This window comes from Ananas comosus, linkage group 3 (genome assembly GCF_001540865.1).
Source record: "Ananas comosus cultivar F153 linkage group 3, ASM154086v1, whole genome shotgun sequence".
In the NCBI taxonomy this organism is placed as follows: Eukaryota; Viridiplantae; Streptophyta; class Magnoliopsida; order Poales; family Bromeliaceae; genus Ananas; species Ananas comosus.
This window is the reverse complement of record NC_033623.1, coordinates 13,754,431-13,825,984: the sequence shown is the minus strand read 5'-3', so window position 1 is coordinate 13,825,984 and position 71,554 is coordinate 13,754,431. Positions and strand designations below refer to the sequence as shown.

Sequence of the window (71,554 nt, the reverse complement as noted above, 5' to 3'; positions counted from 1 at the left end):
GTCGATCGTCGATTCGAAAGTCACAACATTGAAAATGACTTGAAAGCACGAATAATTCTGTGCTATCAGAAGCATATTAGTCTCACTCTAATAGTCATGTTATTTCAACCAAGAATATAGATAAACTTCTACAAAAATGAGATTACCTGTACAACATGATATGGTAGTATTAATACGGCAGTTTAACAACCGTCAACTAGTATTGTAGATTTCATGTCTTCTACTCGCTTTCTGTATATCTCTAGCACGTTCTGCTGTGATCAACTTTACTATTTTTACCGACCATTCCTTGCGCAAGTGGTAAAAGGCTGGATGATTGGTACTTGAGGTTCCAAATTTGAATCCTAATTGATTCATATTTTTGACTAATTTTATTTCTAAAGAAAATTAACGAAATGAGTAGCATGCTACATATTTCCCTCTCAAAAAAAAAAAAAAAAAACTCTTGCTGTTTTTGGTAAAATATGCCCCTAGGATCCAACCGCGAATAACCTCAAAACGATAATTAGAAGCCCGATCGGGGAGTTCGAAATGAGGATCTCGGCAGGGGGCGGTGCACTCCAACCACCTCGCTAGAGGTGGGGGTGCTCCATTTATTGCACGTTGGTTAGCTGCAATCTAAAATGCCAATATATAATTGCTGTAAATTTGACCACAAAATGATAGCCAAATAAAGCCCAAATCCTACAGAATGTTAGATTGTTTGGTTCAAATCGTTTTAATAAATTTGGCAAATTTCATATATACAAGAAGCTATTTTTATAGATGTTAATTTTTTTTTTTTTTTGAAGAAATGTGAATAATATTTAGGTAAGAAAAAGTGCGTAAGTTATCTTAACAATAACGGCCCTTAAATAATAAGTGTCTGAATTTTAAAATATTTTAATGTTATAATCTTATATTATTTACGACATTTATTCGCCAAATTTTCATTTTAAACAGGAATTGACTAATTTCGCACAGTAATAAATATCACAAGAGTAATAAACTCTCGCATACGTGATCTGTGTTTCGCTCTCTCTCCCTACCGTTGCGAATGTTGTTGCCTCGACCCACCTATCGTGTTCAACCAGTATTTATAGTCCCAGGCCCCAAGAACGGTTCTACTTCGAGCGTGTGCGGAGGTGTCCATTGTCCCCGCGAGGCTCGGAGACTCAGATCCCTCCTCCTCCTCTCTCTCCCTATTTATACTCCATCATCTCCTCCCTACTTCGCCTCTCCTCTTCCTCCAATCTCTCGCCATTGTCGCTACCTCCGTCGCCGGCGCCATCCCAACGGTCTCCTCCCAGCTCCGCGCTCCCGAGGTACACTTCGCCTCTTCGTTCCATCCTAGGGTTTATGCTTTGCGCACGGGATCTCTGTTCCAACGATCCGATTCTTGAACCGTGGATCTTGTTTTTGATCGCTTTATTTGGAATTTTCGAGCTTAGAGTCCATCCTTTGCGCACGCGATCTCTGGTTGTATGATTGGACACTTGATGCGTGGATCTCTAGACGTTTCTTCTTCGCTCTCTGTGCGATCACGATTGAGCTCTTGATCGCTTTGTTCGGAATTTCGGAAAGGTTCTTCTCATCGTCGATCGTATTTAGTAATTGGATCAAATCGTACGGCTAGGTTTTATCCTAATTGTACGTGATAAACATAACGTGATATTCCGATCTCAAATTTAAACAGTCCATCTTAGGGTTTATCCTTCGGGCATGACTTTTCTGGTCGTATGATGAATTCTTGGAACATGGATGTCCTTCCTCTATTGTGCTCTTCTTTTGAAATGTCGGAAATCTAATTGAATTGATTAGGTTTTATCTCTAATTTCATTTCTGTTGTTTTAGGATTCTTTTTTTTTTTTTTAATTTTTGGAAAGGAGGACTCAAAGTTATGACGTGATAAAGATAAAAAGAACAAACCAATCTGAATCCCCTATCAACCTTACTAATTACGTAATTCACTAGGAATCTTTTTTATTTTACTGGAAACATTAATAACACTCTGAATAGCTTGCCGTTCTTTTTTACTTTAGTCCGTGTTATTTCTCCTCTTTTTTAGCATTTTAGGTATTATATGTTGGGTTTGTGATCTCTGATCGTATGATCTAGTCTTGAACCGTGGATATGGTGCCCCTCTCTCTCTCTCTCTCTCTCTCTCTCATGCGACCTAGAATTTTCTTCTTGACCATTTATTTGGAACTTTTCATGTTTGCTGATCGACTATTATTATTGGACTTTCTTGCATGATTAGGTTTTAACTTGGCTTTGTTTCTGGTGTTTGAGGGGCCAAAATAACATCACACAATAAATATGCAACAACATGAATTTCTGATCTGAATCTCTTTCAAACCCGTGTAGGTACTTCATTCACTATGATTTTTTTAAACTTACTGGAAATGTTTATTCATTTCTCTTTTTCTCCCTGCTTTCCAATGTAAGTTTTCCATTATAAAACTAATAAACAGAGAAAGTTCTTTCGATTTGTCTAGCTTGTCATTCTTTCACACTTCATTAAGGATTTACCAACAGCCTGCCTTATTTCTCAACACTGAACTGAACTGAACTGAATTGTTCTACATCATCTTTCTGACAATTATGCAAAGATAATTTCTCTATCATCATTTTGTGATTAGTCTAGGTTCCCTGTTCTCCCTTCTCTCTCCTCCCAACTTTGTGTGTGTGTGTGTGTGTGTGTGAAGGTGCAAAACCTTTTATGCTTTTAAAAAGAAACATTGGTTCTAGCAGTGTATTCAGTCATGGATGAGAATGGGAACGCAACTACGCCAAAGAAACTCCACACAAGACTCAGATTATGGGAATATCCGGAAAAATACATCCTCGAGCCAGTAGATGGTCTTGCTGATTCATATCTGTCTATTAGTCGGGCTGATGGATCTATGAAGCTAATAGGTTTGTAATAACTTTTTATTACTTCTGTAGTGGCATAGGAATGATATTCATTCTCTTTGAAATACTTTTGTAGACATGTTTAATCAATTTTTAATATTATAAACATTCTATATGTTTTTGTGGTATATTCTTTTTGTTTTTAGAGATATATTTGTGCATACAACATCACACTATTGTGCCTGACAATAAATCTCTGTGTAGCTATTACAATTTCTTAATATCACACAAATTCACACTAACTTTGCATAAATATAATTTATTCATTATATTGATCAGGATAAGTGCTATATAAACATCTTTGTTAAGGAAACATCTTCACTTTTCTGCATGAGATATGCTATAAACCAAGCCTTTATCTGCAGAGATTGAAACTTCGTAATTCTCATTGTGACCTATGTTTACAGGTGAGCTTCCACTGCAAGGTTCCGTTCACTCTGCAAGAGTTCAAACTATTTATGGCATAATTGGGGTGCTTAAACTTTTAGTAGGCAAGTGGATTCTAGTGCAACTTTGTTTACTTTCTTCCAATACAAAATTTGTTGTATTAATATCTGTTAAAAACTCGTTCATGTAGCTTTCTCGCTTACCTGCACAATAATTTTAGTAGTTCTCTTTTTCTTTCTGTGGATCTCGCTGGTTTATGGGAATCAAACCAATATATTAATATCTAGGTCTAACTTTTCCTTTGCGTTCTTGCCATGAAATCCTATATTATTTGGGAAACAAACCACCGGCAAGTAAAATAGAATATAGGTGGGTTGGATCAAGCTTATCTAGTTCTTTGTTGCAATTATGAATTTGTAAGGAAATCTTTGATGTAACCAGATCTGTTGCTCTCAGTGCCACTGTCGTACCATTATATGTTAGGTAGTCAATTTTTGCTTCTTTTATACTCATTGTTGTATCTTCGATTTCTCTTCCACTCCTGTATGTGCACTGCTAAACTTCATAAGTAAAATATGCTTTAATTACTTAGTATTTGGTATCACAATTTTTTTCTTTTTCTTTTCTTTTCTTTTACTGGTGGCCAGGCAAATCGCTGATACCTCAGGCATTTTAGATATTATGATTCTTTTTTGAATACTTTTTGTTTGTTTAGTAAGTATTTTGTGTGATGTTAGGCTCCTTTTTGTTAGTTTAGTAAGTATTTTGTGTGATGTTAGGCTCGTAGTAGGAATCACTAGCTAAAGTTGACATTTGACAACATAATTACATTGCAACCCTTGTCGTGTTTGTAACTTAGTGTTGCAACTAGTTCTTCCATTTTCTTCTAATTATGTTTTCAATTTTTTTGTTGTATCCTAATCCTCAACTTTTATTTTGCATTCTTGATGATATAAAAAGATGAGTTATGTCCTTTCTTTGTAAGTTGTGGATGAGTTAATAGGTAATTGCTTCTGTACTTGTTCCTGATACTCTGATATTCTGAGTAATACAGGTTTTTAAGTATGTTGATATCAGGAATCAGCAAATCATTTATACATAGAAATTACATCTGTTTGTGCTTTCATGCTTTCTGGGGCATCTGTACATTGTATTTCTGTACATATTTCAGCATCAGCCCTAAATGCTTCACACAGTCAAAAGTTGAATTCCAGTTTGACAAACAGTTATTGCTTTCCCTGACATTCCACAGGATCATATCTATTGGTGGTGAAGGAACGTGAATGTGTTGGATCTTACCTAGGACATGCTATTTTCAGAGTGTCATCACTACAAGTTCTGCCGTGCAATCATTCACTGAAAACTTCGTCGGCTGAACAGGTCTAGGAGTGTGTTTAGTTATTTGCTGGGTTCATGATTTACTCTCAGAATCAAAGTTAATAGTTGCACTATCTTTTGGCAGAAAAAGATGGAATCTGAATTTTCTACACTTTTAGATGCTGCTCATGGGACTTCTGGTCTGTACTTCTCATATGATGTCAACTTAACACTTTGGTTGGTAACTTTTGACCAATAATTATGTTTTCTGTTGCAATTTTTGCTGTCAAATCATGGTGAAATAATTGCTGCTTAGACTAAATCCCCCTATTCCTGGTGAAGTGTTGTTCTTATGTACATATGCCTTTTGAGATATGCCACTACTGGTATCCATGTTTATGCTTGAAAGTTGAAACATTACACTTTCCTTTGGTTTGCCAATTTCTTTCAATTGCTGTTGATTGAAATTATAAACTAAAATCAAGAAATCATTCTATGCTATTACTAAGTTTGCATAATAAAGCATGTATTTATTGGTTGAACCCTTCTCTTCAATTTCACCTCCTGCCATTTTGTCCTATATTCTTATTGCGCTCTGGTTGCCTTTAGAATACGAAAGAGTCCTCTCTACTTGGGTTGCATAAGCCATTCATCTTTCTCAGACCATGTGCATGTATATTCTTAAGAATATGAAATTATAGCCCTTTGCCTCTGCATGTAATGTTCTATGTCTGGGTGTATATGTGTGCACATATGTCTAAAATACTTGCGCATGTTTGTCTTTTTTATTGTCACGTATATGTTATGTTCATTTCCTGAATGTTTGAAGAAACTCATCCAAGTTTATAGGAAAATTAGAATGACAAGGGAATGTTGGCTCATTGTTTAAGATTTTGGAAGGTTTAGGGGCTTTTGGTTGATGACGGGAACAGAATTCAAATAGACATGATCTCATCTGGGCAATCGAGCGTCAGATGTTTAGCTGTATTTAGATGTTTTTCCTTGAGTCTTCAGAAAACAGTTATGATGGCTCTATAACTCTTGTTATGTTGAACACCTATTGGTCGTAAGGTTAAATGCAACTAAGAAATGTCCGATTCATGGGAATATGGGATATCTTTGGATTCTAAATTTACCTAATTAAGAGATCTAAAAAGTCAAAATGATTTATTTTAGGACTCCTAATTCCGGAGAATTAAAGAATGATATTATAAATGACTATATGATGTTATCATGGATTAAAATAGGGCCTCCCCATGGAGATTATCTTTGTAAACCCTTTTTCTGCAAATGTTATATTTTATAGTGCCCAACATGTATGACAGAGTGGCCACTTCTGATCTGATGACATGCTTAGTTTAGCTATCGGAGCTTTTAATGTTTTTTTAAAAGCTTCAATCATCGCCTCATTTTAATCTTTAATCTCTTATTTGTATTTCTGTCAGCTTATGAGTTGTAATTCTTCTTTTTCCAGTTCCCAGAGGCTACACGATTTAGGTGATGAGTCGAAGCTACTTCCTCTTTGGAGACAGGTGCTTTCTTATTTCCTGCTTATTGTGTTTTTATAAATCTTTTGCCTAAAGATGATGCAAGCTTTCCCTTCCTGTATGGTATCCTTTGTGATTGAGTTAATGTCGTTCCTGTTGTCAATCAGGATATATAGAAACTTTCACTCTATTATGTGCTAAATACTCTGTTATCATTCAGCTTTTGAGAATTCCACAACAATAAGCTAATTTAGTTACTGTGATCTGGAGGCTATTGATACCATCGTGAAGCTTTGTAAGTGTTCCAACCTGTTGTAAACATCAAGAAATCATCTAGAATATGGAGAAAAGAAGATTGGAGGTTGAGTTATATTCTGATTTGAGAAATTCTGTTTGAACTTTGAAAGAGTGTTGGCAAATTTTCGAAATTTGCTGGCAACACTGGTTTTTATCTCAATCACTAGTTACGCTATTTTCTTTCAAAATTATTTGTCTTTGATGTAACAGTTTGGCAGAGTTAAAACCAATTAGAGATAATTGGCTGAAGCATTTGTAGACCTTTCTCAAATTTTCTGGGATTGGCTTCATGTTTATATTTGTTTTCTTGCTTACAAGTACTTTGGCAAACTTTATAAGGTTTCTCCTTTCATATTTGCTAACATGCTTCATGTGATTTTGATGGTTAGTGCTTGTTTGTAATAGATACTGGAGAAGGTTTTACTCTTTTCAATTTATTAGACATTGTGACAATCAATGATTGCTTGTTATGATTGTTGTCAATAACTTCACATTGGATCTTTGTTCTTGTGCAGGCAGAGCCAAGATTTCTTTGGAATAATTACATGATGGAACCTCTTATTGATAACAAAGTGAGAACATTTTTTGTCTTTCACTTAATTTTTATGCATCTTAACCACTGCTGCATCACAATTTTCTCAAGTCACATTGACCATTCTCTTTTTTTTGGACAGCTTGACCAATTCCTATTGCCTGTCATTCAAGGAAGTATCCTATACTTCATTGTGCTAAATTTTAAGTCACATCATATTTAATAGGAGAAATCATTAACAATGATTATGATGATGATTTCTTATACTTTTTTCCCCCATATTTCAGCTTTTTCACACTGTAATGTTCAAATTCGGGCTCTTATTCTCCTCGTAATTTCCACTGTACCTTAACTTATTATAAGGTTATCAGAATATTCACGCGAAAGTTGGGAACAAAAATGTTGATGTTTTCCTGATTGCACGAAGATGCACACGCAGGACAGGTAATTTGTTCATGTAATAGCAAAATTTTATATCCTACTATGTTTTGTAATTTATTTTGTAATGTCCAAATTGTGCAGTCTGTTTTGTAACTGAAGCTGGCTAGTATCTTTTAGTTTCAAGAGATCTTGGTACTTTACATTATATTTTACTTAGGTGAAGTAAATTGAAGCTATTTATTGGTACAAGGTACTCGGATGTGGAGGAGAGGAGCTGATTCAGATGGTTATGTTGCAAATTTTGTTGAAACCGAACAAATACTGCAATCAAATGGATTTACAGCATCTTTTGTTCAAGTAAGTCACTTTAGTTTGTTCATTCATCTTTTGTTGGTTGGTTGATTGATTGTTAGCAAACAGAGATTCTAGCATGACAAAGCATTGTTGAGTTGCCATAGCTATCCAGAAGTGAAAGTATCTCTTGGGAGCCCTTATTTCAACTTTCGAGCTATGATAAATTGTCTTTAAGTGTTTGTGCCTTTCAAATGATCGGCATACATGCATGAGTCTTCTTTGTAAACAGCATTTTACACTCCTGATATATATATTTTTTTTAAACTCAAGATGAGAGGCCCTAACTTGTAGTGTCATTAGTATGCTCTTCCTTTGCAAGTTATTTTTTGCGTTACTAATGTAACAATTGGAAGATCCATCCAAGTCATTTTCAATTCACAAATCTAAGTCAATGTAAAGTTTTGCTTGGTTCATAAGCGTTATCTTTCCCCAGGAAAATATGTGTATCTTAGGAAGTCATTCTGTTAGCATGCCTTGGAATAAACTTTTATGTTAACATACAGATATGCAATGTTATATTTCTATCTTCTGAAATATCAAGGATTTCTTTTCTGTGACAAGTTAATGAGTTATAGTCTTTCTTGCACACGGTGGTGTTGACTTTCCTCTTTCGATTGTGCAACCTATTGCTTTAAGAACTGGCTAAGGGGGAACATGCATTTCCTTCGATCTGTATGGAGAATAGATGTGGAGGACACCGTATATGGAGTTATAGCAAAACGGTTAAAGTGAGAAGTTCTTTCAATGTGGTGTGTGTGGCTGCCATTTACCGCTTGAGCTTAAAATGATTAGTTTTATGATGCTCTGTGGACCTTTATGTTGGGAAATTAGGAAACAACATCTGTGAAAATTGTGTCACGAGATGAAGATGTTAAGGTAGATGTATGTAGTTATTGGAAAAGATAAAATGAGAAATGATTGTAGTGAATGCCAGTTAGATGCAGTGTGTGGCAAATGAATTGCATAAAAACCAGTTAGGATGGTTTCAACATGTGCAACAAGGATACTCTGTGGACCAGGAAGGGCAGTAAGGATGGTCAACGTTTAGTCAAGAAGAAGGTGCTGCACGCCTGTGCACATGTGCAATGTTGGTAGGTTGGGAGTAGGGAAACCAAAACTAATATTAGGATATTAGTGAGTGGGAGTGGGGGAACCAAAACTAATATTATGATATTAGTGAGTAACAACATGATGGCACTTGGTTTTGCTAAACATCTTGTGCAAAATAGAACTAATTTGATGAAGAACCTTGTTGTTTACCTATGTTTGTATGTTTGCTATTGCTATTGTATTCTGTATTCGACTCATTGCATCCACCTGTAATATTGGCATGCACCTATAGTATTCTTGATGAAATATTTGTTCTACTTAGCATCTAAAGAGTACATCTGTTTTTTCTTGTGTGTGTATGTGTATCTATTGACGCCAGATTATTTGGCCAAAGTAGCCAGTTTTATTTGTATGATGACATTTTCTACTTTAATATGGTTATCTTGATCAGCTTCTTATGCTGCAAGGTAAATTCTTTAATTATGCAAATCTTTGGAAGATACACCAAATTAACTAGTTGTTTTGCAGGTTCGAGGATCTATACCATTTTTGTGGGAACAAATTGTTGATTTAACATATAAGCCTCATTTTGACATTATTAGTCGTGAGGAGGCGGTGAGCCTTTTAACAGAACCTTGTTCTCCATTCATATGCTTATATACATTTTGTACCTGCCCCATCTTCGCAACTAGCTAATGACTAATTTGTTCTGCTTTGACAGCCTCGCATAGTTGAACGCCACTTTTTGGACTTACGAAAAAAATATGGATCTGTCATAGCTGTTGATCTTGTCAATAAGGTAGTTTTGTATGCAACATTCCACTATGTTTTTGCCCTATAAGATTATGTAGTTGCTCTTTGAAGTTTACTGAATTTGGAAATGCACTATTTAATATCAATTGTTAAATTGCTTGCTAGAATTATTTGAACTTCCATGTTGAATTTGCCTGAAAATTTTACCATAACAAGAGTGGAGGAAGATAATAGATATGATTGGGTTTCTTTGGTGATAGCACCAGCTGCTTCTTATGTGACATTTGCTGTACTTGAAATTGTTAACTCATTATGTAAAAGAATATCTGTGCTTATTGCTTTCATTATAAATTACAATGATTTCTCTCTATATTTCATTGAACATTGAGTTCCCACCATTTTACTTTTGTTGAACTTCTGGGTGGCTTGCAACAACATTAATTTTTCAGGCATAAGAACCAGTAATTTCTATTTCAGCATTCCATGTAAAGATAGGGAGCAGCTTCCTTTAACAATTCAAGTGCCTATTTGTATTGTATCACTGATTGTAATTGGAGAAGCAGATTTTTGCATGATAACTAGCCCTATAGATCATTGACTAATGTTTATATCAGCCTATTTCCTTTGTTATTTCTTGTATTTATGCACGTTGATACATCACTTGCTGGTGTTTGATTGATTTGTTGTTGCACTGACTTGGACCTTTTCTTTGTTGTTATAAAGTATGCGTGGGAATTCTGAACAACTCTACTGCTCTTAATGTGCCCGTCTGTTGCTCTTTTATAGGTTGTATTTTTCAGATGGTTTTATCATGTGAATTTCCTATTTTGCGGAGCTTATTAAATATCTGAGTACAATATTAGTATCCAATGATTCATTATTCTGAGGCCCATTGTTTTGGCTTGTGTTTATCCATGAAGCATGTGTGTGCAATTATTGTGTTTACTCCAACTTTTTAATGTCTCGCATTATTCAGCATGGTAGTGAGGGACGATTGAGCCAGCGATATGCAGATGCTATTCAGCCTATTCTTAGTGATGATATACGGTAACATCAGCTGTGCCTTTGTTATATACAATGTTTCATGTAGTTCGGTTGGCTAATTTTGCTATATTTTGCAGCTACGTACATTTTGACTTTCATCGAATTTGCGGTCATATCCATTTTGAGCGTCTGTCTCTTCTTTATGATCAAATTGAAGATTACCTCACGGCGCATAGGTATGTATATTGGGGTGTGATATTGTGAGATCATCTCTCACAAAAAGTACTTTTCTGCAGCTTTTTCTACCATTCGTTGTATTTTTATACAGCTTTTTCTGGCGTGGGTTGTTATTTTGCTGATATCACCTTTTTGTTATTCTTTGAACTCAATTTCTTTGGAATCTGCCTTTTGGTAGATAATAATAATTTAAAATGGATAAAGAGCTGCCAGCACGTCTAAAATGTCAAAAGAATGGGATTCCTTTGTGCGCAAATATATGTTGTTCAATAATTGTGGTTAGTACAGCACCGAGATGCTGGCTATAGTATGAAACATTTGATGCAGACTTCTTGTTGAAACTATGGTGTGTAAGTTTGAATAGATTTATTTCACTTTGTTAAGACTAGTCCAATTTAAAAATAGGGCTTATCAGATGAGGTACATGAGCATTCCTGAGTTTTATTAATCTACGTCAGGAGTGAAACATTATTCTTTTCAAGTTAGTGCCTTTTAACTTTATCTTTGAATTAGAAACCGGACTTAGGATGGGACAAACTGTTATAAATATTTAAGGTCCAATTGACATTTAATGAAGAATTGGAGATAAGGGTAAACTGAAAATGTGAGTTTCTAGCCTTGCATAATTAGAAATGCCACCACTTAAACAAATTTCTTTGAGCTTTGACATGCCATTTTGTGTATATTTTGCAATATAGGTATGTAGTCTGAACATACAATCCTTCTCAAGTATTGGTAGTTATCATTATGGTTTGCCTTGTGTTGAACCTGACCAAAATCAAATTTGTTAAGACAAAAGGTAACAGTAACACCTTAGGCAGCTGCTTCATTTGACAGTGTTAAATAATCACATATTTTGCCCTTCTATTGCTTAGAATTACAAAGTCTGTCAACAACAGGAAATTTCTTAAAGCATGTTAGCAGATGCATTCTATGTCTCTCTGCTTATTTCCTGATTACTTTTCATGGTGAACCTCAAGTAATATTGCATCTAGAATGTCTTGAAATCTTCTCTAAATTTTATGGGAGGATTGCACCGGATCTAAAGATTTTAAACATTGAGATGCCTTTATTTGGATCTTTGGCGGCTATTATTTGCTTTTAGACAAATTTGAATGTGTTAATTGTCCTACCATAACTCTTCTTGTGTTAATAGTACTGCTAAGATCCGAAGCTTGTTATGATTTCCACAATTTCATACTTTGTATTTTGCTCATTTGTTAACTTTAGTTCATTATTGATGTCCTTTGTACAATGTATTGTAAATGCTCGTCCTATTTGATTTTTAATTTTATTTTATGTATCAATTAATTCATGTTCTTCTTCCTAATTCTTGTGTTTATCATTCAACAGATACTTCCTGTTGAATGAGAATGGTGAGAAAATTGAAGAACAGACAGGTGTTGTAAGAACCAACTGTATTGATTGTTTAGATCGTACAAATGTTACACAGGTAGCAGCTGATACTTCTGATAATCTTTGTTTACTTTATGCAGTTTTTCTATTCAGAATAGTGTAGCTTGTTTATGTATTGTCTATGATAGCATAAATATTAAAGATGTTCATCACTTTTCTCGAGGCTTATCTGGAATTTCTTTTTCATCTTTTATGTTTCTCTGTCATTTTCTTATTATATTTTTTGTTAAGTTGATAAACTACTATGCTGAAGTTGCTCTAGATAGTTAGGCACACGACAGCAATTGGATAGTTTGGAAACCATAAACCTGTGCATTATTTTGTTGTTTTTATAATATATTTATTTGTTACATTTGAAAGTTATATTGTGGTACCATGCTTTTGCTATTTACTTCTCCTTATCCATCTAAGTGTAAACAATGAGGACATCAGTGAGGAAGCTAGCAATCTGCAGTAAATGAAAGAAATCTAGTAATGAAATTGCTTTACATGTTCTAATTAAAGAAAATCTTGAAGTGTTTCTTAGTTATTCATTCCATTATTCTTAGTTGAATAATATAGGAACACTTCTATTTTGCATAATGTTTTATGGTTAGTTGATGATTTCTATCGGTTCGTATTGAGGTTTTCTTTGTCAGCTGCATGTTAATATTTTACGACACTTCCGACGTTGGTAATTTTATATATTATCTTGGTGTTTCTAATCACAATGTTGATACTTGATACTTGCAGAAGTTACATTGAGGCCTGCAAATTGCATTTGCTTTTCTTTTAAATTTTTTAAAACCTTCTTACTCTTTTATTTACAAGCATCATGTCTTTTCAAGCAACTATTTTCCATTCTCATTTTTTACATAGTACCTGATTTGATAATACAAGTGGAACTACTTCATTCACTTTATTCTCTTTGACTAACAGAGTATGATTGGGAGAAAGGTGTTAGAATGTCAGCTCAAGAAAATAGGAGTTCTAGGTTCTGATGAGGCCATTAGTGATTACCCTTCTTTTGATGGAAGCTTTAAAGTTTGTGAGTATTCCATGAGTAGAATTTAGCGAAATACAATAATGTTTGTTTCCATAGCAAAGGCATTAAGGGCATGTTTGGTTCATGGTTGGTATGAGAATGAGAAATTAAATTAAATTGCATTGGAATGAGAACAAATGAAATGATGAATCCTCCAAACGTGTTTGGTTCATTATTGAAATGAAAATTAGAATGGACAATTGGGACAACTAGAACTTTGATAGAGAATTTTGGTTAAGGAAGAGGGGAGTGATGAAGGGAGAGGAGGAGAGGTGTCTGTTAGAGAGGGTTTTGAGTGATTTACTTTAGAATGAGTCAATCCAGAATTCAAAGCCAGATTGGGTCAATTCCCATTCCAAAGTGGAATGGGAATCAAAATTTGATTCCTATAAAACAAAGAATAATTATTAGAATTAGTAAATCTCATTCCGATTCTAGAGCCTAAAATAGGTGAACCAAACAAGCCCTAAGTTTCTCTCCATTTGTTTTCTATATACTTTTCACATAGTTGTTGCATATTAATGTCAGAAAATTTGTATGGCTTTATTCTAGTGTGGGCTAATCATGGAGATGACATAAGCATCCAATATTCTGGAACTCCTGCTTTGAAGGGAGATTTTGTGAGGTAATTTTGTGTAAAGGAGATTCAGGTACTTCAGTTGTAGAAATCAAATGCAGTTAAGTCGGTGTTTAATAATGTTGCAGGAATTTATTTTTTTTTTCAAAATATTGTTGTGTAATTTTGCCTTTTCCATTGGTGGATATGCAATATTCAATTGTGCAATTGTGATGTTTATGAGCTAGTTGTTTTATAACTAAACAAATTTCGATTATGGTATGCAACTATTTATTAAGCTGCTTGTGAAATGTCAAATCTGTTCGGTATGCATAATCTGTGTAGTCATTGGTTAGGCACGAGTTATAGTCGAAATGACGGAAACCTTCTTATGTGCCGTGAAGCAAGCGCATACGCGCACACAAATTTTTATTTCAGTTAAGTCTCTTTTACTGTATAACAGATTTAAGAATTGTCCTAAAGGTTTTTTTTTTTTCCTGTGTACTGAGAAGATATCATGAAGTGATGCATACAATATATTTGGAACTTCGTGCCAAATTAGCTACCAATTGGGAATAACACTAGTTAGAGGTGAAAAAATTTTGCATTCTTGTTCAAAATCTCAAGATAACATAGTATATACAAAGGTGTTTTAAAAGGGAATTTTTACAACAGACATGCAGATCCACTCATACTTGCTTCATGATTTTTTTCAAGATATTACAAATCTAGCTATCTATAGGCAACTTGTGCTAGTGCAATATCTTTTCTAGCTTATTATGCTGTTTTTCTTGATTGATACTATAAGCCATTGAAATTATTGTACTTATCAACAGTTGTGAAGATCTTGTTGCATGGAATTTAATTAATGTTGTTGGTTGTACTTTTCGTACTGTATCTGGTCTTTTATGATTTATCGTTCCTCTGAAAGTTTATGGTAGTTCACAGAAAAAAAAAATATATTTTGTTGAGAGCTTCTCTTTATTTTTTTAAAATTTTTTTACCCCTCTTTGTTAAATGATTGAATAGCTTATAGATTGACGGACATTATTTTGCATGTTAGATATGGCAAGCGAACTATTCAGGGAATAGTAAAAGACGGATGGAATGCTCTGGCTAGATACTATTTGAACAATTTTGCGGATGGGACCAAGCAGGTCTGTGACTATTCATACATTATTCCACTTTTTATATCATTTTTCATGAGTCCTTTGTTTTCTGATTTGTCATCCTGTAGAGCATTATTCGTCTTGTTTTAAATTCGCTGACAAAGCTTGTGGAGTTGTGCTGCTTATTTTATCAAGTACTTTTTGGTGTGTTTTGTCCCAATATTGTCATGTGCTTCTGTAAAGCTGTGGAGGTGATGCTTCCTTGGTATTGCCGTCCCTTCTATTGTGGAGAATGTGAGGGAAGAAAAATTGAGTCTAGTTAAATATTTCTGATCTGGTGAAATGGTCAAATATGTTTTTTAGCATTATGTTCCATTGTAATGTAGTCCTAGTTTCTTAGTATTTTTCTCATGAAAATTCTCAGAAGTACTCACACAGAATATTGCTTGGGCGATATCCATCTCATATTATTCTATATATTGCCTGACTTGCGCTCATAATGTTTTTGTTTTCCAACTACTATCTTCATTGGAATATGGTGATTGTGATCCTTACTACTTTTTTATGCTTGTGTTGCTAGGATGCAATTGATCTTCTACAAGGACACTATATTGTGTCAGTGAGTCGAGATTTTGCCCCTCCAGTCAAAGCAGGAATTTTGGAGACTTATGCGGTGGGTAGAAAATTTGCTAGTTTCTCAATGGTCCTCTAAATCATGCTTCTTAGTTCTGAAAGTTATTTGCTTATTCGTTGAAAAACACTATATGGACCTTGTCTTTCGGTACTTCCTGATTGCCGGTTTCAACTTGGCTTTTTAACATCTTTTATTCTAGGATTATGTAGAACTAATAGGTCCTAAAGTGGATTATGCCAGCTGCTTCATCTGCTGCTATGGTGGTTATGGGCTCTAATCCTAAGATTATGTGCCATGGTCGTATTTAAAGCTTCTAGTCCATGGTGTGCACAATGATGAGCCAAAATAGGCAAATGATTTTGCTGCTATTTGATGAACTATGGGGTGACATGAGCCCTACCCTAAACTAGGGTCTGAGTGAGTCCTTATATGCGGTTTAATCACGTGTTATATTTATTATTACTATAGTTGTTCTCTTATTTATTCTCTCTTTTTTAAAAAAAAGACTAAATTTTTTGGGCCCAAAAGTGGGCTCAAGGCCCGCCACGTGGCATCCTCCATCTGCAGAGTCTTGTAAGACTCGCTCTATATAACAGCCTACCACTTTTTGTAACACTAACTAGAAATATGGGATGCCTGTGAGAGTAATTATATTGATAATGGCAAGAATGATGCTTGGGTGAAGAATAGTAGTTTCTTGTGAATCATTTGATTAGGGGTTCATTATTGCATCCTTCATGTCTGAATTGAAGCAGAGTTTTATCTTTTCTAGAAAAGCAATCTATTTTTGATATGTGCTATCTGTCTGTTATGTTTATCCTGTCAGTCTTAAATACAGGAAAATAAATGAGTTTCATGAAATTATAGAGCCTTTGCATCCAGTTGTATTATATTCTTATAGTTTTAACTTCTTTATGTGCAGTCCTTTCGTCTGGCTTTAGCACTGGTTTTGGCAGGTCTTATGTTTGCCATGATGTCACTTCGACAAGGTTAGATTTCTGATTTTAGCGAAATGAAAGCCTCATTAACTTTGTGAGGAATGAGGATTAAATTATGTCTTTTGATTGAGAGGATAATTTATCATGAGAAAAGGGCTCTTCGTCAGGAAAGCATCTTGTAGTTGTATCTTGCCCATATTAAAGGTTATGTAGAGTTGAATCAACTAATCAAATAAGCATGCATATTTCTAGATGGTGCAAGAAATTCAGATCCGATATAGATTTAATTCATGCTACTTGCTCTCCGCAACTGAATTTTTGAGAAATTCATACTTCATTGCTAGTTATTTGAACGAGCATTACCATTTTGTGAAGCTTTTTCTAGCTTAAAGCTTTCTAGATATCAATCCATAACTTAAAGCTTTCTAGATATCAATCTATAACTTAAAGCTTTCTAGATATCAATCTATTGCCATTTGGCCCTCACTTTTGAGCCTTGATTATGTGGAAAATGTAGCTATCATTTTTATTTTATTTTTTCAGCCCGAAGTGATGTTCGCCATTTACTGTTATCATTTGTCTGGGCTGGGCTTAGTGTGGGCTTAGCAGCATTTGTGAGAGCCAATGGTCGGATGTTCACCAATCGTCCTCGCCTTTATCGATCGCGGCATTGATGACGCATAGGCAAGAAGCATAAGCTAAGGAATCACACGTTCAAGTAACTCGTAACTCGTAACATCTTTTGCATGTAAAATGAACCGAGGTTTTGATGATTTTGTGTCATTTGCTTTAGAGAATGTGAGTATTTCTGATTCATTGGTATTTGGGGGCATGTCAGCTTTCCATAATTCTTGTGATAATAATTTTTTGTTTTCTTTTTCATTTCTCTGGTCTATGGTGTAATTACAAACATATCTTGTATTTTAGTCAACGTGCATTTTTCAGTGTGTTTTGCAATCCCTGCCACTGATAGGAAAAATATTCAACATTTTTTTTTCTCTTTTTCTTTTTTTACTATGCTCCTGAAAATATCAAAACAGAAATAGCCAGAGCATGTAGAATTTAATGTCATTGCACAAATGATCTAATGACAAAATGGCCAAATTTAATCTTTGGCATGCTCCTGGATACAAAGAAAGAGATGTTCTGTGCATGAAGATTGGTGAGAGATACCCTGCCCCTCGTAGCAGAGATGTCAAAATGTCAATGGATTCCCTCTTTCGATTCGCTTCCAATATTCTCTGAACGGGTTTTTACTTTTTTATTGGTGCAAAAATAGTGACTTGAATTTTAAATGCACTTGCTATGGCAACATCAATTTTTTAGTTTCATTATTATGGCGCTTTTTGAAAGAGATAGTTGCTGTTTCTTAATTATTAATAAGTTTTATGTCTGCAGAGTTTACTGTCTCGCAACCAGCTGTCTCGGTCATCGACTTACTTTCATTTCTCTAGTAGTTTCGGAAAATGACTCCCGGGAATCCTAGTGCGGCTCTGGATGTGGCAATGAACTATCTAAAGCAACCACAATTTGATGTATTAGCTTTTATTTTTTCTTCTAAATTTTCTTTTAGTGAGCAATAAAGGAATTATGTGATTATTATTAGGCCAGACTCTATATAGAATTATACTACTATACTATCAATAGTAGCAAGCCTATGGTACTATTAAGTTTTCGGCCGTTTGATGAAAGGATGTGCGGTTAGGATGATAGTGGTCTCCGGTTAAATTGATAGTGATTTCCTAGGGTTGAGTGAGTGGTTGGTTTAATAGTATAATCTAATGGATGGAAATGATCAAAGGGTTGATCTAACGGTAGAAAACTCAATAGTACCAAGAACTTGGTACTATCAATAGTATAGTAGCCGGACTCAATAGAATTATATATATATATATATATAAAAGAGGGCGAACTGAGAGCATTGCATTAAACAGCAGTTTCGGCTTTGATTTGATGAATGATGATGAAATCGCACTCCGAATCATAAATATTCAATGTATGTTGAAAAATTGTTGATGCGTATGGTGTGAGCAACTTGAAGTTTGTTGTCTGCCCCATCGATCCAAATTGTACCACTTTTGCAATGTAATACATCTGTGTGTGAATGCTTTGAGAAAAGGATTTTGCCGACTACGAGGTACATCTCTCCTGCCCTGAAGAACGTCAAGGTCGTAATATGATGCAAAGTTCCTGTGAGCTAGATAGCGCAGTCGCATTTAGTCGTGAAAAATTTTCCGTGTATATTATGCTATGTCAGGAAATTTGCATGATATTGTCAACACAGAATCGACCGCTTTTAGCATAAGTGGCAAAAGGGTTTGGTGGCAAAAGAATTTGGTGGTTGACATTCGAGATCTAAATTCGAATCCTAATTGATTCACATTTTCAGCTAAGTTTATTTCTAAATAAAATAAACGAAGCGGGTAGTATGCTACCTTTCTCTCTCTAAAAAAAAAGACATTGTCAACACAGCAATAGTCCAAGTTTATAATATCTTTATGACCATTTTCAAGATTTATAGATTATTATAAATACATTTTGGATCAAACATATAGTTGTAATCTAGTTAGTCTAATCCTTCATTGCTGTACCCCATACCACTGAATTGATCAGCTCTATCCCTTCCTATCGTGATCCACGAGCATCGAGTGGTAATTCTCTCTCTCACGAAACATCGCTTTTTTATTCTATTCTATGCAATCTTATTCAGTTCTCACAATGTTAGCCAGAGTATTTAGTTGAAACATTACTTTGATTAAGCAGAGAGTGAAATTGGGTCACTCATCTAGTATCGTGAAAGGAATCAAAATTTCAAGATTTCGCGAACTTCTTAGTATAAATTCTCTCAAAACCGTTTTTTCCCGCAAACGTTCTCTCTTATTGTCTCGGAAATTGTCGATGTGAATTTTCTTTATTTTCTACTCGATATATTACACGGTTAACAAATAGTACTTATTCCTCTTCATCAAATTTAGTTGAGCAACATTAACTAATAAATTTTTCTAACTCGTCCCATGACGACTTTATGCGGAACAGCTCAAAGTCCAACACTATTAACTCGTTATTTTATTGTTTTCTTTGTAGCATTATTAGTAAATAAAGGAGAGGTGGGCCTTGTGAAGTGGATCTGAATAGGATGATTGAAAAATGAAGAGAGAGTATTATTCACGAAATTGAGCCGTGCTTTGGTCTTCTGTTTATTCAAATCAACAGATACTGTCAAGTTCTTAATCTATTACATTAATTGTTGCAGCCTTTTTTTGGTAAGCACTGCAAAAGCTCCATGCCCCTCCCAAGACATATCCAATCCACCTGCAATTGCGTGCTAAGAATCTTGAATCTTTAAATAGAAAGTATGAAATAAAAATCCTTGTTATTTTTGGAAACAACGTAAACCCATGAATATTCGCAATATCTAGTTTATTCAGATTAGTTTATAAAAGATAAGTATCTTTTTGACGAAGTGTGCCATTACCTTCCTTTATACTCTCACCATGAGGATAAATTTTTTTCAGTCACAGTTTTTCACATAATTTAAAAGCGCAACAACAAAGTTTTTTTTAAAGCTCATTCCAATATAAAATCACTTATACTGCTTGTAATTAGTTACCTTAATTAATACTCTCTATATGACACAATAGAATCCGTTTAAGATAAATTCTATATAATATAAATGTTACAAAGAAATCTTTTGCCAAATAGAGGCGGGCTCAAATTTTTTTTTTTTTTTTTCGTGTACTCGTACTTGCTTACATGTAAATCGCAGGTTGAGCTTGGTTTATTTAATTTTCGGATCGCAGCAACAACAAGAAATTTAGATATTGATAAAAATTTAAAATTTGCCAAGCGTATAGTATTCAATTCTTAATTATGTCACATATATATACACTTTTCACCATTGCGTGTGGAGCTCAAGGACCCATCATGTAGACTTAATGAACTTATATATCAATAAAGCATGTCATCATCCAAAGGAAAGAAAAGACAAAAGGAAATAGTTTCAAACATCGTTTGGTTAAGAATGGAAAGAGAAGCAGAATAGAAAAATATCTCTAACATTAATTGCTTAAACATAATGGGCGTGTTTGGTTCGCTTTTTTTTCACCCTGAAATCGGAATCGGAATGGGTAAATCCGTTTGTGGGTGTTTGGTACGCGGGAGTTCCATTCCGATTCCGATTCCCGAGTGGAATGGGAATTCTCCAATCACCTCTTTTTCAATCCGGCCTAGGAGGCCGGATTGAAAGTTGAATCCGGACGGAATGGATATTTATTCGGATTAAATTTATTTTTAAAATTTTTTTAATTAAAATATGAGTTAAAATTTAAAAATTAAATATATAATTTTAAATTTTAATTTAAACCTAAATTAAAAATTAAAATTTAATCAAGTATTTCGAATCTAACTTATGAATTTGAATTTAAATTAAATTTTAATTTATATAAAGTTTTATTCAAATTTTATTTCAAACTTAAATTAAATTTATGGATTCAAATTAAAATTTAAATTGTAATTTTAAGTTTGAATCTGAATAAATTAAAATTTAGTTTCATATTTTGAATTATCCACTCAACTTCAAAGTTTATTTTTTTAAAAAAAAAATAGGTTTAAAATTTTGATATTATTTCAAAATTTTGATGTAAATTTTTAATATTTAATTTTTAATTTGAATTTAAATTAATATATTATAAAGATAATGTTAGTATATTAATTTGATTACGTTTTTTATATCCATCTGAACCAAACACTGATAATGGGAATGATTTATTCCGATTCTGATTCAGGCGATGAACCAAACAGAATTAGGTAATGAGTCATTCCGATTCCGATTCCAGCTTATTTTGATTCCGATTCCGATTCCGACTCCGACTTCGAACCAAACACGCCCAATGAATCATAACTATCCTTATTTGAAATTAGACGAATAAAAATACCCCTATAAGAATTAAGATGTTAAAATTATATATCCCATGTGCTACGATAGGAGTTTTACTGTTGTTAATTAGAAAAAGAGAAAACTTCAAATGCCACCTTTGTGGTTCCACATTTTCTCATTTTAGTATCTTGTGGTTTAAAATATATCAATTTAGTGCCCTATGAGTTTCTTTTTATTTTTTTATTATCGATTCCACTAATTTTTTTCGTTAAATCAGCGACAAAGTTAAAACTAAAGGATACTAAAATGAATATTCGATAAACCTATATTGGGTATCTGAAGTTTTTTGTATATAATTTAACGAAACATTACCGAAGAAGCCGACAAAAAGATTAAAATAAAATCACAGGACATTAACTTGATACACTTTAAACCACATGGTACTAAAGTAAGAAAGTGCGAAACCACATGGGTGGTATTTAAAGTTTATCCAAAACTAAAAAAAAAAAGAAAAACTTCAAATACCACCCATGTGGTTTCGTACTTTCTCATTTTAGTACTATGTGGTTTAAAGTATATCAATTTAGTACTATGTGATTTTATTTTATTTTTATTATCATTTTACTAGAATTTTTCGTTAAATCGGTGACAAAATTAAAACTAAATGGTACTAAAATAAATATTCGATAAACCTAGGTGGCATATCTGAAATTTTTTGTATATAATTTAACGAAATACTAACGGATGAGCTGATGAAAAGAAAAAAATAAAAATACAGGATACTAACTTGATACCTTTAAATCATAGGGTATTAAAGTAAAAAAGTGTAAAATCGTATGACTGCATGAGTAGTTTTTGAAGTTTATCNAACTAGGCTACAAGAGTGGGGCAGCTCGGGCCCCTAGAAAAAAAAAAAAAAAAAACAAAAGAAAACACACACACACACTTAGGTTGGGAGCAGTGAGTCCCACTCCTTCACCAGCTGATTGAGATTGCGGACCGCCATTTCTGGGCTCGGCTGGGTTTTTCTAAAGATAAAGTTATTTCTGACCCTCCAAACGATCCACCAACAGCCAACTAACTCAGTTAGATTGTTTTTTTTCGTATGAAAGCTTTTCCTAGCCGACCATCTGTCCCAAACTAGGTTCACAACGTCCCCCAGATCATGTGTTTGCACGCCGTCTATCCCCATTACAATGATAAACTTGGTAAAAACGCACCGGACGAACAGGTGATCCACAGTTTCCTCTTTCTTTTTGAGATTAGGGGGAAGGTTTTGTGGATTCCACAGAATCTTAAATAAAGCCTATACATTTGGGCCACCATGTGAAGCCCCACCCCCTTTTGCTTGGTTTTTTTTACAAATAGTCCTCTGATAAAATTTTATTTTAAAATTAGGTCTATCAAAAATTTATTTACAAAAATGGCACTGCTCCTACCACGCAAGCGCCACGTTAGCGCCACTCGGGCGGGGCAGGAGTTTAAGTTGAACACGGTGAATGGTTCATCGTGTCCAATACAAATATCATATTGGACACGGTGAACCATTCACCGTGTCCAATACAAACATCCCCACTTAGCCAAAAATTGGCTAAGCTGAGTTAATTGTATTGGACACGGTGAATGACACGGTGAATGATTCACCGTGTCCAATACAACTATCTCTTAGTCATTTTTTGGCTAAGGATATATTAGTATTGAACACGGTGAATGGTTCACCGTGTCTAATATGATATTTGTATTGGACAGAGTGAACCATTCACCGTATTCAACTGAAAGTCCTGTCTCGCCCGCGTGGTGCTGACGTGACGCTTGCGTGGCAGGGACATGATCATTTTTACAAATAAATTTTTAATATGGCCAATTTAAAAATAAAATTTTGTGAAGGGGCTATTTGCAAAAAAAGCCCCCTTTTGCTCTATTTTAATGCCACGACAAGCCCTTTTCCTGTGATAAGCTAAAGATGGATATGCATGTCTCCTAACAAAAACTCCACTGTTGTGATACACTAAATCAAACTAAGCTGAGAGAGAGTTGAGGGGGATCCTTCAATTTAAAGATCCCCATGCATCTTCGCAAGAAGAATCTCAACTTTTTTGTTCGTGGACCCCTTCATGACACAGAAAATTTAACTACTCATCACTTCCTTTCCTTGCGTGCCCACACTTTTCCCCGCAAAATAATAGAAAAAACATTGCCTGAGCCTGGTTCACTATTGAATAGTTTTTGTTAGACCCTTCTCTAGAATCTAAAGTTCACATGTGGATTATTGGCTATAGTTTTATACCACAAAAGGCGGTTCTTTCTCCACGGTTGATCTTCGCAATCACTTGATAATTTGGTAATATATTTCTCAAATCTATTAGTTTCAAAAGTAGAAGTTTTCGACTGCAGATCACATTTAATAGTTTATTTTAGGTAAGTACACACGTGTAAATAATAAAGAATATTTCGATAAAACTCCCAAATGTAAGCTGTTATGAGGACTTTTAATTAACTTATGCATGCATATGCAGTGTGAAATTGCCAATATAATAACCATTTTAGAGGGGAGTTTTTTTTTTTTTTTTTATTGAGGGAGAGAGATCCAAAGAATTTTTCTATTTGGGATAATACTTAATATACGCTTTAAAACTTTACAAATATCTTATTTATACTTGAATGATCAAACTACTAGCCTTGATATTTTTTTAAAAGAATTCTCAAATATTCTTTTGTCCTCTACAATTTACTAATAAGAATGGGTTTTAGAAGTATATTTTGAGTATTGCGCGATAAATTTTAAAAGGATAAACTTCAAATACCACCCTAGTGATTTCGCACTTTCTCGCTTTAGTACCCTATGATTTAAAGTGTATCAATTTAGTATCATATATATAGTTTCATTTTTTTTCTTATCATCAGCTCCTCCGTTAACATTTCGTTAAACTATATACAAAAAACTTTAGATACCCCACCGAAATTTATCGAATATTTACTTTAACACCTTTTAGTTTTAACTTTGTTATTGATTTAACAAAAAACATAGTGAAAAGAATAATAAAAAGAGAAAAAGAAACTACGGGATACTAAATTGATACATTTTAAACCATAAGGTACTATAATAAAAAAAAAGGAAATTATAGGGATGGTATTTAAAGTTTTCTCTTTTAAAAATTTTAATAGAAGTTAGAGGTATATAAGTAAAGAATTCAGCTCATATGCTTTTAAAAGCACCAAGTTATTGGTGTTTATAGATTTTTGATCATTGGATTAAGAGATATGCGGTTAGGAGGATGTGGGGCCTCTAGGATTGAGTGAGTCGTCGGTTTAATAGTACAATCTAACGAATGATTAAATAATCAAAGACGTAGATTTAACGATAAAAAATTTATAAACACTAAATACCGGACTCATAAGTAAAAGTCTCTTTCTAATTATAAAGTATGTTTAGGATGCCGCTTCTCATGTGAATATGTGATGTGGTGGACACCTCCATCGAAGAAGCAATAGTTTATCCTTAGACTTCCCATTTTACCCCTCAGATGAGACTTTCCTCTCTAAAGAGGTTCAGACTCATCATCTTCTGGGAGGTTGACTTTGGTCATAGCAAAAATGGTGGGACCCCCTCTCTATCGGGGGAGAGAAGAGATTCTATCCTTTTTACCAAACACGAGCGGTGGATTGGTGGTAGCAACCGACAACACCTACTTGAGATTCCTCAATTGAAATCCTATGTATAAGGAAGGGTTTCTTGCGAGGCGGCATCTTTGAATAGCTAGAGATTCTTGGTGGGTCATTTGAGAGGAATTAATAAGAGAGCAGACACACACAAAACACAGGTGAGAGAAATCTACTGTTCTATCGATTGAGGGAGAAACAGTTTAAAAGTTTTTTAAAAAACATATTGGAATAATCATCAGAAAGTGATGTAACTTTTTTTGCTTTTTTTTTTTTTTTTTTTTTTTTTTTTTTTTTTTCCTCGTGGCTTGTTCCTTTCTCCTCAGAGTAGGGATTCCAAATTTAAGCTCTCCCCCCCTCTCTTTCTCTCTCTCCATTTATATCTATGTTTTTTTTTTTTCCCCCTCTTGTGTAAGATCTCGTCACAATCGATTTTTGTCCGATGAGATCTTGAAGATATATATTTGCTAATGGAAGAAGCCGTTCGGGCCGAGGGCTTACGGGGACGGCGGGCCTTCTCTGATTCTGCAGAGGGTTTAGATCTCCTCATGGATGAATTGCTAGCAGCGCAGTGCTTCGACTGCTTCGATCTCTCGCAGCCGGGAAGTGCTTCCCTGGCAAGCCCTTTTTGTTCTTCCGGTTTTTCGCCTCCTTTCGATGCCAGCAATGCCAGCTCGAATCCAATCCTCCGAGAACCCGATACCGGAGACGACACGGAAAGGTCAACTTTCTCTTCCAATTTATTAGCTTCAGAGGATGCTTGGACTTGGATAGAAACAATTCCTTCGACGAGTTCGAATGAATTGATTCTGAGGAGACCCAGATCAGAAACAAGCATCAACTTGTCCTTTATACCAAGGGGTCCTGTTGTTACAGTCGAAGATAGATTGATCAGTGCGCTGAATTACATTAAGGATTCTCAAAAAGACGGCGATTTCCTTGTCCAGATATGGGCTCCAACATTGCTAGAAAACAGGCCGGTTCTTACGACACGCGGCCGACCTTTCTCGCTCGATTCGAGCTGCCAGCGCCTCAGGAATTTCCGGTCTGTTTCAGTGAATTACCACTTCTCGGCTGATGAGTACGCTTACGAGCCGCTGGGATTGCCCGGTCGGGTTTTCGTGGGGAAGGTGCCCGAGTGGACGCCCGATGTGAGGTACTTTAACGACTATGAGTATCCGCGTGTGGATCATGCCAAGTATTATGATGTTCGTGGAACGATAGCGCTTCCGATCTTTGAGAGGCATGATCGTTCGTGCTTAGGAGTGGTTGAGTTGGTGACGACCATTCAGAAGATAAATTATGGTTATGATGTCGAGAGCATCTGCAATGCTCTTCAGGTGCGTTTCCTGTTTTGGTATTTGTGAAGTTCTATTCCTCAAGTGTTTGTTCTCTCCGTTTTTATTACTTAAAGAGCCTTAAATTTGTCAAAGGTAATTTGTTTCGCTTTTGTAATTTTTTGTACATATTGAAGATCTCATCCTTTTGTGTTCCAATGCATTTCACCTTATTTGACTCTACCTAATGTTTGGGTACCAGAAACTTATTTAATTCTTTCCGGTTCTGGTTCTTTTCAAAAAATTTGTATTTCTCTATGAAGGCAGGAATTCATAATCTGCTTTACAAAATTTTACTACTCCTTTGAGTGACCTTCTTCATTTAATGTCCATATATCGTACCTTTTTCCCAAAAATTATTTTTTTTCCAAAGCTAACCAATCTCTTCTTGCAGTCGGTGGATCTGCGGAGTTCTGAAGTATCAACTTTCCGAAGCAAAAAAGTGAGTTTTCAAAAGTTTTTACACCCTCAAAAGCATAAAATTCCACTTCAACTCTTTTATCGGTAACAACTGATGCTTCTTTCTCAGGTAAGTAATAACTCGTACCGAACCGTTATACCAGAGATTCAAAGAGTGCTAAGAGCAGTTTGCGACAATCACAGACTCCCATTAGCCCAAACGTGGATTTCTTGCATTCAACAAGGAAAAAGGGGAAGCCGCCACTCCGATGAAACCTACAAAGACTGCATATCCACCGTCGACGATGCCTGCTATGTCCGTAATCCTAGCATGCTTGGTTTTCATGAAGCATGCGCTGAGCACCACTTATTTAGAGGTCAAGGGGTCGCAGGCCGAGCATTTATGACAAATCAGCCATGTTTCTCAGAAGATATAACTGCCTATGACAAAGTAGTATATCCTCTTTCACATCATGCTAAACTTTTTAATTTGAAGGCTGCAGTGGCAATAAGATTGAGAAGCATTCACACGGGAAATGCAGACTTTGTGTTGGAGTTCTTTTTGCCCGTCGATTGTGTGGGAAGTGAAGAGCAGAAGCTGATTCTTAATTCTTTGTCCATCACAATACAACAAGTTTGCCAGAGTTTAAGAGTGGTCACTGCCAACGAGTTGGAGGCTGAAGCTTTGCTATATGAACTAACTCCAACATATCCAACTCCTACTGATATGTTATTTGAAAGAGTCGAGCCAAACGATGAGAGCAATATTGTTCCCGTAGGAACTCCCACTATAGGAGTTTTTGGGGAGGATTCGTCATGGATTACGACATTTACGGATTCCCAGAAAAGGGGGGGGGGGAATTTTGAAATCAGTAACAATAGTGTTATGACCGAATGGGGCCGGTCAGAGATGGTATTGCCGGCTGGGAAGATCTTTTCTGAGTTGAAGCAGCATCGCGAAGATTCACTTAAAAATTCAGCTGATCATACAAGTGCTTTTGTTCGCAAAACGAGCTTTTTGAATTTGGAGAAATCAACGGAGAAGAGGCGGTCTAAGACAGAGAAGGCTATAGGTCTGCAAGATATTCAGAAGCACTTTGCTGGTTGTCTAAAAGACGCTGCTAGGAGCCTTGGAGGTAAACATGACTCTTTTGCGTGTAACCTGTACATTATACTGCATGCTTGAACAACTCTAAATGTGAATTTGGCCTGTTATGCAAATTATGCTTATACCACAACCAAACGAAGTTTACGGGCATAGCCAACTTTTTTGTTGAATGAATAAGGGCATAGCTCACTGAAGCCTATAGCAAAATAAGAACATTTTGACCAGACAGTAGATGAAAGCATCGTGTGACGCACACGCACGTACGTATATGGCATATTCTTTAGAAGGTTGACTTTATATGATTAGCTTCAAGCTTGTTTTAAGATAGCAAGCCATTTTGCGATAGTATTGAGCTTAACATTGTTATACACTTGTACATGCATCTACTAATATTTATCTAATTAAATGCAAAAGGCCAATAATGTGACCAACCTGTCTGACATCTAGCCATGGGTCTTCAGTAGTCTATCCTATGTCTTTTATCTTTGGACTTTTTTCCCATACAAATAATTGTAACTGAAGTGGCTCTCTTCACACCCCGTATTTCAGTGTGCCCTACTACCTTGAAAAGGATATGCAGGCAACATGGAATTTCCCGTTGGCCTTCACGAAAGATAAAGAAAGTTGGCCACTCCTTGAAAAAATTGCAAGTGGTTATTGACTCCGTCCATGGTGCTGAAGGAGCCTTCCAATTTAGCTCCCTATATGAAAACTTCACCAAAGGTGCATGGTCGGATAAAGATTTAATGGGCACTACCTCTTATTCGACAGTGCTGAAGCAGAATGATCAACCAGAGTCTTCAAACACAAAACAACAGCAAGAAATAAGATTCATCTCCCACACTTCTGGATCGAATTCTCTGTCCTTTTCCTCCTGCACTCAGAGCTCTACCTCTAGTCTTGGTTGTTCAAGTGGATTGGAGCAGCACGCCAATACTTCCGAACTGACTATCAAACAGGAAACATCGGTGGAAGAGAACCAGGCTGGCATGTTCAAGAAGTCTCGCAGTCTTGAATTGCAAGGATCAGCTAAAGATACACCGGTACCTCTTGCTAGATCCCAAAGTCATGCGGAAAATCTGTCTATTTTACAGAATAGGCATGATTCACTTAAGATAAAAGCCATTTACGGCGAAGATAAAGTCATTTTCCGGCTGCAGCCTAATTGGGGATTCGAAGATCTCAAACAAGAGATTATGAGGCGGTTTAACATAGCGAATTCTATTCCGGTGGATCTCAAGTATTTGGACGAGGACTCTGAGTGGATCCTACTGACCTGTGATGCAGATCTGCAGGAGTGTGTTGATGTATACAAATCATTGAATGCTCATACAGTCAAAATTTTAGTATATCATAATGCTGAGCTGAACATGAGATCTTTTTTTGGTCAAACAGGACTGTCATGACAATCAAGATCTTTGGTCTCCTTTAGAACAACCCTCTAAAACTTGCTTTTTGCAAAGAAAGATGGAAAATAAGAGATCCCAAAAAAGGAACATATCAGTCTTGTGTCAAAGGTTCAAATTGGGAATCGGAGTCTGTACGAAAAAAAAGAAATGAAAAAAGGAAACCTGAGCAATATATATATATATATATATATATATAGTCCTATGCGCGGAGTGCCATGAAGATATTGATGACTGGGTCATACGACATCTGTACATATTGTTGTTTCATAGTAAAATAATGGTGATCTAGATATCTCGCTGATGTAATTATCCTAAGGCTGGTTTTTGTCTCTCTGGAATTGTTTCCTGGAGCAGTGTTACCCTTTTATGCAGACTTTGGTTGGTGTGTTCTGATGTGTTCTCCCAAGAAATCATGTAGGGCAGATATGGTGTTTCCTTGTTTCTCTTTGAAGTGATTGTTCTTAAGAATTCATTCAGGATACCTGTCATTGTGGACTGGAAAAGATGCAGTGTCGAAGCTCTTCCAAATTTTGATGTTGTTGATTTACCAGCACTTCCGTATTTTTCTTACCGGAAGTGAAGCTGGCTCCGCAACTGAATTTGGAGAAGCAGCAGTATGGAAAATCGTCGACCTTACCGAGTCAGCGAGAGACTAGGAGTCGGTCCAGAAGCACTCCTCAGATACAAGGTTTTGGAAATGCTGCATTTTTTTGGCATTGTAACAGTATTGTCATCTCATCATGATTGTTGTAGAACTTCCTGTAGCCTCTCAGTGCTGATAACTTGTCAAAGGAATGCCAAACTACGATTCCAATGTGTGGTTAGTTACCACAGCATTTCTGTTGTGCCTTAAACAATCGGTAAGGGCTTGTTTCGTTCTTTGTTGTTAATAAGAACCTTTTTATAAAAAATTTTTAAGTAGCAACCTGATCTCTTTCTCCTACGGCAGGAACGCAGAAAGCTACAACTGGTGAGAAATATTGCTGTTGTTATCAGTCATGAAGGAGCAAACAGCTTGTGCTGTGTCTAAATAGGTGGCCAATTCTTTTGTCTCTATCTATTGAATCCAATAGTGTTAATTCCTCTTTGTAACTGGTGTTAAATAGCTTCGTTCGGCATCTGTTTGTCACAGACCGAAGACACATCTTTTCTTCCTCAGCTGTATCTTATGGTATGGGTTAAAGAGGCATCTTCTCTTCCTCGTTTGTATCTTATGGCATGGATTAAAAATATCATGCTGTTAACGTTCTTTCTTGAAATGTTCTTTGTACAAAAGTTCAAACTACAGTTTTGTGATCGTATGTCTTCATAAAGGTGATCGCAATTTTGTGTCACAAATAATTGCTGTTAGGGTGCGGTGCGTTTGCTTCGAATTATCCTAACAGGAGTAATATAGCAGTATAAATAATGTAGGATTACACTGAAAATATTACCGAGGGGATGTGTATCTTAAATTAGTGAAAGTGGCTAATCTTGTATGGTATATAAAATTACAAGTTTATCCACCCCTGCAACAACCGAAACCTTTTCAATGTCATTTTAAAAATTTAATTTAAAATTTTTAATTGTCAACTTTTAAATTTTAATTTTCAATTTTCAATTTTCAATTTTTAATTTTTAAATTTTAAATTTTAAGATTAATTTAAATAAAATTTAAAATTTAATTCAAATTTTAAAATAAAATTTATTAAGAAAATATTATTTGTAAACAAAAAAAAATTTGCCAAATATGGTTAAAGATTATTGAATTTTATAAACAAAACAAAAATAATAATACTATAAACACTGCACTGTTAAAAAATTGTGTACGATAAAAACGCAGCAGAAATAAAATCAAACAAATTTAATTTTGAAAACTCTTAAGATCCGATTTCAAAACCACGCAATTAGAATCCTTCATATTCTTTAAGATTAAAGTAGAAAAGTAAGATCCAATTTTTACCTTTATGCGGATAGATCTTTACCGCAATTTGATGATCATGAAATTAATTTCTCTTGAAGCCGCACACGTGTTCGGCCTCTATAGATATCCACACGAGGTTGGTAATTTGATCGATGTTCTCACCGGAATGCTAGCTCCCTTGCAAAGAATGTCCTTCTTACTATAGGATGGAAGAGAGATGACGGCTAAAATTTTCTAAAAACTCTATTTACATTACCGCATGAAACCAAATGCGCTAATGCAGCATCAATAGTAATCTTATTTAAAAATCTAAAATACCTAAATATATCAAAATACTCTATAATATTACATAATTCGAGCCAAAAGCACCCTCAGGTCATGTCTAGATTACATAATGCTGCCACAAGTGGGATTCTGAAGTATGGTATCAATAAAGGAAGCCAATGCCGCTTCCGTAGCCCTCCTATGGATGATGAGGTGTGAAGATTGAGGATTCAAATATTGCAATCTTACTCATGAGTCACTTTTAACTGATTTTATATATAGTGTTTTTTTTCTCATTTGATTTTGTGCTTACATATATAACTCTAAAAACTTTTTTTAAAATTTTATTTTTTCTTCCGCATATTAATGACTGTGAAGCACCTGCTTTCTATCTCAGGAAGCATGAATGATAACCTTCAGATTTAACGACCAACAGCTATCTATAGATTTTTCAACTTTTATCTGTATACACCAAAAGAACATATGTTTCCCATCTTTATACTCAACCGAATCTCAATGATTTTTTTCTTCCTCTTCACTCTCTTCCAATCTTAAATAATGCTATAGGGTGGAGATCTATTTTTTCCTTTTGTCGGGTGAAGTTGCGGATTTTTGCAGATGAAGACTAATATATGTACATGAACATGAAATAAAGTTTCAAAAAAATAATGGACAGGAAAAACAACATGCAGTTTCATCAGATCTGAAAGCAATTAGTTTTGCTCATTTGAGTCTGGTGATGATTGTCTTTCTTGCTGTTCCGTCGGCACCCACCTCGAAGGAGGACCACATATGCTCAGCACCACCTGCACGCAGTAAATCAGTAACTAAAGCTCTAATTGCAGGAGTTCAAGATAGCAAAGGAGAAATGTCATTTACTCACAGGGAGGAACACGAGCCCATGCAAGAAACCGATAAGGACCAGTGCTAAATACATTTGGAAATAATAGATCTGTAAAAGAAGTGCCGGACGGTTACTTAGAACTGATTACTTCAATATGGACAGAGAGAGATTAAGGTTATGTATGATACCACAAAAACTTCTGATCTTGCAAAACGCAGGACAATAACTCCTACTAGTTTCGTCAGTGTGATTCCACTGTAGAAGAGAAAGATACGTCAGAAAACTTTCTAGGTCCTGAACATATAATAATAGAATCTAATTTTATATAATTTAATATGGTATCAGAATAGAAAGTCCTGAATTTGATCCCATCATGCCCCTAGTTTTATTTAATTTCCTCTCACTTAATATGAGTCCATATCTTGAGCTTTTCAAAAAATCTCAAACCTAGACATGATGGGGAGTGTTAGTTTAACACTAGGGGATAAAGATTTTACAAAATAAAAGTAAAGACAGATAGATTCTCAGTTTAAAACTGTACCTATAGTCAGATAAATAGGTCATAATGAAATCAACTTCTGACATTGGAGTAGAAGCAAAGGGAACAATTTTCAGGGAATAATACCATATCACATCATCTATTGCAGAGCACAAACACTGCATCACTAAATTATAGATTCAGTGAGCAAGGCCCTAAGGCAGATGCTCTGTGAATCTAAAGGAACGATAGGGGGCTAAGAAAAGGCAAATACCTGAATACAGAAGCACCCATAGTACACAAAGCCTCTTTCGCTCGTGTGTTTCTATCCCCCCTGCTTATCTGAACAGAGAGAACTAGATTAACTTATAGCTTAACTTATAAAGTGCTAACGAAAGAGCAATTAGCATTACTTAAATGCCAATGCTTTAACATAAGGTTCGATTGAATTGAGTAGTATTACAGCACTATAAGTGATAACAGACAAAGACGAACAAACTCTACTAACCGAAAAGGCATGTGTTATATGAACACAGAACTCAACAGCAATTCCAATCGACATAACAAGGTTTACAACAGAGATAGCATTCAGCTGAATATCGAGGATACCCATGACTCCCTGCCAATTATATGTAAGACAAACTTCATGAGAAGGTAGCAACTATACAGTAGAATTTGTCATTACAAGCAAAATCTAAACTGTAATAGAAAAAGTAGACATGTTCTGTCGATTTGAAACTTTAGAATAACTCTGCGATTGAAGAAGAATATATCAAATAATGACGAGTAACTGGCACTCTTTGGTATTGCTGTTTTCTTTTTCTTTTCTTTTCTTTTTTTTTTTCTAAATACAAATTTATGTGATTGGGGATGTGCTCAAGGATGGACTTCTCTATACTCGTTACTGTTTGTTATTCCCGGCCATCTGCCCTGGTCAAATGCATGAGGCATCTTAAAATAAAAAGAAGTGAAAAAGGTCATTCCTAAACTTTCGTTTTTATTGCTTATAAAGCCCTGTAGATTTATAGGTTGCCAGCAATCCGTCATTCGACATGTTGCAAACAATTTCTGTTTATGAAACATTAAAACTACATTGATACCAAACGGAGGCTAAATTTGATATTTTCTGCTCAGGGAACAAAAAATGTTGCTTACAACATTTATTTAGCTAAAAAGTTGTAATAGATGTAAATAATTTGTACAAACTTTTAAACTTTACTATAAGGTATAGATATGCTCATAACAGATGGTATTCCATGTATACTAAATAGATTATGAAAATTAGTCAATATTCAATAAGAATAGTAGGAGCAATTCTGAAAAATACCATCATATCCAGAATAATCATCGCTATCACTAGCAAAATTATTGCTGAAGCCCACAAGCTGCAAAAATAAGTATCCAGTGAAGGTAAGAAAACAAACTCTTACAGATCAACAATTATTGCAATGCTAGATTTCGATAAGTGCTTACCTGCCGGTAACTACCAGACAAACCATAAATACAGCACCTGTTTAGTTAGGCATATGAAAGTAAGTTGCAAATAATACAAGACTAATTAAATAATTGAATACATTATTCTTCTTTTTTTATCTTGTTAAATAAACCTTTTTCAGATCCAACAATTATAAACATGTCCAAATAAGCCATGTCAATTTGCAACTATTATGCATTACATCTGACAAATATATGAACTTTCTAAAGTATAAACACTTTTTTTTCTCATATAAAGTGCTCTGGCACATACATCCCAACAGTGAAAAAACACTAGCACTAGCAGCCACCTAGTGCAATCAGTAGTCTTCTAGCTCCACTAGAAATGCAATACCAATGTAAATAATGGAAACAAAAGTAAGACAGTACGATATAAAATATTCCAATATTTGCTTTTTATTAGCACTGCAGCTTCAGGAAAAGCCCAAATTAATAAATTAATAAGAAGAAACTAACCAAGACCAATAGAAATATTGATTAATGATGTCTTCCATATATCCAGATATTGCTCAAAAAATATGTAGAACACCGAATATGGGAAAATTTGCATCTGCACAAAATGCTTAGGTGGGTCAATATCAAAGGAATAATCTTGTCACAGCAACAAAATGTTTTCAATACAAATTAGAACTCAGATGTCATTTTTGGCGACAACCAGGCCAGCCATGACATGTCAGTGCTGACGGTGCCAATAAAAGGCACTTCAGTAGAAAAGAGAGCCACTTTGATTACCATGACCGTCCCTATGATAATCTATGTTTATTTGCATTTTACTATTCTCTTGATAATGACTATATGTTTTTCGATAATTGGTTTGTTTCAATTTAAGCTTTCATCTGATTTAAAAGCATGTTTTAATTCTAAACCCTTCCTTAAGACAGCTTGAAATAACCTAAATCCAAGTAACTTCATGTTCAAAAAGATACTCGATTTCTGACTTTCTAAAACTCAATCCTAAAAGAAATTGAGTATTACATTCTAAATCCATGATCTAGAAGAGTTTGATGCAAGAACTGGGGATCTTACACAACTTTAGAGCAGACAAATTTGTTATCATGCAAATCAAATAAAGATATGCTGGAAATATCTTTTAGTAGCAAAGTAGTGGAATGCTGTTTTCTTAAGAATAAAAAGCTATAATACTTATTTAAAATGATATACCTGCAAAGAATCAGAAATTTTGGAACTGAAATCCCGTGCAGCCTTCATCGAGTTCACATAGTCGGTCTGGAATAGAATGAAGTTAAACAGTCAGCTTTAAGGAACAACTTAAAAATTTTTAAAACCTAAATTAAATACCAGGTTTTCTTCATTACTTGTTTATTTAGAGGAGTGTGGTATGTTCGAAATGCTGATGCTTGAATAATGCCACGTTCATAACCTGGCAGACACATTACACAATTTTGACAACAATGAGACTGCATAAATATATACCATATCAGGTATTGAATTGTTCATCTTTGAGTGGATAACTACCAGTAAGATTCACATTAGTAGTATAAGCTCCTTTTCCACCCTTAGCACAATCAGAAGATGGCAATGCATTAAGAAACCATGGAAGCTTTTCTTTGAACTGTGCTATGGATGGCCGGCCATCATGTAGATCTGAATGCCGAAAACACTGAACCAGCAAAATTTGCACACTGTCAGCTCAACCTTCATTCCATAGTATGTGGAAAAGAATATTTTTAAACAATGTGATTTACCAGCTCCAAATAATTGAATATAATAAAATAAATATCACAGTTATGACAAAGCAACAAATAACTGCAACAGTAAATAAACCATGATTAGTTACATTGATTCACTGTTAAATTGACCAACAGTTTAAAAGTCAATATAGCATAATGAGTTATCTTCTTACATCAGTGCAAGCTTGATATTTTTGTTGGCTAAATAGACAAATCAGATCAAGTGAAGGAGATGTAGGAAGTAATTACCGTGGTACAGTCTTTGCATTTTCCAGTAACTCCACAAGAACCTTGACTAGGCTGACAACAGGGTGGCTAGGGTGAAAATAACACAAGTCAAAAACATGCCTTGTAGTAGTAAAACAGAAACAACAACAGTAATAAGAAAATCTGCTTAACACATACTTGCTCTATAGTAGCTACGCATATATACTAGGCAAGGAGAAGAGTTACAACCTGATCATCTGGAGGACAGTAGCTTCCATTTACAAATTCCCTGCAGCAACTAAAGGCTTCCGGAGACAACCATATAAGGAAGTCATCTAGCCATGAAGCAGCAGGCTTCGCAATGTAACTTGATTCAGGGACTAAAGATGCTTTTGCAATCTGCAAAACAAGAAATGTATATATAAAGATTTAGTCAACAAACACAGTTGAAGGGCTAAAAAATTTTGATATCACGTAACAAAGACAATCTATTCCAAGTTTCCAACTAAGAGAGGTAAGTAGTCAGGCATCATTTCTGATGTTTCAGAGTAAAAAGAATAGTTTTAAAAATCTAAACATAAAAGGCAAAAAAAAGCGCAACTTTATCATTACAATGAATTACCTCGTTCAAGAGAGAGTTAGAGTTGCATTGGCTGATGGAACATATCTGGTTCGTTTGACTTGATTCCAAGCTGGAAGAAAAAAATACAACAATAACACAGAGCAGTTCTATGGAAAAGTAGGCCACTACTTAACACTTTAATTAACCAATCATATAGCAAAATACAAAATAGCATTCTCCACCTTGTGTTGTACCATGCTGGCAACATATTGACACTTGACACACCTTATTAAGGGCAGGCTTAGAACAGTGGCACTGCCTCTGTGTGTGATGAGGCATCAAATGCTATTGTGCTGAGCCAGTTCAGTGGCACCCAATGCCAGTTCACTGCCGGTGGGGCACAGCCGTTCTAGACTTTGTTGCTAGTTTTTTGGATAAAAAGGTCCAAACCGAGCCTAGAATACATCTGCAAGCACCCCCTTCTATCCCCATCCTTCTTTGGTGATATAGCAACAGTAATAGCTATTCAGTGAGGGTCTGAGGGAAATAGGAGATTCCTCCATTCCCTTCACTCATTCACTGTTTTAGCAGGCATATACCATTTGAGGCATTCCCAAGTTTTCTTGCCTTGAACTAGTCCTAAATGTGATAAAACAGTTCCAGTGCCAACCCAAGTGAGTAAGAATGCAGCATGCCTCTAGGACAGTGGGGGTGTGCCTACATTGGCATGGCGTATGCCAGTGTCATGCTATGCTGTACCATGACAGTGTCTTACTGGCATACCACATGACATTGCCACTGTAATCCTTGTTGTATGGTCTAAACTTGATATCATACGTTCAGGTATATTAAACTAGCAAAAACTACAAGGTTGAAAAAAATTAAACTAGCACATTGAGTAACAAGAATTTCTAGTCAGGCTAGATTATTAGGTAGCACTAAAATAATATGGCACTACTGCATGTTGAATACCTGTAGTTGAAGTCCTTTACCACAAAATATAATGGTGGTCCAATTCTAAGATATTTGGCAAGATCATCAAAATAATCCTGTGGAATTGCACTTAATAAGGTTCTAAGTATTCAAGAAAATATTCGTATAAACTCGAACCCTGTGATATGGAAAATATTCAAAGCAAACCTGTAGGTAGGAATTCCGGGGAAGGACAATTTTCTGCTCCAGACCAGGTTGGAGTCTTGTAGATAATACCTATTTATGTGACATAAAGGTTTGTATGATTAAGAATCTAAGACAGCCAAAGAAACCAAATTTTGAATGTCTAATACAGCGCAAACAGATTAAATTCCACAACATCAGTGCCAAGTTTGATAAATTTCTGAAATGACAAAAACAAGGGACAAAAATTGGAGCGAAAAAAAACCAATATATCTAAATAAACCATTGACATCAATATGCGTAGCAGAATTCTTTTGCCAAGCTGATACTGATAAGGCACCAACATGGTATGATCAGACGGACCAGCGCCTGGCCCTGGGTTCAATCAACAATGAGGAATATACACAAGCCCATAATTATCAAGAAATCTCAACTAGTCCTGCCAATATGGCATATTAACCTGCACGGATGTTACGATGCTCTAGCTCTATCAGATTACATAAAGGAACCGGTGCATATGTAGTAACTAATATGAAACTTCATACTATTCCTGATATGCAATGAAAGACAAATCATGAAAATATCCTTATGATGGGAAAAGATAATCAACATAACAGACAGGCGCAACCTTTATGGGAAAATAGTTTTATGAAAGTTTATTTGAAAGAAGTAAACATAGATAATAAGATCCAACTGCTGTGCAGTTGTGCAGTCAGAAAATACCAACAAATTAAGAAAATGTGAGCAGAGAGAAAAAAGATGTATACATTCATTAATTACATACATAATAATCACCTATTTCAGTTTTGAAGAATAGTATGATAATGATAATCAGCAAATTTAGACACATGCATAAGCAAGAATTATCAAGAGAACAAACACAAAGGAATGAAGCATTACTCACAATGCTTGTGAAAGCAAATCCAACAAATACAGCAATCACTATAACCTTGACTCCTCGAAGGCCAAGAATAGGTGCATGCACCTCCTGCAGAGAAATAAAGAACATGGGTGTGACAATTGATAATAGGTTTGCTTATTTATGTAAGCATTGGATTTCATGGCTTGCTTATGTAAGAATAGATATGCTAACTACATGAGGCCCAAATTTTGAATCTTAGTAAAACTAGGTGATGAATAATAAAAGGAAAACAGAATATCAAATTCAACACTGACTAGAGCAGATAGTATTAATCAACCAACAACTGAAGAACATTTCAATAGTACTGTAAATTAACAAAATATATTTCAATTACTCAACATGTCAAGAAAAACATCAAACTTCAATGAGAAATAACAATCACTAGATAGCCAAACACAAATCTGGTTAAATTCACTATACTTCAAGTCACGAAGATGTCTGCGGCAATTTGTTCTTCTTTCCTTTTGTAGAAGATAACTGAAGATATGATCAGCTAGCCTACTTAAACCTGTGCTATATGCAATCAATGAGAATCCCTATGCACTTTTAAACAATAAATGAAACCATATCACCAATGTTTTAATAGCACAATCAAACTAATGATGATTGGAAAAGAGTAAGAAAAATATAATTTGAATAAGCAACTATCAATTTTGTTAGATAGCAAGAGAACTAAAAGAACCAACAGCAGGTAGCTAAACAATAGAGCCAAACATTTTGACTAGTGGCCTAGTGCTACCAATGTACTGATTAAAGCAGTGATAGTTGAGTTCAATATTACCTTCATATAACGAGCAAGAAAACCGAGCTTGTGTTGCCCGTCACCTGAAGTTCATGAAATGAGTCATAGACCCATATTCATTATTGAGAAAGGTAATGAAGAAAAGATGCAAATCTGTGCCGACTAGAAGAATAATAGTCAAGTAAAATGTCAACATACCTTTATCAGGATCATTACTTGGAGAAATTTTTATACATGGTACACAATCAACCCTACCAGCTTCAGCTCTTATAAAGTCAAAGACAATCAGTGCAACAAAAGCGGTAACTTGCAAAACGAAGTCTAAGAGGACAGCCAACGCTGCGGAATAAACAAGGATTTGAAATTTTTAAAGTTAAACTCGCTTCGAAACCAAGCAATACTGAATGAACTAGGGAGTAAAATATCTAACCGGCAAACATGGAGAACACTCGGCATGCAGGCATTGGAGTGAAAGTACTCACAGCAAAAGCCAAAAACTCGGATAAACTTGCAAGTGTAATAGATGGTCCAACTTCCACCAATGCATTGCTTATCCGTCCTTCTAAGGACAGTGCTAATGGCTGGCGTTTGACCGCATGTACAAGGATACACATGTTGTCCACTCCAACCTAACACCATCAACAGTACTTAGTTACAGGACAATACATATGGAAGGACGAAAATTGTTATTAACATCCAGTCAGAGAAAATTGCTTAAATTGCTTTATTATGATGTCAAAGTATATTGATTGTTCAACGTGCCAGCAAAATCTGATCTATAATGTTGTCTTAAGATTTTAGCATACACCTAGTCAACTTTTTCTTGGTCAGTTTCTGGTTTTTGTTTTAAACTTATGTACAGTATTCAATTCTATGGAACTGACTCCCTCAATTAATTAAGGTTACCCAAATGGGAGAAGGAAATCTTTCTACACTAAAAAGAAAGTGACTGATAATCATTTTATGGACCGGCCAGTACCGTCATCAAAATCAAAACCTTTTCCTGAGTCTAGCTTCGAATCAACTCTTTTTTAATGGTATGGGAATGGCGCTTCTCTTAGGTACCTTAATGCGGGTTAGATACCTCTTCTAGCAGGCTTAATTTATGGATAAGTTTCAATTTGCCCCCACTCAAGGATAGCAGTGCCACTGGTATGGGGCGGGCCGGTGTACCAGTGGCATGGCACGACATGCCAGCACGTCTTGGGAGACGCCACATTTTACATGTCGGCACAGTTGGCATGAGCTTACTTCATCGAGACCATGAATATAAGCAATGTCGTCGCCTACTTGAAGTACGGTACCGGTATTCACAATCTTTACTTCTCTATTATATTGTTTAATATGTTCACGGATAGTTTTACAAAACATAGGGTGTAAAGTGTAAAATGTTATATCTTACCAACCTATGGTTTGTAAAATGTAGCACTTTTTGCTACCCTAAAGTGACACAAAAACAAAACCAAAAGGCAGCAAAATACAACATTTCAAACCACTGGGTGGCAAAAAGCATAGAGCTAAACCGCAAGCAGCCAGTTGAACTTTATCCTTAATTTATTGAATAGTAGATTAGCAAGGTTAACATATAAAATCATGACAAGACTAATGGAAATAAATTGAAAGCAATGGCAAACTGTAAATGTGAAAAAAGAACAAACTATCAAATCTGTAATGATTGATCTTAGAAAAGGAAATTATTTATAGAAAGAAAAGGCACTTACAGCTAAAACCAGAAAAGGAATAACTTCCATTATGATGAGGGTGGACTTCACACCGATGGCAGTAAAGAACCCAATTGATCCTAGTACTGAAAGCAAAACCAGAACAACACCTGACAAGCCAAGCAAAACCTGAAACACGTACAAATTGGACATCATATAGAAGAGTAATACATATTCTATAACACAAGATTAAGCCCCAAGTATAAATATAAAAACTGGAAGACTAACAACACAAAATATCAAGTGGTTAAACAAATATTTGTAAACAAGGAATTACGGCGACAATGTTTTTCAAGAAAAAGGTTTTCATGATGAAGTCACTACTCGAGAATTAGATGAAAGTTCTACAATTTCAATCATACCCTACCAAGGATTGCTGTGTCATTAGCACAGGGCATGCCGGTATGCCAGCTGCACTGTACAACACACCAGCGCCCCTCGGGACACACCCCATTTTATTTGTCGGCACGATTGACACAGGCTTATTAGCATGGGCGGCACATGCAGCACATATTGCCCTGTTAGATCGTGCCAACTAGCAGGGCAATCCTTGTACCCTACACTACAACATACCTAAAAGAAGATGTTATCGCCTAAAAGAAGGTGCTCTCATGCTATTATATACACAAAAATGAGTACAATATGCATTAACGAACCTGTTTAACTGACATAAGAGAAAGTAGGGTTTTCAGGATTTACATAATGGATTTTTAGGAGATACTTCAACAACTTCAAATTCTCAGGAAACATTATTAATTTATTACTATTTGCCATAGATGGGCTGTGCTTGTACACATTTGGCTCTTGTATTTACACACATTCATATGAATCCAGAGATTGACCAGGTAGGTGAAGCTAAAAAAAGACACTAATCAGGCATAGTTTAAGCATTAGTACAAGACAATATTATCCCCCGTGTCTTATTAATTATCCCAAGGTATCGCAAGCTTAATGATATCATTAGAGAAGATATCCATCATTCAGGGCCATGAGTCTCCTGACAGTGAGAACAGATATTTAGCTAATTTCTGAGTAGGACAAAAGAATATTTCTTTTCACAGCTTTTTGAATGGAGATCAAACAACATTATAAGGATAGTATAAATCAATATATATGCATAGACAGATGCCTTTAAATGTACAACCTCATGTAAAATATTAGTTTATCATCCTAGTGCTTATCACACAAAAATGAAATGGGAAAAAGAATGAAATGAAAGACTTATTGTACCTTAGATGAGATGATGAAGGAAGAAGAACAACGAAAACTGTCTCCAAGCGCAAAAGATATGTAAGCAAACATCACAAGATAGCTTATCTGATTCAAATTTAGGATTGAATAGTGAGGCCAATCAAGGAACAACAAACTTCTTGAAACAGATTTATCACGGAGGAAAATAAATTGAGGATACTAGGCAAACTCACCAATATAGTTATCGCATCAGCGGTACTCTCTCTTTTTAGTTCTTCCTGGATAGAACTTTCAGATGAAAAAGCCAGTGTTAGGTTTTGCATCTGTATCATTGGCATTATTTCTTCCTGCGGAACAAGATCACGTCAAATTCATAATTTTTATATCCATGATAAAAAGGTGTCAAAGTGCACAAGGATTCCTCCAATAATCCAGTAGGTAGCGAAAATAAACCTTCATAAGATGAATGAAAGCCTCTTCCCAGGCTACAGCCTGTCCATTCTCTTCCCCTGTTTTATCGACTTTATTATTCACAGGATATGTTATGACAAATGCAGAAGCCTGACAAAATAAAGTATCTATTATTTACTAAAATTGCTTGCTTAGAAATTCATGTAACTATAATCGCAAAATTACAAAAATAGTACCTCAGAGTAGTTATTTCCAGAAAATCCCCCCAGCGCCGTACTTGGATCTAGGGGAGCTTGAAATGCACTCAGGCAGGACTCATCAGAAGAGAAGTGCTGATATGCATTTGCATTTAAGTCAAATTTCACCAAATTATAATCAGGAAATGTTTATAACAAACTATAGCATCAAAGTTAGAGAAGAACAGTAAGTAGCATCTGCATACAAATATATTACTTAGGTACCAAGATCTAGGTTTATATGCATTTATTACCTAATACGATAACATCATACTAGTACACACTATACAGAGAAACAAGTTTGCAGTCCTAACAAAAAAGAAATAAAAGATTGTATACAGAAAAAGTAATGGGAAAAGATCAGCAACAAAGCCTCTTCTAGGATAGGAAAGAACAATTCAGAATAAAAAGAAAAAAGCCCCAAATGTAAAGGAATTACCTGAAAACAATACTTGGCATGGTCAATACCCAAATCATTATATTTTTGAGGATCCATTTGGAAATACTGAAGAAGAAAGAATTTCAATTGTCAATACCCAAATCAGGAAAATGATGTCTTGAAAAATAAGAAAAGGAAAGCAACTGACAAAATATTTCTCTCTGCTTCAAGATAGAAAGCATTTGAAGGAGCCATTTCACAATCAATGAATAGGTTTTTAGTTCAATCACTAGCTGAACCTCATATCAATGATCTGCTACAAAACAGCAACTTGGGCTTTGTAACAAACTATTATGTGTGAGCATGCACAAAATCATTTCTTCCTATACAGTTTTACTGATCCTTTGATATATAAACAAATCAAAGCAGATAAGCAAGGTTTTGTGTTCTCATGTAGGAAAAGCCAAATAGACAATAAATGATAGGAGGTTCAAAAATTAGCGCCGCAATTAGGAAAAAAGCACACTTGTCTGGAAAGAAGCACACTTCATGAAATCCATAGATTTGAGTAAATGTGAAATTACTTATGACTGGCAATTAGTTCTAAAAAGTCAAAAGCTAAGGCTTCGTTTGGGATTGCGGGGAGATTGTGTTACGCACGGTGAGAAAGTATGTTGAAAAAATACCCTGTTTGTTTCCGTACGTAATATTGCGTTCCGCATATCGCAATGGGTCGATTACGATATACTTTCTGCGGTCCAACCGGAGAACGCAGAAGCATATCCCTATATGCTTTTTCTTCAACTCCATTTTATCTAATAGCATTAGATAGGCCTCAATACCAAACTAAGCCTAAGAAGAGGTGAAACCTTTTTCTAATGTTAAACTAAAGTACTGTTCAGGTATAAGTTTTCACCAAGTTTTACTCTACTGAATTTGTCTAAAACTCTCAACTAAGTTTTGTCATGAGCTATGCAGTAAGTTAGTTCTTGAGACATCACATAAGAAACGAATTAACAAGAGTTTCCTCGAATACCTTCTGTTTGTATGCAGTGCTAATTGCACTTCTTACAAGGATTTATTAATTCTAAATCATGAAATGAGATTATCTTTATAATGTAATTGCGGATAGCAATTGTAAAAAGTCATACTCGTGAAATTATGACATTGCAGTATTTTGTAGAATGTTGAAACATGATTTTAAAATAAAATCAACTCAACATGATTACAACAGAAAAGCCTAAAAATCAACATAACTTTCATAATATAATTGTTTTCTGTAAAGCGGAAATGCGATGAATACAAGTTGAGTGATACCAAACAAGCGATAACTTTGATACCAAGGATTTAAGTGTCCATCGGTATGGACCGTGACCCCGAATGGACACTTAAACAATTGTGCCATATCATGCCGACAAAACATCAGCAAGGTTCGACCCTTGTGCCAATAGCATGACTCAAAACCCTCTTTAAAGTGCAAAAGATTTGATAAAGACATATAATAAGCAATTATAATATATTGGCGCCAAAAAAATAGATATTATTTGGCATAGTGGGTTAACACACAGGTATTTTTGTGAACTACATACATCAGCACAGCATGGTTTGCACTCTGCCTCACCGTACCGGCAAGAGGGTGGCACAACCATGTGCTATGGCACTTAAATCCTTGTTTGGTACAAACGCAAAGCTCTTCATGCATAGCACCAACTTACAAAACTGGGTAAGTTCACAACTAAACAAATGCCTTCAAGTGAAAAAGAACAGGAATGCACCTGTAAGACACTTTGAGTGGCACAATCAGCACCAAGAGGTTTAAAACAAATGTCAGAAAGAGATACCATATTTCCAGAATAATTTGCACGTAGACCATCAACCTATTGAAATCAAACAGATTGGAAATGATAATGCAATATAACAGAGTTGGAAAAAGGAAAGTCATAAATTCAGATCAGGCACCTTCTTCTGTACTTCAAATAGTAGCTGGATATTATTGCCAGTAACAATGGTGGGTGAACTGCTAGTCCTTGAAGCAGGAATGGTTGCTACAATAAGCTGCATTTTGTAAAATAACTTAATAACATATAATTATGCTCAGATTAAACCAAAAGATGACTATGAAGAAAGGATGTAAAATAATTATATAGCAGGAAGGGTAAATTGTATGGATACTGCCCGTACTATTTATATATTTTGATTTGGTCCGGGAACTTTTTACTTACACCGTAGTCCCTAAACTATAACATACATGCACATTATTCTTTTATCTTTAAATAACTACGTATTAATTTCTTTTCTGTAAAATGATCTTTTCAGTCCTACTTTAAGTAAACTAAAGAAGGAATAAAATGGTTATATTACGAAAAAGAATCAGATTATTTGATGCTCAAGGACTAATGTGAAATAGATGTAAAAGTTTAGCTACTTGTGTTTATGTAAAATGTGGAGGGACTAAAATCACAATGTAGGAATAGTACAGAGACTATCCACACATTTATCCGCAGGGACTACCCATACATTTTACCCAAAATGGAAGTTTATCAAACTTGCACTAGAAAACAACAAAATCTAACAATAAGAAATTTAAAAAAAAGGCTCCATCAAGGATTCCTATGACACTGGCATATGGCATGTTGGTGTGCTATCGCCATGGTACGGCTTATCAGCACAAGCGGCATGGGTGGCACTTGCCAGCTGGGCAGGACCGTACCAACTAGCATGGCAGTCCTTGGTGTGCCATCGGCACAGTATGGCTTATCAGTATGAGCGGCATGGGTAGCACTTGCCAGCCATGCAGGACCGTACCAACTAGCATGGCAATCCTTGGGCTGTATTAAACAAGATACTCTAGGCAAACTGTATCGCAGCATTAACTAACTGAGAGTACTAGAAGGAGATTTTGAGACATCACTACATACAGGTCCATAAAGGAAAATTAGTTTGAATGAACAAGAAGAGAAAACATGTTAACTAGAAGCCAACGCACTTGGAAATTGGAATGCTAGCTAAGCATTTGGAGACTTCTTATGGTACTTCAAGTCTACATACACTTTCATTATACATCTATGAAATTTGTTTTTCCCATGAGGAGGACAATTAACCATTGAATATAAGATAAACAAATTTGTCAACCAGTAAGCAAAATATGACATATTTAGGGATAGTTAATAGATAAAGAGCTAATATGGAACTGCTGATAATATAGATCAAAGCAAAAGCCCAAAAGGTAGAATAGTTTGCAATGCAAGAACAGCCCATAGTTTCCTTCATTACCTATTTAAGATTAGGCATCTTCAAGTGCTTTTAACTGCCACCAGTTAAAAGTCATCTCATTACCACTCAGCTTTATAGGATTCTATATTATCTTAATAGTGTCATCCAGAAGAACGGTAAACACTATGTAAAGAGTTAATGTTAAGCTGAAAATCGAAACTGACAAGGAGCCTTAGCCTTCACAACTTTCAATTATGACCAATAGCCAGCCAATATACAAAAGCACATATAATCAAACAAACAAATTTTAAGTCTGACAACAATCACATGCAAATAAATAATAGTGGCCTTTACCTATCATAACTTAAAAAGAGTACCTGTTCAATCCGATAAAAAGGGGCAAGGTGGCTATCAAAATATTGTTTCTCCTCTGCTGCCTTACTCCCAGGACCAACCCACAGCTGCAAATTAGGTACAACTTAAAAAGCTAATAACAGGTAAAAAAAGAAAAGGATTTTATGACAAAGAAAACAATTGTTTGTAAGACAAAAAAAATGACAGAAAATGCAAGATAATATTACGTACTCCTATCAAACTAAGGGATTAGTACAATAGGAAAAGATTTACATGGAAAGTCATCCTACAGAAGTTTATATAATCCATATGTTCAGAAAAGATGCAAATAACCAGTTCCGTGAGAAGCGAAAGAGCAATTAGGGCTTGAAAATGACCCACTCAGCCTATTTGGGAAACCTCAAATCACATGAGATGGGTGGATTAGTTTACTAAAATCCTTCTTGTGAATATTTGCTGATTACACTAGATTTCGGCAGATTTCAATATATGCAACCAAACTTGATAGTTTGAGATCTAATTTGCCATGAATTGATTTCTTCTAGTCCATTAAATCATGTAATTTAGACTACCATCACGCCCAAAATAATGATTAAATCATTGATGCAACCACTGAATAATCACCATGTACATTAAACCATATTGCCTCTGGTAAACCACTATCACAACCAACCTTAATCACCTCTAGTAAACCAGTATCACCACCTAGGCACCTACCTTAATCAACACTAGCACTGTAATCACCACCGCATCACCTCTTCCTCTAATTAATCTCTGCCACCACCATAATTACCACTATCGCCATAATCAATCAGTCACTGACATTCCCACCGCCATGTCAACACCAGTTACACTGTACAACAGGTGAACCAGCAGTACTATCACTAACACTGATGCATCACTGTCAGTCCGTCACTACCACAACCATTACCATCACCTATGAACCAAACTTATAGAAAACCAATCCTGTTCACTCCAACTAATACAACTCGGTGCAATTCAGTTGAATTATCTATAGTAGTAAATAAACTAAATTCAATCTGAATTTGATTCTAACTTGAGTGTTTAAATTTTTATCATAACACGGTTACTCAAAGTACAGATAAGGTATTCTTTGCAATAAATATAGTAATGACAACAATAAAACAAAACAAAATTTCAGTTCAGATATGTATGTGATGATAATAAAAACAAGTTACCTTCTCTGGCCGTGTCTCCACCTTGAAACGAATAAGGCCTATGCAGAGGAGAAGAGGAACAGCTAATGATAAACATAAAACAAGAATTGGATTTCTCGCAACAAAAGTTCCATACTTCCTGCACATAGACACAGTGATATTAATGCATATTAAACATAGTATCAAAAAAAGTTATCTGCATCTGCATATAAGTGCAAGATTCAGAGAATAAACAAAAACCTGAAGAAACTTGTCATATAACTTTGAACAACGGAAGGTCGTAGTGTCTCTGCCACAAGAGGAACCTCTTCAGTTATCTGTAAATGGAGGAGTAAAGTTTTATGACCTGAACAGTAGGAACAACAGAACACAGTACTAACTTCAAAAGGAATAAAATAAAACAAAACAACTCAGTCATTTGAGTATCAACAATGGCTAGAACAGAGACATATGCTCAATCATGCTATGTCAAGAAATGCAGAGTGCCAGATGGCTGAAGATATAACAATCTAGTGCAAATTTTCACATATAGATACATGTTACCAACAAATGCACACGACAGCACAAAGAGGGAAGAACATGTACTGAAATTTCTCAGTGAAGCAGTTGACATAATTCAGTATGCAATAATGATAATACTGCACTATTGCGAAGTAATAATGTGTCGAAAAATGCACCAGCTGAACATAAGAAAAAGTGACACCTGCAAAGGGCGACCTGAAAGCTCCTCCTTGCTAACAGAATGCAACTGATTTTGATCCTGAACATTTTGCAATGGTTCTGTCCTTGAAAAAAGGCCCACTCTTTCTCGTTTTCTATGTAATGAAACCCATGTCAAAAAGGCTGCAAGTAAGACAAAGTACACAATTGCTAACGAAAATTCCAAGCATTTGACCTGCAAACAACAAAGCAAGGTATGCTATATCAGAAAGAAAAATAGCCATAAAGCACAAGAAGAAAAATAGAGAACTTGGAAAATCAGAAACATCAAACAGAAGCTGATGAGTTGTAAACAGGATGTCAGGATATTACGTCATAATGCTTTAAAGTTTAAACTAACAATTTCAACTTAGAACCCATTACAGTACCTATTGACATCAGGCTTGAAAATTGCAACTCATTAGCTTCAGTTGTAGTGCACTCAGCAGCATTTATAAGATTTGAATTAACTGCACTGCAGCATTTGATAGCCTTATATCTACAATTCTCCTTTTTTTTTTGTTACAGTTTTTAATGTCCTTTAAGAAGAAAACTCAACATCACAACAACCTCTCCTTGATTGTCTGCCCTGGTATTTGTTATACAATGTCAAAGTTTTGACTTACCGTTATCGGCCCGTCGTAAAAGTTTGAAAGTTTTTGCAATGCGACCATGGTCTCTAAACAGCCATGAAAAAGAAAATTTAAAGTATTATTAAATTACAAAGAGAACAATATTCATATTAATCATTTTAAGACACTCATGGTGGTTGATCATACAGAAGAATCCAGCAAGACTAAGATAAGCACTTCATTCTGAGCCTATGATATATCGACAAGCAAGGGGGACATGATCTATGATAATCAGATCATTTGCCAGTTTCATAAAATTACACAACCTGGAGCTAGATTTGGAAGATCAGTTTTTATCTTTTTAGGCATTGGAAGAAATAAATCCATAGTGTTACCTTCAGAGATCCCATCTTAAAAGAGCAAGATCTTTTTCCACGGGAAGCTGATGGTGCATTATTCATGCACACAGAAGAAGAAGGACAATCACCGCATGAACAACCTAGAGAATGGTCCCCACAAGAATATACTGTTATGTTTAGAGGTTTCATTCCAGATGAATCACTAATATCAGATCGAAATGATACAGCATAAGGTGACCCAGGCTCATTCAGGTTAGCTTGACGACCAAGAAACGCGAACCACTCTGCACAAGGACAGCCAAACACCAAGAGAAGAGAATGTTAAACCTGAAAATAGAAAGAAAACTTACAAATATCATGAAAAAGCGACTAAGAGTGTAGAGAAGGAAATATCTTGCCAAAGTGATCTCTATAACTAAGCGTAAAAAATATCAACGTAGAAAATAGAGAAAAGAGCCCATAACTGTGAGCATCATAATTACATCAAAACAGACTTACGACATATGTTGACGCAATTGGGCACGAAGAATATATAGAAATTTCATAGGTGCAAGAGCAGTCTTTGTAGATTCACTACTTCGAATCACAGAATCAGTAAGGATGATTGTTCATATCATTGTTTGGAATTGCGCATGCAATTGCAACAAAAAATCATATGATCATCTATTATACCAGTAGCCACAATGTGGACATCTTTTAGCCCTCGTCACATGACCATTCAGATACTGGAAATATCACTGGCACCCTCTCACCTGTGTAATTTTGAGCAGCTCCACCAATAAAATCCATTGAACGAGTGTTCATAGTCCCAAACTTCACATCCTTGCATGAGTTGTATAACTCTTCCCCGTATTCACTGGTTACAAAGAAATCTATGCCATCAACAGTCATAGTATTATTGACCTACAACCAATAGAAAAAGGTGAAAAATTATAAAATATAGTTTCACTTATAATTCATCTAGCAATGCTTTAACCATAATTTGGATATAAGTGTAATTTACTGGAAGGTAGGAAAGCAGAATAAATGTGGGGAAGCATGAAAAACTAAGAAAAAGATAGGAACTTTTAACTGAGAAAAAAAAATCAAAGAAAAACACTTCGCATGATGAAGAAAACGACAATTTTTATCAAGCAGTTTGCACAATAAGAAATACAAGATAAAATTGACTCAAAAGGACATAAAGGCGAACCTCTGCAATAGAAGTCACGTTGATGAAAAGGCTTTGATTTGGAGAGCAAGAGAGCTCACAGAAAATATTTAGGAAGTTCCTCAAGCATGCTGGGCACCCCACAAGAAAAGGAATTGCCTGCAAATAGAATAAACGAAGAAATAGAAGAGCATAAAACACAAGGGAAGAAAATCAAAATGAAATGTCCCCTTTTCAAGAAACCACTTACATGATTACTGGTTGGTGAAAGAAATCTTTAAATAGTAAGATTAAGCAAAAGAGTTGACCAAACGAAGTTGAACAACTTACAAGTTACAACAACCATGAAAGAACTTAACAAACAAAAATCTAGTCTTTTGAACCTAGCAAATTGAAGACACCATGTTTGTCTTAATTAGGCAATCTAAGGCACCTTGGAGTTTAGAAATTAACTTATTTCAAATGAAATAGGATCTAGATGAAACAAGAAGTTTTCACAATTATGAATGAAGTTTATATCATTATCTTCGGTATAAAACCTCTTTGGATATATTTTCTAGGAATAGGAATTATTTCATTAACAAAAATGTCCAACGTACCAAACAAGATGTTAAAAACATAAAAACGTCATTCTCTACTAGCTTAAGCTTTTGGAGAACAACAGTTGTTTCACATAATGCCAAAAAATTGAAATTGGAATTTAGATGTATTCTTTTTATCATGCGAAAGCTTCTCAAGGTAAATATAAGCAAGGCAATCAAATAAATACTAAAAATACTAGAGTAATACTGCAAAAAGATTTTCAAACATGCATCTTTCCTACATATTTAGATATTTGAATTGATTGTTTAATTTTCTCCTAAACAACTAACATCCCAAAATAAAATAAAATACCACAAGAAAATCTTGAAAATAATCAAAATAGCTACGTGATTCTCTGATGTTTGTATTAGTTCAGTATATTAAATCAAATGTAAACTTACGTAATGCCTAGTATAAGTACATCACTAATGAATGAAGTATTCATGTGTATTGCAACATATATGACCAATGAAATGCAAAATCTGTTTGATTCTTAAAAAAAAAAAACTATTATGTCAAACCATTGCCAGTGAAACAGAAAGATCTGGAAGAAAGAATAGATTTTTAATTCAACAGTAGAGTTCCTTTTTTAAGCACAGGTGGCTATGAAACTGAAAGAGGACAAGCACAAGAATACAGGCAAATGGCAATCACTGCTCATTCAGAACCCCTCGCCATAGAATAAATTTGATATGATATTGAAGTTATGATCATAAGTCTTAAGTCTTACTTGTTGAACATTTTCATGTAGCGTATCAAATTGGTCAGCAGTGCAACAAACATTGCCGGAGATTGTTGGGCACAAACTTTGAATCTTCGCAGAGAACAAGTCATCCGGCTGAAGAGGGGGAAAAAAGACTTAGTCAAAGACATCAGTCCAATTTCATGCTAGTGCACATAATTCATATATTTCCGTGCATGCACAGAATAACGATATTAATGTTTAATCATTTTGCTTGCCAGAATCAATAACAAAATTCTAACGTGGCAGAATTTTAAGTGTTTCTACTACCCTTGGAATAATACAACAACAATCAAGGAGAGTACTATCACCTTGGCAGCACGAGTTTCATTGGGGCAGTTCAAGACCTTTCCATCACTTCGCTGTCCGCAAATGCCATACATTGAACAATATCCTTCTGCGTATATTTTTCTGACAAAAGAAGTATGTCAAACAGATTACAAGTTAGAAAAAAAGGAAAGCCATTGTAATGGCAGCTCTTATTTTTATACTCCTCGCCTATTTATATGAAGATTAGCATCTAAGCTTACTGCTTCACTACCGATTAATATTAAGATTACCATCTAAGCTTACTGCTTCACTCTTTTTTGTGTTATTTTAAGGACATCTCACTGTAAGGAATTTCAAAAGGCATCTGAACCATGCATGGCTAGTCTAGCCTTTCAGTTAGTACCATTTTCAGTCATCACAGAACAAATGTTTCAGCACATCCTCTCATGACCTCAATTTGGTAGATGTATTTGTTCACAATTCTTATGATTTAAATTAAGAGCTTGGTGCAGTTGACCTAAGACTTTGTGTCCAACTGACTTGAGAACTCAAAAAGTTCCAAGACCCTGAACTCTGAATATTTGAATGTTATTCTGGAAAATTCGGTACCCCATTTCAACATCGTTCAGAAACTAGGCCCCTGTAAGTTGCCTATTTGTACATAAGGCTATATACATTAGACCAGTCATTTTCTTTCTCCTGCCCAACTTATTATGAAGTAAGTCCGAAACCAATTGAACTTATATGATACCATCCATCATAAAATCTCAAACAATCCTAAGTTGACCAAAAAATGTTGACAAGATCCATAAAAAACTCCAATTGAATTTGCCAACAAAATTTTTTTATGACTGAAATATTATTGCCTCCAAACTGCAAGAGGCAATACTATGACTTTCGACAATGCCCTATCATGTGCAAATGCAGATCATTAACAAAGGAGCTTTCTAGATCATCAACAAAATCCAGTAAATCACCTTTGTCCCTTTACTTGTCCAAATCCAGATCATCAACAAAATAAAATGAAAAGTTATTTTTATAAGAGAGCTTTCTAGAGTATTACCCTGATGTACCATTTGATTGCTGTGCGCATGCTGGGAAAAAGAGAATAATAGCCTGCGCAATCCAATACAAATAAAATGCCTATTAGGAGGAAGGCCATTGTTTCACTAGAACAAACCCAAAACTATATTTCAAAAGATATCTAGAACTAGACAACAATAATTATATGGCAGAAGAATTCTGAACAAAGATAAAAAAAATAAATAAAAAATGTCAAAGATTGATGCTTTGTGTGATTCTGCAGAACAAATTGAACATAAAGAAACCATCACTAAGCTGATGTATCCGTCCGTGTTGCACCACCTGAAAGCCCGAAACTAGAAGATCAAACAAAGAATTTAATGCTCAAAAAAAAGAAAAAGAAAAAGATACGATCCAATTGAAGAATTATATATCTAAATTTCAAAAAAAAAAGGACAATTTCAACAAATGTAACAATATCAGACGGAAGGCAGGTGGACCCCTGCGTCACGCACCATATCCAACCCAGGGCAGATGACCCTGCGTTATGTCCCTTAAAACAAGGGCGTCTAATCCGACATTTAAACCTGAAGCAAGCAACTGCCATTAAATAACTCGAAACTTCCCAAAACGGGAAACTTATCAAGAACAGAGGGCATTCCGAACACCAGTAAGGCAACTCGCTCGCAAAGTTACCATAAAGAAACAAGGCAACCGCATTCAAAACCATAAACAACAACAAGAACCAAAATATCTCGAAGAAACGAATCAAGGAGATCTCTCGTGCCAAAAATAGCAAAAAAAAAAAAGGAGAAAAAACTCCTAAACTAAACAACCTCAAGATCACACACGCCCCTCAGAACTAGCGCATCGAATCCAACATCTAAACACAAATAAGCTACAAGGAGCCATTTCGCCTTGTTCCCTTCGAACCTAACCACGCCGTTAAAGATTCAAAATCAAGAACAGAGGAAACTCCGAACAGTGGTAATGAAACTAGATCGCGAAATTGCACAAAGAATCAAAGCAACAACAACCAAAAGAACTCCAAGAACATCCCATCAACACCAAGAAACGAATCAAATACGCCTCCACTCCTACCTGAAGTAGGAACGCCACCGCCACGGGAGAACTCCGCCATAGGAGGAGGCGGAGCTTCTCTCCGACGACGAGATCCTCCGCCATTCCCCGCCTCCTCTCTCTCTCTCTCTCGAAGCCACGCAGTGGGATACGACGGGGTTTTAAAAGGTTTCAGCGGAGCAACGAAGTGGGGTAAAAGAAATAAGAAGTCGAAGAGGCAAATGGGAAAACCGGTCCCCTTAAAAAGCGGGGTGAGCTCGGGTGTGACGTCATCTGACGAGATATTTGGCAATTATTTTTTGAATTTTTTGGGCGGAAAAAAAAAATTTTGAGTCGGAAAAAAAAATGCGAGCCAACGGTGTACTATCCTCGTGGGCCCGAGGGCATTTTGGGTATTTTAGGGGGGAAAAAAACGTGGGGGGTTAGAGGGAACGGGGGTCGCTTTTCGGGGCGTCGTTGACTGGGGGGTTACAGTTGGTGAGATTTTCGGTCACCGCGCGGTCACGCCGTAACAAATAGCCGTTGGAGGTGCAATTATTAACTGGCAGCGATAGAGAGAATTTCCCTGGACCACTCCGCCACGTCATCCGTGCACCATCCTAAAGCTGTCCAGCATTAATTTAATATCTCTTTTCAAAATAAATCAGTCCTTTTATTTATAAATATTAAAATATAATGAGCATTGAAAATACATTAGACATGGCTTAAATGCGACTGTTCGTTGATTGATTAAGTTTTTAGAGAGAAATATCTTTTTCATATTATATTATGTAGTATTAGAATAGGAGATTATATATTCAAATTTCGTCCAATTTTAATTTAAACATGTAGTTTAGATCTATTGAAATATCTCATATCCAGAAATATAAAAAGTGTTATTTGCATGATATTATTGTTGGAGAAAAAATTCAAAATTTTCTAATTATTATTATTTTATTTATTAACTCTTTTATTCTCATTTATTAGCATTTATTATTATTATTTACTATTCCAAGAATGGAACGTTAGGCCTCTAACGTTTCCTTCACAAGTCCGCCTCCTCTAGTGTTCATACACGAGGAGTATTGTAGAAAAAGAAAGAGAACAAAATTTTATTATTTTTTAAATTTATTTGATTCTTTTTATTATCGGGTATTGAAAGAGTCTCCGTCAATCTCCTTCACGATCGTGCTCGTAGGAGGAGGAATACCGGTCGTACCTTAGAGTGTTATTCCCGATTAATCCCGCACATAAGGACCAAAATACGTCTTATGGCAGTGCCTCGCACGCTTCCGGATCGATCAAATTCTTTATTTGGATTTAGCAATTATTTGTAAGTCTGATTTTATCTTTGTCATAAAATTAGTTAGATCTTTAATCGTAATTAGATTTATATGCGGTATTTGTTCTAACAATTATTATTAGAATATTATTCTCGAATAGTTTAAATTTATAGAAATGCATAATTATTTTATATTATGTTTATTTTATAGTATTTAAGATATCTTATCCATACGGTTGTACCTAATGTGGTCTCCTAAAATGGTAACACTTTGTCTCATAGTTTAAATTTTATTTCCCAATTTATATGAATAGATCGATAAATATCAAATAATTTTATCTTAAGCAGAAAGATATTGTATGTGGGACTAGGCCATGCGTGGCTGAATTGGTGCACCAAGTGTAAGCACTTATTTTTAGCATTTAAGGCAGCAACTTTGACATCGGCGGGTTCTGGTTGAAAGTCAATTTTTGGTGGTGGTGACTTTTGTTAAACGTTTCATGCCATACGTTGGGCTTAAGTGCAAAAACCGAGCACAACGAAAGGTGCATTTATTTCCGAAAGCCCAAATTTGATGATTGATATTCGAGGTTCTAAATTCGAATTTAAACTGATTTATATTTCAGTTAAATTTATTTTTTAAAAAAATAAATAAAACGGATAGTATGCTATCTATCTTTTAGAAAGAAATTAAAAATACATTTATTTTACTGTAGAGATGGGTGGAGTAATTAACCTCCAAAAATATAAAATTTTGTTGTTTATTTTATTATAATTTTATTTTTGATTGAAATATAAATTTTTCAAAATAACATAAAATAAATTATAAAAGATTATTATTTAACTATTAATTTATTGTATTTTCAGTTTTTACTTTATTCACTTCAACTTTGTTTGGGACTACGGAGAGATTGTACGTGCGGTGAGAAACGACGATGAAAAAATACCATGTTTGCTTCCGTATATGATATTGCGTTCCGTATATCGCGATACGTCGATTACGATATATTTTCTGTAATCCCACCGGAGAACACAGAAGCATATCCTTATATGTTTTTTTCTCAACTCCATTTTATTTAATAACGTTAGATAGACTTCAATACCAAACTAAACCTTCGTGTGAAATAAATAATAAAGAATAATTTTACAGCTATACAAACAAACAGAAAAAATACAATTTTTATCTAAATTTTAATTTATTGAAAGGCTATTACAATCTGAATTTTACCTTCGTGGAGCAAGCGGGACCCAGTAGCTGGTAAGGGTAAACAAAATAAATAAATAAATAAATCATAAAATGCTACTTGGGCACACGTATATTTATAAAGATCCTCATAAATGTAGCTCATTAATGCAGTGTGACTATAGTCAAATTTAACTTTAGCTCTAGGGGGGTTGAATACTTTTAACTGCATTTGAAAAATAGAAGAGATTTGTGGTCCCAGCTTCTGGGATAGTAACTGCGTGGCTATTCTTAGGGATTGTTAAGGTTAGAAACTTATGAGCAAATTTTTTTAGAAAAAAAATTTAGTTCTCGAACTTAAATAAGAAAAAATGGGTTCACCGAATTCGTTTTTGGTCTGAATCTTAGATTAAAAAATGATCGATATACTTAGTAACTTAATGAACGCTACGGATCAAATGTGGGACACACTTTGAATGACTAAATACACGGCGCGTGTAGGTGAAAGAAATAGGTTTCGTCTAATAGTACATTAATGAAGTTAAGGACGAAATGAAATACGGCTAAAATTTAAGATGTCCAACCTCTAATTTAAAAGTTGTAAAATTTAGAGTATAAGTTTCAGTACGATGCCATAATTTGTTTATTGTGCATTTTACTTATTAATCATATTGTTCGAGAATTGTTTACGAAAATCATTGCACATGAATCCAAGCAAATTGGATTAATGTGGTCATTAACTTAAGTGGTTGTTATTTCTAAGGTTAGTAAATGATCAAGTTAGGCTCATCGTTCATCGGAGGATGATTTGCTGACCCAATTTTTCTCAATTTTCGAATCCAATTTACTAACCTGGCGCATCAAAAGTCAAAACCAACGCACTCTATTTTGGACTCAATCCAATCTTTTCTCTTTTTTTTCCACACAGAAAAAAAAAAAGAGTAGAGTTTGAGGCATTTCTCAAATTTTGTGAAGTTCAATTTAAAGCATCAAAGTGATAATCTACTTTCCGTGGAACAAATATTCCAATCTTAGGCATTTCTTTGGATCATTTAAAATTTATAACAGGACAACGTAACAGTGTTAGCATATACTTTTATATTTTTATTAAAATATTAAAATCTTAATATTGAAAATAATAAATATTATGTTCTTGGAAAAAGTTAGGGGAAAAAAAAGAAAAAAAAAGGTCCCTTCTCAATCTTTCAATCCTATAAACTAGCAACAGCACATGATATTCTTGATCTTATTTTTCAGTTCTATTTTGCACAATCAGTTGATCTTTATAAACAAAAATTCTAATTAAAATCTCTTTTTAAGCTGCAAAGAATATTCCTAAAAAATTTAATGTTATTGAGAGAATTTAATATATTGATCATCTTTACACGTCCCGAAAAGATAAGTTTAGGTTCATCCAACTCACCTATAATTATAAGGAACTACTTTGTACAAATAAAAAAAATTTTAAAATAAAAAATAGGAAATAAATGCCTATAATTACAAGGAACTACTTTGTACAAATAAAAAAAATTTTAAAATAAAAAATAGGAAATAATTACAAGGAACTTCTTTTCTTTATTAATTATAAAACTAGGACTAGAAGTACAACTAGTGAGGAAGGGATAATCGTATCAAAATGACTAAGCAACAGATGTTCCAGATCACTTTTGTTGTTCCATCCCCAAAGCACCCTTTATACTATTAAATTTTTTTAAAAAATATATATTCAAACTTTGTTTGATATTTTTTTCATATAAAAACACATAAAATTTATCTGAACTATAAATCATTTTCATTCTATTACCTTACCTTTTAAAAAATTAATTCTACTATTCAATTTTTTAATTTGTTTGATTTGAGGTCAACAACCATACTTTCAACTTCAAAATTTAAATATCGTTTATCTTTATAGATTTAATTAGGATGCTTCATATAATTTTATAATTATAAATTTATTAAAATAAAAAAAAGAAGCTTAATTTGAAATTAAAGTACGGTTGACTGACTCAAATCAGACGAGTTAAAAATTTGAATGGTAAAAAAAAAAAATTTAAAAAATTAAATAAGTAATGTAAAATGGTCCATAATTTTAATAAGTTTTATACCTTTTTACCTTCTCATTATATCTTACCCAAAACATACAAACATGCCCATTATCAATTTTTTTAAGTATTATATGTAAATGGAAATTATTTGTTCCCTTTCTAAGATCTTATCCTCTCCTCTTTTTTTTTTCCTTAAAAGAAAATAAGAAAAAGAAAAATCTTATCCTCTCTGCCTAAAATAGCCTATTATGGACAAGGTCACAAAATCTTTCGCAATTCCTAGTGCATATATCTGATATAGAAGAAAATATGCAAGAATTGTGAAGCGCTAAGTTGTAAAGCTATCAATTAAATACACAATTTTGCTGTTCAACTTTGTCCAACCGTTCCTAACGCAAGCGACAAAAAAATTGTTGGTTGGTATTTAAGGTTCCGAGTTTAAAATATAATTACTTCATATTTCAAATTGAGTTTATCTTTTAAAAAATAAATAAAGTAAATAGCATGCTATATTTCTTTTTAAGAAAAAAAAAAAAAAAACTTGGTTCAGGCGAGATTTTGTTCATGTTGACTAACCATTTCCTATGAATAAAATAATATATTATATTATTTCTTAATCTCCTTTCACGCTTTATACGCACCTTAGGTGTATATTGACGAATTCTACTTTCTTAATTAACTAGACGCAATATGTGTGCATGTGATGTTAAACGGATATAATTTCGAATATGGATAAAAAAAAAGCAAATATTTGATGGATTTGAATTCAGATATAAAATTTGTTTGTATCTAATACGAATTTGAATCTAATTCAAACCTAAGTTAATTTTGCATTATATATATATATATATATATATATATATGGATATTTGATGTTATATTTAAATTTGTATTTCCTAAAAGTGAAAATGATCGAATATAGTCGAATTTTTTTAAAAACCTATATTTGCATCTAATTTTTTACTTTTTACGAATACGAGTTCAAATACAAATATATATATCGAATACTAAATTTTGATGTTCATAGCCACATCCTATCAAACGCGGTACCGGATTGTATGGGAATTTATCCTAACCACTCTCAAACACCCTTTCAACCGTGGTCCATACAAATGGGAGGATAATTAAACCATGATTAAGATTGCGCAATAATAATAATAATAATAATAATAATATATAATATATAAAATAATAATAATAATAATAATAATAATACAAATAAATAATAATAAAAAGGGGGTTTATTTGGTGGGAGCAATCATGTGTCACACAAGGGGAAGTGGAGGGGGGCCATGATTGCGGAATGCGGACCCATTGGGCGGAATCATACGCCTCACTCCACGCCCACTGGGCGTACACTGTGCCGTGTTTCCGCCGCTCCCAATTTAAGGCCAAATAAAAATATTCCAATTCTTTTTTTGTTTTTTTAGAGTTCTTTTTAAATTTAATATCCCTCAAAAAAAAAAAAAAAATCTTGCCAAATTTATATTAAACACGGTATCGTATTCACACTTTAGCCCATTCTTTTTAACTTAGAAATACAAAAAAAAAGGCGATTCAATTACCGTATTTAAACGGCAGTGATTGAATCACCGTGTTCAACTAAAAAATGCCATTTAGACGCTCACGTATTAAGGAGAGAATTATTTATAAAATATAAATTTATTAGGACTATTTATAAAAAAAAAATTAAGAGAGCAAAATACAAAAAAAAACCCTTTTATTTTTATGAAATCCCGAGTTAAGTAATATTCTCTTTAGATAGAGAAAGCTCACTTTATATTTCCCATATAAAATTGTAACATGCCGTTCTCATGATTGTATCCTAAATTAGCAAAATTGGCTTGAAGAGTGTTGAAATTGCTAAAATGGCTCGAATCCAACCCAAGCAGTTGCTTTTTGGTGGATAAACTATTTGCCTTACATACATGCTGAGATTTAATTTTATATTTTACACGGGTCTTCATCTAATAACTTAAGCTTTGAAATTGAGTCTGAGCCCGAGCCTTTTTAGCACGGTGTATCACAATTTGATTTACACTCCTTAAATTTTTGGCTGGTACAGTTATTACGTGCTAGTTGTACCTAACATGTGCAGTTATTTGTATCTCATTCTAATTGCGCCTAATATGTGTGCGATTGAATTTATCTCATATATTAGTTGCAGATTAATACATGGATTTTGTGTGATGGCACAAGATTTGTAGGACGAGCTAGCAGCGTCCAGCGCATGCCAAATGGGCTGTTAGGAATGATAGTCCCGTATCGGATATAAATGGACTTTTTTTTGAAAGAGAAATAGATAGTATGCTACCCGCTTTGTTTATTTCATTTAGAGATAAATTTAGCTGGAAATATGAATCAACTAAGATTCGAACTTTGGACCTCAGCTATCAACTACCAAATCTTTTGCCACTTGCGCTAGGAACGGTCGGTTGATATAAACGCACTATTAGCTTAAGCTTTTGGACTAGGCCTAAGCCCGTTTAATAGACATAATTCACTGTTAGCTTAATTTTTTCTTTCTGATCGGCACCGTAAAATAAAATATTTCTAATTTTCACACATATAATATACTGATTCTTTTAAGTAATATGATATCAAAATTAGTCTAAAATTACTAGGTTCTAAAAAGTAGCTCAAATTCAATGCACTTTACACTAAACAAAAGCACCAAATGAAACTAATATATCATCAACTATATAATAATAATAATAATAATAATAACAACAGCAACAGCACACCAACACAGCATGTGCATGATCTTGATAAGTGCCCGTGCTCGGAAGGATTTGACCTGGACCAAAGAAACCATGAACACAATAATAGTCTACTTTTAAATTTTAATAGAAATGAAAGGTGCTTTTATTTCTTTAATAGTAATCACGTGTTCCATTTTTTTTTCTTTTTTTTCTTTTTTTAGTGTCAGATGCCTACTATAGTGTATAGAAGAGCTATTTGTTAAGTTGCACCAAAAGGCAATATGAAAGTGTCTTTATCCAAAGGTAATCCTATCCTTTTCATAAAGAATCATAAATCTAAATGCAGTAAAGAGCATAGCATCGAGAATCGGGCAATATGCACTGCTAACACTCCACAAGTGAAAGCGATGATGCGGGGCTTTTTTTACAAATAGTCTCCTTACAAAAAAAAATTTTAAATTTGGCCCTGCCAAAAATTTATTTCCAAAAATGGTCCTGGCCCCGCCACGCAAGTGCCACGTCAGCGCCACGCGGGCTGGGCTGGGCCAGATGATTAAGTTGAACACGGTGAACCATTCATCGTGTTCAATACAAAGTTTTTGTATTGAACACGGTGAATGATTCATCGTGTCCAATACAAAATAGCTGTTTGTATTGGACACGGTGACCATTCACCGTGTCCAATACAAATAATTGGATACGGTGAATGGTTCACCGTATCTAATACAAATACCTCGAACTTACCCATTGTTGGGGTATTTGTATTGGACACGGTGAACCATTCACCGTGTCCAATACAAAAATCTTGTATTGAACACGATGAATGGTTCACCGTGTTCAACTTAAACATCTGGGCCCGTCCTGCCCGCGTGGCGCTAACGTAGCGCTGGCGTGGCAAAGACAGGGCCATTTTTGCAAATAATTTTTGGACGGGGCTATTTTTGCAAATAAAATTTGTCAGGAGGCTATTTGCAAAAAAACCCCGATGACGCGTCTAGACACCTTTTAGAGAGGAATCCTACACTATCACACTTGCACCACGTCATCAATAATAAATCAATCACATTTTCTTTTTTTAAACAAAAGTATAATTAAAATATTTTTTTACAATCATGATGGGACATATACTCCTAAAAGAAGATATTTGATTGATTTGTTATGCCACGTCACCAATATACCCGTTGCATTTTAAAATTTTTCTCTTTTAGGGCTTATATAATGATTGCTTGTAGGAGTAATGATGGGACGCTTAATCTTATTAGCTACAGTTCTCTCTCAATAATATTATTTATATGTATATTATTACAGTATAAAAATATTTAATTAGCTTATTTACGCGGTCCAAAAATGTTACATAAGCGTACCAATATATTAATACTGTATTTGAATTTTGTAAAATATTAGTAGCCTTTATAGCGTGGCATTTTCAGATTTTTTTTTTTTTGAAATGCTTTGAATTTCATGTATTTATTATAAGAGTTAACGTATCAACATTATATAGAGATAACATTCTTCGGAACCTCTAATAGCGCTTTAAGGGAGTGTTCAGCTCTGCTTCTGAAAAGTGATTCTTGGCCTAAAAATAATTTTGGGCTCAGTAGAGTGTTTGTTAACGAGTGCTAGAAAAATCTAATTCTATTTTTCAGAATCAGAAAATTAATTTTGAAGGCCCTGAATCAGAAGCAGAAAAAAACTGCTTCTTGAAATCTAATTCTAATTTTGGACTCAAACTTTAAATTTTTATTTTAATTTTAGATTCAAAGTTTAAATTTAAATTTAATTCTAATTTTAAGATTTTAAATTCATATTTGAATTTTTAAATTTAAAATTTTTAATTTTTAAATTTAAATTTAGATTAAAAATTAAAATTTTAAATTTTAAATTTTAAATTTATTTTTTAAATAAAAATATAAAATTTTAAATTTCGTACAATTTTGAAATTTAAACATTTTAATTTTAATTCAAATTAAAATTTAAAATTTAAATTATTTTAAAATAAAATTTAATAAAAATATTAATTTATGCAAAAATCAAAAAAATTTGGCAAACGGTTTTACAAAATAACTTCAAAAAAATTACTTTTATTTAAACTTAGCCAAAACGCTATACAACTTTTAACCAAAATTACTTTTCGAAACCAAAATCAATTCTGTATAAATTATTTTTTCAAAATCTAGGCTAAACGGGCCCTAATTATATTACTACAACATTTCCTATCTAATAATATTTATTATGATTACGATGCATTTAAGAAAGATAATTGGACAAGCAAAAGCCAACACGTGGTTGCGTTTTTGAGCTTTCAATTTGGTATGTAGGTATTAGTTAGCCGTGACCTGGGATGGTTAACAGGAGGAAAGACGCTAATGATAGTTGGGATTACACCTGGGCCTCATCCACCACATCGGTCGCGAACTACATAGTGTACTATTTATAGCATAATTACTTTCAATTCTCGCAACATTTTAACTAAAATAATTTCTAAAATATCAAGCAGGGGTATGTACTATTCATAATGTGGAGGTGATTGGAGATGTGGATAGAGGAAGGATTTCCAAGTTTTTGTGGGGTGTATAAAAGGAAAACACCTGTTTATTGATTGGTAGGAGGGAATCCATCTAAAAATATAAGCACCTGGAAGAAGCTTAGTGGGAGATGAGATCATGAGACAGAGTGTGGGAGGGGAGTGTGGGGCAATTGAAGGCCCACCCTCGGTAATCGGTAAAGGTTATGGGGCACGTAACGTAAGGCACATACATGCAACCCCAAGTTTCAATGTTGGATATTATTGGATGTCCAAAGAAACACTGCATGGCTCTTATTAAAGAAAAAAAAGGCGTCTTCTACTTCTACGTAAGGGATTTTGTTTCTTTTTTTTTTCATTTATTTTTAATTCGTATAGAAGTTATGAATAAATTGGCTATCCAATTTTTTAAGATTTTCGCTTCTCGTTCGAAGTCACTCTGCAGCCATACATGCTAAAATATGTAATAAATTATAGAGTACTAAAACTCATTCAATCAAAAGTTTAAACTTATTAGATATGAAGCAATTAATATGAGTTTTTATTTTTTCATTAATTATTCGGTGTAAAACTATTAAGGTGTAGATTTCTAACAAATAATCTCAACGGAATGAGATTATTGATTTCTGAGAAGTTGGGATTTCACGTGATTGGATTTGAAAAATTCAATTGTATATACCATTGAATTAACCACACCATCTAACGGCTAGCTGTCATGACTCTCAACACCTCCTGAGTTTCATACTCAGGTAGCTCTTCTATTTTATCTTTAAAATTCTAAGCTATTAATATTATAATCATCATACATAATAATTCAACATGGAAAACACGAGATCATTAATCTTGTATTCTTAACCTTCTCAGCAAATTTTTTTTTTTTCTATACATATACCAATTTTCTGAAACCATACGTCCCATCTAACAAAGGTGATGGTCTCAGAAATGGGGTCTACGAAATTAAGAAGAACTGTGTCAATAGTTTCCGGAAAGGCAAATGTTGAATGCACTCTCCAACCCTCGTACATCGGAGGACCTTCAAAGGGATTTTGGATTCTGAAGTACACAATTCGGTCAAAATACATGTCTCAACTTTTATCCTCTTGGTCAAAATGGGGGACCCTTACTGGCTCATCATTTTCCTTTTTCTTTTTACCTTTTCATTTTTCTTTACCTTTTTCATTTTTCTTTTGAGAAATATTATTTATTTTCTCGGGTATAGCATTTACATTTTTGGTAGCAGTGACATTATCACAAATCACAAGATTTGATTTTTGGTACTTACAAATAGGATCATCAGATCTGATTACTATCCGTTTGATTAAATTTTAGTAGATTCAATTATCTAATTCGTTAAATTTAACTATTTTTAATCTTTTTTAAACAATAAAATTGCCAATTTTGTTAACATTTAAGCATCAATTTTAAAGTTGAAGTTGAGGAGTGAAAAAAAGAAAAATAAAAATTATTGAGGGATTTACATCCAAATGGGCTGTAGTTGAGGTCTCTAAACATTTTTTGCCTTTTTTTTAAAAAACAATGTTCTCCAATTCAGAACTTCATATGGCTCCAAATATTAAAGGGCTGGATGTTTTGGGTTAGTTCGGGAATACAATTAGTTACTAGGCCCATCGGACCCAAAAAACCAGCCAAAATTGGCTCAGCGCTAATGAAGAAGTCTATCATGTTACAGATACACGCGTCATCTATATATCTAACCAATCATATCTCTTCTTTTGAAATTTTTTTTTTTTTTAAATCATGATAAAATGAATGAACTCTAGAAAAGCAATATGATTAGTTGAGAACACCACATTAGTAATGTGACAATTTGATTGTTTGAGAATATCACATTAATAATGTGACTGCTGCATTCTAAACTTTTTCACCAACATGACAGTTAACACCAATAAGAAAGCAATATCATATTAGGAAAGTTCCGCTTAACTTAATTAAATTAGTTCAAGTTACTCTTTTAGTCCTCAAATTATAAGATGCATGACACTTTGATCTCAAACTTTAATTTAAAATAAATTCTTATTTGAACTTTTTTGATTAAAAAAATTAACATATCGCTAATATGGAAGTGATGTAGCATCTTTAAGTACTAGGACATCATGAATCACAACACTCCTAACCACTTTCATATTAGTGACACTAAACCCTAAACACATCAATATTTAGTCAATTATATTGAGCTGTGACATTTGATTGCAAACAATCCATAAAGCTAGAGCAAAAAATAATAACAAATTAAAATTTGAAGACCAAATATCATGCGCCCCATAGTTTTGAGAACCAAAAAAGTAGTTTACCCGTTAAATTAATTTTTTTAAAAAATTTACAAAGAATTTTATTAAATTTAATAAATATTAGTAATTATTTTTGAGTAAATGAAGCTGAAATAATAAATCATTAATAGCTAATGAAACTAATATATTTAATAATATTTTTAAATTTGATAATTAGAAATAATGGAAATCTTACCAGCTATGCGTAGTCTGCTGAAATCAGACTCCTGCTAGTCCAGCTTGAGTTCCCAGCCAGGTCTGACCCCAGCTGTGGCGCTAGATATAAAAAGCATTCAAATTTCAACCCCTCAATCTGGATTCAGAACACTAGGAAAACAGATCCCTTCTCAACCATTCTAATGAAATTGCAGTCTAAGTCCAAAAAGGCTATCTTGAAAAGTTCCAGCTCAGCGACCACTTACATTTATGCATGAGCCACCACAAATTCGTAATCACCAGTTCAAAGCAACGAACTACAGCCAATAAATTTTGACAAGGGAATGTCAATAGTGAGTTAAGATCTCGAAACATTCTAGTCAATGTACATGCATCGACAGTGGAAGTGAGGTGATTTTCCAAAAAACTACTATCTTATAATTCACCATGGAAGGAGAAGTATTACATTGTCAGATGCCTATGTTATATGTGAAAGTGCTATCCTCAAGAAATATTCTCAGATCAGAACCGTGCTATTTTGAAATCATATGCAACGAATCATCTAATTCGTATGCCATGCAAAAACAATTTGAATGTGTTGGGAAAGTATACCATGATGAGTATTTAGTGAATCATTCTCTATAGGTCTAACGTCACAGGTAAAAGTGGCATCTACGGAGATAGCGGCTGTCAAAAGGTACATACTTTGACCAGTATTTCCGGTACTCGGGGATAGCTAGGCCACTGCCTAACCAGGGTTTATAGCTTCCACTGTAGTGGATGACCGCAGCCTTTTGAATATCCGAGGAGCTGATGTTACGCTTGTAACCCAGGGAATGAAGATGCCAGTGCTTTTCGAGTGGGTAGGTCACATGGTAGAATGTGACCAAGCCTGCAGGCAGCGAGCCAAGCTTCCAAAGATCACAATCTTTGTTCTGGTGACAATAAAGAAAGGAAATGCTCATAAGCGAAGGTACACAGTTATAGAGAGAATAATAGTATGCTTATTATTGCACGGTGCTCAGAACGTCAATTAACCTAATATTCACTTTAGAAAAATCCTAGTATGCATATACCTATTCCCTCTGCATAAGATCACTGCATCATTGTCCATGAGAAACCAGTCTCTTAGATAGGATTAGCCAAAAATGGTTACTCTCAAAAAAGATGAAGATGCAGTAGTTCATGTTAACTTACATGACTAGACTAAAGATACAGGAAACGGATCTTTGTTGCAGTTATGAAATTGAATGAATAATTACAGTCTGGTACCTGCTCTTGCCAATAATGATATACTCCCATTATATCTTTATTCTTCCACGCCTTCAAGTCGAAAATATTCATCCCAAATGCCCATATACAACTATGTGGATAAAAATTACCATAGATTCTTGGGTCTGAAAAGTTAAGATATGCGTCAAATCGGTGAAAGCTACCTCCGCAGATCTCTACAGCTCCATTCACCATCCCTTTCATATCCATAGACCAGAGTGGAGTCAAATCTCTTTGAACAACAACATCATCATCGAGTAACAGTATCTTGTCCAAGTTTGGGAACAGTTCAGGCATATAGAACCTGAGATGATTGAGCACAGACAGGTACCTGGGATTCCTATGCTTCAGATGAGCATCACCAGGTGAAAGAGTAGATTCACTACGGCCAAGAGCTAGACAATGAGAAGAATTAAGCCACTTAAAAGCATTGTGACTCTGCACATCAATTGTGGTTTTCGGTGGAGGATGGGCTATGAACCACATCTTCATAGCTGCAAAGTTCAGCTTGTCAGTGACTATATGGAACACGTGTTTCTCCGGCTCCTTGGAATTTACTACAGTGGAGTTGATGACCACTGATGTTGCAAGTATGTTATCCGAGAATATTGCATAATGGTAGAGAGAGGTGTCTTCAAGTCTTTTTCGGTTTGATGAACTTGTGCTCCTATTACTATGACCTTGTGAGAAGTAATCTGTTGTGAGATGTAAAGCAAGGCAGTGCAGTGCTGCAGGGATTGTCTTTGAAGCATATTGCAACAAATACATGCCTTTCTCCTTCTGCGCAGTTATACTTCTTTCAACAGATGGAACCATGGCCCGTAGTTTTTTTGCAATAACGGCACAGTCATATAGCACCTCTTTTGCCGCAGATAAAGCTTTGCCCATCTCTTCTGCATGTCGATGTGCACTACATAGCATTTAGACAAGTTATTTCAGCACATAACAAATATTTTAGGGAAGGAAGAAAATTACACTGATAAATAGGAGAGGGTGTACCCTTCTGGCAGTTTATCATCAGAATTTACATCCTTGGTAGCTTTTTCACTTGATGCAATGTGATTTTTCAATTTACCAGCAATATCCGTTAAATTTCTCTTCTCGGCGATGCTAGCGTAGACTTTAGCCATTATGATTTGACCCTTCATGAGTTTTAAAGTCGTATCTGGGAGAATATTGCCGTATTCTCTCCTCCATACACTATATTGTCCCCTAATATCATCATTGTAATGATTTGATCGTCCAGCGTCAGTTTCTTGCTTCTGGAGTTTGACATCTTCAGCCGTTTCAATCAGTTTTACATTTCTTTGTTCCTTTCTTTCCAGGTGCAGTTCCTACACGTGAAGAAAAATGGGAGAATAGCCAAATAAAAACAACATAAGTATTTGAAATAGCTACAAATTCACAATATGCTTAGGCTACGTTTAGCAGCATTCTGGTTAATTTTTCCTATGAAGTTGGATGGGCTGGCAGATAGAAGATTGTTTGCAATCTATACACCCAGGGGTATTGTTTAGCAACCAAAAACAAAAATTAAGTAGTAACACACTTTTTCCATTTTCTTCGGCCCTTTTTTCCCCCCTATAAAGAGGATGACTGTGAATCACTAGCTAACCAACAATAAAAAGGACGAAGAAGTCTGCCCACTGGTGCATCCAGTAACATCGATTTTGAGTATGAAAAACAGTATTAAAGAATAACAGAATTAGTGCCAAACGAGGCCTGAAGCTTCTAATGATTAATTACATCATCTTGCAATTTTAGGCTGCAAGAAGTCTTCCTGACCGTGGAAATTGTGTAAATGTAAGCAAGTGAAAAGGAAGAAGTCAAAACACTGAGTTCCCCAAACCAAAGCTACTAATATGCTTTCAGCCCCTTGCTGTCTATTTACAAGCCTCTGTATATGAATCCATATTGAGAAATCAAAAACTTGAATGATTCAATAATCAATTTGTTACCTTTATCTGTAAATTCTTTGCCTGTTCAGGTTCTTCATGAGAGCTCTTTCGCACCGGGGAAGCAGATAAGCTGACTGACTTCACTGTATGAAATTTAACACTGCCAGAGACATCTGTGTATGCACTAGGTGTATTTATATTCTGCAAAGTGATGAGATAAACATATCAAGGTTAGCTTTCTTCCTGAAACTATGCATGTATGAAATGACCATTAGACACCAGAATTCAAAAAGAAAGGGCCCAAAACAAGCCAGCGTGTCAAACATGAAACCCAGGGCAATAGTTAAGATAGAAAAGAATCATGATGCTAAATACAAGCAGTTGGGCAACAACAAGGTAATTTAGTACCTTCTGACCATTACAGCCCCGACAATTTAGCATCTTTCTGTATTCTTTGCCATTTTTCTGACTGTAGCAAAGATCACACTTAGTATAATAAACTGAGCCATAAGAAAATCACTTCTTTCAGTACCAACCAGATTGTCTACAAAAGAAAAGAAGACATTGCATGCCCACAGAAACTAAATGAAACTCGACAAAGTTTAAATATGAAAATTACATTATGTGCACTAAATTAAGCAGAAAAAGATGTAAGACACGATGAAAAGTAAAACAAGTAAGAGAACAAACTCCATTGTGGTTATTGAAAACCATATATGTCCTCACAAACATGAAAAAAGGACTTTACAACACAAAATTGGGAAATGAACAATAAGAGAAGTGAAATTTCATTAGGAAATTCGACCAGTAAGATCTGAAAGTTTAGGAGATAAAAATATGATGGAAGCTTCTCATAATGATCACTCCAGGAGCCATATATATCACTCTGAGCACAACGACTAAACAATTTCTCAAAAAAAAAACAATTTAAGGAATCTGATGGAGTTTAACTGATCTATGCCAGCTTAAATTATTTCCAAATCTGTAGCAAAACGATGACAGAGAAACAAATAATTCTCAACAATGACATGAATGCAGCAAAACAGATGAGATTAGATATTAGACCTACTAACAGACAAGTGCAAAATCAGTTATACAGTTCATTCTTCAGGTGCCTAGGGATACAGAAGACAAAAAAACATATGTAAGATTGATGAAGTTCACAACCTTCCAATTTGAAATGTTTTAAGTAACGAACCTTCTTGAGGCACCGAAACGAAAACTCAGGGAGACAGTATCTGACTTTTCTGAGCCGACTGAGTGCACAAGGATCCAAAACTGTATAGATTTTAAACAAACCATGAGATACAAACCAAACATACTATTAATTACTCTTTTTCTTTAATTACTCAAATTTTAAAGAATGCAAGCATGAAAGGACAAGAATAGCCAAAATGTTCACCTAGAGTTCTTTTAAGCAATGTCTAATAAGAGAATGCAAACGTATCTCTAAACCCTCAGGCAGTGCCATGTTGCATCTCTTTTTACTGATCTTAGGAAATTTTTTTTTCTTTTTTGTTGTATTTAGTCAGATTTCAAACCACAAACATTTAGTGACAACAATCAACATACCAAAGGAAAAAAACATACGTAAATCAGGAGTTCTTCACATATTAAGAACTATTTGAATACTCGTGTACAAATTCCTACGGAAAATTAGAGTTAATATTATCTACGAGATCATCATCCATGATGTGTTACA

The 71,554-nt window shown here is 34.7% G+C and overlaps 4 protein-coding genes across 12 annotated transcripts in view; 2 read left to right on the top strand and 2 right to left on the bottom strand.

Moving 5' to 3' along the window:
* On the top strand, positions 1,022–17,308 carry LOC109707586 (phosphoinositide phosphatase SAC7-like). Of its 4 annotated transcripts, XM_020228967.1 has the most exons (22): positions 1,172–1,304; positions 1,431–1,563; positions 2,734–2,898; positions 3,303–3,386; positions 4,535–4,662; positions 4,745–4,836; positions 6,074–6,131; positions 6,899–6,955; positions 7,058–7,091; positions 7,279–7,359; positions 7,547–7,653; positions 9,229–9,315; positions 9,422–9,499; positions 10,430–10,500; positions 10,575–10,673; positions 12,028–12,127; positions 13,009–13,117; positions 13,667–13,739; positions 14,734–14,827; positions 15,360–15,452; positions 16,336–16,402; positions 16,895–17,308. In XM_020228967.1, the coding sequence occupies exons 3-22, from the start codon at positions 2,745–2,747 to the stop codon at positions 17,023–17,025; spliced, it is 1,797 nt and encodes a 598-aa protein (XP_020084556.1). In that variant the 5' UTR covers positions 1,172–1,304; positions 1,431–1,563; positions 2,734–2,744; the 3' UTR covers positions 17,026–17,308. The 4 variants fall into 4 exon arrangements, with proteins under 4 accessions (XP_020084555.1, XP_020084554.1, XP_020084558.1 ...); XM_020228966.1 differs by lacking the exon at positions 1,431–1,563 and having other exon boundaries at positions 1,022–1,304; XM_020228965.1 differs by lacking the exon at positions 1,431–1,563 and having other exon boundaries at positions 1,022–1,304; positions 2,731–2,898.
* LOC109707682 (protein NLP1-like) lies at positions 25,185–30,436 on the top strand. Of its 2 annotated transcripts, XM_020229148.1 has the most exons (6): positions 25,192–25,214; positions 25,304–26,227; positions 26,619–26,666; positions 26,754–27,759; positions 28,281–30,000; positions 30,090–30,436. In XM_020229148.1, the coding sequence occupies exons 2-5, from the start codon at positions 25,358–25,360 to the stop codon at positions 29,135–29,137; spliced, it is 2,781 nt and encodes a 926-aa protein (XP_020084737.1). In that variant the 5' UTR covers positions 25,192–25,214; positions 25,304–25,357; the 3' UTR covers positions 29,138–30,000; positions 30,090–30,436. The 2 variants fall into 2 exon arrangements, with proteins under 2 accessions (XP_020084736.1, XP_020084737.1); XM_020229147.1 differs by having other exon boundaries at positions 25,185–26,227.
* On the bottom strand, positions 31,729–54,719 carry LOC109707570 (Niemann-Pick C1 protein-like). Of its 4 annotated transcripts, none has more exons than XM_020228946.1 (39): positions 54,545–54,719; positions 53,484–53,536; positions 52,462–52,561; positions 52,139–52,246; positions 50,869–50,985; positions 50,429–50,579; positions 49,713–49,960; positions 48,750–48,941; positions 48,287–48,363; positions 48,068–48,185; positions 46,892–46,975; positions 45,261–45,356; positions 45,077–45,178; positions 43,362–43,427; positions 42,923–43,018; positions 42,729–42,836; positions 42,509–42,622; positions 42,315–42,401; positions 41,085–41,213; positions 39,794–39,992; positions 39,562–39,702; positions 39,403–39,446; positions 38,604–38,687; positions 37,724–37,792; positions 37,556–37,632; positions 36,644–36,713; positions 36,271–36,420; positions 36,064–36,129; positions 35,600–35,744; positions 35,440–35,504; positions 35,285–35,350; positions 34,580–34,673; positions 34,103–34,139; positions 33,957–34,014; positions 33,138–33,248; positions 32,904–32,971; positions 32,340–32,406; positions 32,191–32,259; positions 31,729–32,113 (listed from the first exon to the last, which is right to left on the bottom strand). In XM_020228946.1, the coding sequence occupies exons 1-39, from the start codon at positions 54,626–54,628 to the stop codon at positions 32,021–32,023; spliced, it is 3,903 nt and encodes a 1,300-aa protein (XP_020084535.1). In that variant the 5' UTR covers positions 54,629–54,719; the 3' UTR covers positions 31,729–32,020. The 4 variants fall into 4 exon arrangements, 1 of the variants encoding a protein (XP_020084535.1); XR_002215540.1 differs by lacking the exon at positions 31,729–32,113 and adding an exon at positions 32,693–32,816 and having other exon boundaries at positions 32,188–32,259; XR_002215541.1 differs by lacking the exon at positions 31,729–32,113 and adding an exon at positions 32,693–32,808 and having other exon boundaries at positions 32,188–32,259.
* Positions 66,852–71,554, bottom strand: part of LOC109707306 (probable galacturonosyltransferase 3) — a 5,261-nt gene continuing 558 nt past the window's right edge. For both annotated transcript variants that reach the window (XM_020228475.1, XM_020228476.1), the window contains exons 2-7: positions 71,051–71,130; positions 70,261–70,321; positions 69,913–70,053; positions 68,954–69,288; positions 67,955–68,864; positions 66,852–67,617 (exon numbers count right to left, since the gene is read on the bottom strand). In XM_020228475.1, coding sequence (XP_020084064.1) covers positions 67,336–67,617; positions 67,955–68,864; positions 68,954–69,288; positions 69,913–70,053; positions 70,261–70,321; positions 71,051–71,130 — 1,809 coding nt within the window. In that variant the 3' untranslated portion in view covers positions 66,852–67,335. The remainder of the gene's footprint in view (positions 67,618–67,954; positions 68,865–68,953; positions 69,289–69,912; positions 70,054–70,260; positions 70,322–71,050; positions 71,131–71,554) is intronic.

Excerpts from the sequence above, each read along its gene's own strand:
- LOC109707586 (XM_020228965.1), top strand. The coding sequence starts at position 1,037 with ATGTTGTTGCCTCGACCCACCTATCGTGTTCAACCAGTATTTATAGTC. Across the intron at positions 12,128-13,008 it reads ATCGTACAAATGTTACACAG|AGTATGATTGGGAGAAAGGT; the intron begins GTAGCAGCTGAT and ends TTTGACTAACAG. Across the intron at positions 16,403-16,894 it reads CATGATGTCACTTCGACAAG|CCCGAAGTGATGTTCGCCAT; the intron begins GTTAGATTTCTG and ends TTATTTTTTCAG.
- LOC109707682 (XM_020229147.1), top strand. The coding sequence starts at position 25,358 with ATGGAAGAAGCCGTTCGGGCCGAGGGCTTACGGGGACGGCGGGCCTTC. Across the intron at positions 26,228-26,618 it reads GCATCTGCAATGCTCTTCAG|TCGGTGGATCTGCGGAGTTC; the intron begins GTGCGTTTCCTG and ends CTCTTCTTGCAG. Across the intron at positions 26,667-26,753 it reads CAACTTTCCGAAGCAAAAAA|GTAAGTAATAACTCGTACCG; the intron begins GTGAGTTTTCAA and ends CTTCTTTCTCAG.
- LOC109707570 (XM_020228946.1), bottom strand. The coding sequence starts at position 54,628 with ATGGCGGAGGATCTCGTCGTCGGAGAGAAGCTCCGCCTCCTCCTATGG. Across the intron at positions 43,019-43,361 it reads ATGCCAAGTATTGTTTTCAG|CACTTCTCTTCTGATGAGTC; the intron begins GTAATTCCTTTA and ends AATGCATATCAG. Across the intron at positions 38,688-39,402 it reads TTCTTGCTCGTTATATGAAG|GAGGTGCATGCACCTATTCT; the intron begins GTAATATTGAAC and ends ATTTCTCTGCAG.